The sequence below is a fragment of the Callithrix jacchus genome, chromosome 14, assembly GCF_049354715.1.
Source record: "Callithrix jacchus isolate 240 chromosome 14, calJac240_pri, whole genome shotgun sequence".
NCBI lineage: Eukaryota > Metazoa > Chordata > Mammalia > Primates > Cebidae > Callithrix > Callithrix jacchus.
The window spans coordinates 96,662,630-96,734,718 of record NC_133515.1 but is presented as its reverse complement, the minus strand read 5'-3'; the positions used below and the strand labels follow the sequence as shown (position 1 = coordinate 96,734,718).

The window sequence follows — 72,089 nt, the reverse complement described above, 5'->3', positions numbered from 1 at the left end:
TCCTTCCTTTTGCCTTCTTTATTGAGCTCAAACTATATAAATAGGCAATCCATGCAAAGTGCTATGGTTAAGAATAAATAAGACTTACTTCCTGTCTCCAAGGGGTTCACAGTCTCATGGGGAAGAGGACATGCAAGTAGATAGATAATAATATAGTGTGATAAGTTGCAAGGAACAGGTGGGCAGGAAGGAAAGAGAAAATATATCTAAATCCAGCTTCAGGCAAGTCTTTCTAGATTATTGACTTATATCTCTTAATTTCCAACATTAGCCTCCCTCTGGCTCTGTGTGTTCTGTAACTCTGACATGGACCAGAAAAAATGAGAATCCTGAAATGAATACGGCCCTTATGGAAACCTCCACTCTAAAAAAAAAAAAAACAACTTTACAGAATCCAGCCCCTGAGATGTTTTGCCCTAGAATCCTTGCTCAGCTCTTTGGAAAAAGATGACTCTCCCACTCAGAATCATGTCTGTCTGAGTTTGGTAACACAGGGCCAAGGTCAGTCTGGTGTTTCTCACTTTAAAAATTCTCATCTGTCAAGAGATGCTGAAGGCACCACTCAAACTCAATTGTACCCCAAGGCCATCAACATTTAAAAGCTAGCCATTGTTTACCAAGTTCTGTCAACCAGAATGGGGTATTTCTTGCATTTATTTCTTTGAAGAAAAAGTTACTTTGCTGTCTCTAGCCACCTACCCAGCATAAAAGGAGAAAGTGTTTAAACAAACACATTTAGCAAAATAGTCCTGTTTCTTTGGCTGAGAAAGGGCAGGCTCTCTCCATGATGTACATAAAATTGAGTTTGCCAATAGAATAAATAAACTACAAACATGGATAGCTGCTTTAGCCTAACACATAGGCTTTGAAACCCCTCTTTGCAAATAGTCTATAAGGACTTTTTACCTGTTTGAATGATGCCTTGTAAATGATAAAATAATTTCTGTAGGATATTTTATCTTTCATAATCCTTACTGCAACCAGTGAGGTGAATATAATTATTTGTATTTTACTGGTAATAACTATGGTGTTCAGAGGTGTTTAAAAACTGACTAAGGTTACATACCAAAAAAATCAATTGAATGAGATTGACTTTAAGTTAGTTTAACTCCGTGCATTTTAGACTAATCCAGTCCTTTAGCTACACGCCCTCTTTCCCTGACATTTAGACAGACAGGAGCATCCGGAGAGGCAGTATAAGTATAAGGATAGAAGAGGCAAATGCAGATGGGAGACACTTGGGGTCTCAAATTTCCTCCATGCTCATTCACATGTGGCCCTTGGAACAGAGTTGTCCAAAAATAAGATACACTTCGATTAGAATTTCAGCGCAAAGCATAGTCTGTATATAACTGTATTAGTCCACTTTCACACTGCTATAAAGAACTACTTGAGACTGGGTAATTTATGAAGAAAAGAGGTTTAGTTGACTCATAGCTCTACATGGCTGGGAGGCCTCAGGAAACTTACAATCATGGTGGAAGGTGATGGGGAAGCAGGCATGTCTTTCGTGACAACAGGAGAGAGAGCAGGAGCATGAGAGGAACTGCCGAACACTTTTAAAGCATCAGATCTTGTGAGAACTCATGGTCATGAGAACAGCAAGGGGGAAACTGCCCCCATGATCCATTCACCTCTCACCGGGTCCCTCCTTCAACATGTGAGGATTACCATTCAATATGAGATTTCAAACCATATCAACAACCACTGCAAGTATCACCGCAAAGAAGAAAATTGAACCATCAGTAAGCACAGAAAGGACAGCACTGCAAAGACAAACCTTGACTCTAAAGATGCTGGGGGCACACTCTTAGGTGCTAGTTTCCAAAGGGCTGTAGCCAGCTTCTCCTGCATATTCAATAGAACCCATGAAGACAGGGTTTTTTCCCGTATTTGGAATATAGACACCCTTCACGGAAGCCCCCAAACCTCCACCTTCCAGCTCTCTACATGCAGTTCTGCAACTTAACATAAAAACAAAACTGTTGAAACCTCAACAGATTATTTTAATTTGGGTTTCTGAAACTCAGCACTACTGACATTTGGAGACTGGATCATTCTTTGTTGTGGAGGCTGACCTGCGCATTGTGGGATGTTTGATGTTCCTGGCTTCTACCCACTAGATTCCAGTAGTACCTCCAATTGTGACAACCAAAAATGTATCCTGACATCACCAAATGTTCCCCTGCATGCAAAATCTTCTTCTCTTGAGAACTGCTGCTTTAATGATTCTCAAGAAAAGACGTGAGATTAAAAATATCACATACTTTAGCTATTTTTCAGGAGGCAGATTTTGTATTCCTTACAGCTTTTATGGACTCCCTCCCCTCTCTTAGAATAATCAATCAATAGTTAAATTATGCAATTGTTAGAGAATGTCAAGGTTGTTTACATTTGCAACTCTTGAGAAAATATGTTATGACCATAGACTATGAAGCAGACATATATGAATGTGAATCCTCGTGTTATGATTGTGTGATCTTGAAATTAACCTCCCTAGATAACCATAACCTTCTCTAACCCTATCAAGAGTTGTTGCAACATTGTGGCACTGTTTACAATAGAAAAGACCTGGAACCAACCCAAATGCCCATTGATGATAGACTGGACAAGGAAAATGTGGCACATATACACCATGGAATACCATGTAGCCATAAAAAATGATGGGTTTGTGTCCTTTGTAGGGACATGGATGAATCTAGAAACCATCATTCTCAGCAAAGTGACACAAGAATGGAAAATCAAACACCACATGTTCTCACTCATAGGTGGGTGTTGAACAATGAGAATACAGGGAGGGGAGCATCATACATTGGGGTCTGTTGTGGAGGGGCTAAGGGTGGGACAGCAGGGGGTGGGGAAGTTGGGGAGGGATAACATGGGGAGAAATGCCAGATATAGGTGACAGGGAGATGGAGGCAGCAAACCACCTTGACAGGTATGTACCTTTGCAACAATCCTGCATGATCTGCACATGTATCCCGGAGCCTAAAGTACAATTAAAAAAAAAAAAGTTGTTGCAAGGATTAAATGAAACTATATGCATATAGGAACATACAGAATTGCAAGATTTAATAAATGAAAATATAGGAACTCCATTAAATTTGAATTTAAGATAAATAACATATATATGTATGTATGTATATATATATAATTATATCTCATGCAATATTTAGCAAACTTAATCATATATTATCAGTGTCCAATATTAGCTATTATTACCATGAACTTAAAAGTAAAAAACGTCTGTTGAGAAAACCATAGGCAGCTCCTCTTTAAAACAAATGTATGTTTCAACCACCTAGGACAAAGGGTCATTTGAGATCTTCCTAAAGAGGCAGTAATAAATACTTCAAATCTTTCACAGGCTCTTATTCTTTGATTTTCTTCTCATTATTCAGAAGTTCTACTGTTCAACTAACATAGCTTCTACTTTATTTTGTTTCTTTATAATTGCACACCTCCATGTGGATAAATAATCAGGAAACAACCTTTCAAATACTTTGAGATATTAATAAATCAAAGTTCAGGTAGGGAATTAAAAAGAGTGGTGTTAAAATCCTCATCTGTCACTTAATGACAGGATGAGCTTACGAGAGTTTCATCACCTCTCTGATCTCAGTTTCCTCATCAGTGGAATAATATTACCTACTCAACACAGCTGCTGGAAGGGTAGAATAAGGTCATGCGTTTAAATAGAAGTTAGTAAATAATACATGTGAGCTAGCTTCCTTTCCTTCTTTGCTTTCCTTTCCTTCCTTTCTCCACCCTAGGTTAAATAATTTTGATTTTGTTAACCTCTTTTTTTAAAGAAATAGTTGGCTACAAATAAAAGACAGGATAAGTGGAAAATCATAACTTCCTGTTAAAAAAATAATTAGGGAGACTTGACAGCTTGTTAATAAATTTTCAGACAAAAGAATGTGGGTTTTGGAGTCTGTCAGATCTGGTTTAAATCTTGTTTCATCCACTTACTAACTGGTTAGCCTTTGGCAATCTTTTAAGCTTTTCTAAGCTTATTTTATTCTTTGATAATGTCCACAGAATATGTCCTTTTTTTAACTTTTATTTTAAGTTCAGGTTTGTTACATAGGTAAACTTGTGTCATGTGGGTTTTCTATACAGGTAATTTCGACACCCAGGTGTTAAGCCTAGTACTCATTAGTTATTTTTGCTGATCCTCTCCCTCTTCTGACACTCCACCCTCTGATAGGCCCCATTTTGTGGTGTTCTCCTCTATGTGTCCATGTGTTCTCATCATTTACCTCCCACTTATAAGTGAGAACATGTGGTATTTGGTTTTCCGTTCCTGTGTTAGTTTGCTAAGGATAATGGCCTCCAAATTTGTACAAGTCGCTGCAGAAGAAATGATCTCATTCTTATTTATGGCTGCATAATATTCTGTGGTGTATATATACCACATTTTCTTTATCCAGTCTATGCTTGCTTTGAGAATCGAATAGCTGATATGTATGAAGATTCTTTGCAAACTGTAAATCAGTATTAAATGTTTGTCAGAAATACAACTTTTTTTGTAAAAGTTAAAGAGATTTTCTCTCTGACTTGAGGAACATCAACCCATTAAGTTCCAGTTTGAATGTTAGCTGGGAAGCACAACTGTAGAAGAGACTTAGTTGCCTACGTAATACCCATTCTCCCTTTCTGTTTTAGTAACACCCCACTGACTTTATTCAGTGCAGCAAAGGGCAGAGATACAACAGGAAATTTATCAGCCTCCTTTGTAGCTCATAGCAGTCAATGATCTATAAAATGCAAGTCAAGGCAGTAGAGGTGTGGGCAGAGCTTTCCCTAAAGCTCTAAAACTGACTTAGCTGAGCTCCTTCTTCCTTTCTGCTATCTGAAATGTGTAGCGGGTGGTCAGGCTCCAGCTCATATCTTATGTCATGGAGTAAATTTCAGGATGGAAGAAGCTATATGTGAAAAAGGTGGAAATTTTTTTTTAAAAAGGCTAAATTTCTGATAACCTCAGAGTGTCATACCCACCCCAAACTAAGTATTTTTTCTGTGTAATAGGTAAACAAAATACATATATCCTTAGAGCTTCTGAAACTTTGTCGTTAAGTGCAGCCAAACATATTTTTAAACAATCCACTAAGAAAAGTATTGTTATATGCAGTGTCAAAGAGCATAGAAAGAAATACTTTGCTTCTTCAAAGCAGATGCTACAAACCAAAGCTTACGTCTGACTTCACATGGCTCGTATGGCAACTATTTTTCATCTTTCTGTTCATATTTGTTTCTCATATCTGAGTAATAGCTGTTCTACATGTAAGTGCCAGGCCATACCTGAATCTGCTGCTTGTATCTAACGAATGCACAAGGCAAATGAAATGTTCTCCCTCATGGGCTATACATGACATGCCACTTGGAACGCATCCCGGTGAGAGTGTAGCAATGCTTCACTGTGACATTGTGAACTCCCAGATAAATTGTGGTTCATCATGCTTTCTGGGAACAAATTAAGTAATCCTTCCCCTTCATGTTTGGGTAGTTTGTCCAGAACTGATCATCATAAATTTGTGTCTATTAAAATTCTGGTGCTGTATGCATGTGGAATATTAATTCATATATTAATATTCCACATGCATACAGCACCAGAATATTAATAGACACAAATTAATACATTATTAGAGTAGTATTATCATCTAAAAATCTTGTTTCATATTTCTAATTTGTTAACAAGCGTTTATTAATCCAAAGTGCTCTTTCCATGCTTTTGTAGAATCATGAAAGCATTTAGTGGTCAGCCTCAAAAAAGAAAAACTCATTTTAGGAACTAGCCAAAATTAGATGAAATTGTTTATATAAATAAAATACTTTCCTTTTGTTTTTCTCCCTATTCTATGAAATGTTTTACTATCCCATTATTAGATAAAGCAGATAACCATGGACTATAGCATAAAACCCTTTATTCATACTATTACAAGAAAATAGCCATCTCCACTGACTATCCATGCACCAAGCACTGTGTTACATGCTTTGCAAATGTCAGCTCAATTAACTATCCACAGCACAACTCTTGATTAGTATCAATTTCCTCCATTTACAAAAGAAACTAAAACTTAGAAAATTTAAATAACTTTCCCATGATTTCAGAGTATGTTGTATGTGCTTAGGGGGTTGGGCATGGGACCGAAGTAAAAATCAGAATTCAAACCCAGGCTCAGTTCCAAAACCTATCATCTTTCTGTTAGATTCTACAACATCTCAATCTCTATTACCCCAATTTCATGGTGCATGCTGTAAAAACAAGCAAGAACATTGTTTGGCCTCAACTTCCTCCCCACAAAATCCTCAGCCATACTTTTTGTTCACATAGGAAGCTGAATAAAGGAAAACATGGACAACCTCAAATGCAGAAACATGACGTATTTTCTCATGAGGATAGTATGGCCCAAGAGGAAGAAGTGAGTTAGGATTCAGGGCATGTTTAGATTCCCAGATGAGGGATCCCGTTCTCTAAACTTGGAAAAGCCACTTTTGTTCACTGAGGCTTTGTTTCCTCATCAGAGAGGGGTCAGAGGTTAGGCTAAGTAACCTCTTTTGTTTAGGAAATCCACTGAGTTTGCAGCCAGTGTACAGAGGAATGCTCTGGATGAAACCATCTGAAGAGGAGAGGTAACCATGAAGGCATGGACTCTTTTGTGTGGTTTTCAATCTGTAGGATATTCCTTTTTCTTTCCATTCAATGCTTTGCAGAGTGTTAAATAGCAAGGAATTCTACATTTGAGGCAAACACAATATTTTACTCTTATATTTTTATAATACTTAAAAATTAACAAAGTATTGTCATGTGTATTATCCTCATAGCAACTGCTGTAAATAGTGATATCATTATGTTCTAGCTTTACAGAGGAGAAATTCATCCCCCAAGAGAATAGTGACTTTAACATTAAACCAGTCTTTGGTGGTGCTGGATTTGGACCTTGTTGTGTTCTTTGAAGCTTCTCCTTCCACACAACACTAACCTCATTTCTGTAATCTGAGAACAAGAACACAAACCCACTGCTGCTATTAGGACCAAAGATTCATTTTTTATACTCAGGTGGGTATTTGGAAACAGTGGTTTACAGTAACAATTTCGGCAATGTGAAGAAACCAGCATTACTGTTTTTTTGTAAAAATTTTTTAAAAAGCCTATCTCTTATTTCTAGAAATTAAACATGTTTATTCTCTCTCTCTTAATGATGCATATATGTATTCAGATATGACATCATTGTGTGCATTTTTGTTTCCTTTATTTATTCATATGATTGTTCCCATTTATTCCTCTCACTGAGCACCTCTCATTGGCTAGACCCTGTGCTAGGTATGGGGGACGTGGAGTTAGATGAGACATCGCTAACACCACTGCTTTGCTCACATGCGCACAACGTGGGGTATTCACGTGTGCACTGAACACTAACATGAGGAAGGAGGTATTCATTACAGAATAATAGAAGCAAAATGCGGTGGGAGCTTAGAATGCAGACTGATTTTTTTCACTCCTACTTTGAAAGATAAAAGAACCACCAACAGAAAAGAGGATAGTCTTACCAGTAGATGGTCATGGTTGGGATAGTTCCCTTCCCTCAAATATCTATTCCCACTTTGACATGGTGACTGAAATGATAGCACCCATTGCACATCATGAAGAAAGGATTTCTGAAGACCTCCTTGAATAGAATAAAGAAGAAGTTAGTTTGGACCTTCATTCAATGTCTTCTTGCTTTAGCTGTGGGGGTACAAAAAATCCCTCATCAGCTTCCTTGATGCTGGCCTATTTCTGGCTGCTCTCTCAAGAATCCACTAGTTCTCTTGACTCGATAGGTGGATGGAGAAAATTTTACCTATTAAATGTTAAATAACTAATACTCACATAATTAAATATTACGAATCTTACCAGTAAAAGATCCTTTCCATCATCCTCTAAAAATGTGTACAGCCAAGTTCACTGATATTGAGGCTGCGGCCCCTATCTCAACACCCTCCCTCTGCCTGCCCCATCATTCCCTCAATTCTAGCAAATCTTTCTACCCCTTTACCCACACCTTCAGCCCTACTTTGAAACCTAACTCAAGACCCACCTTTATTAATCTTTCCTATAGCGGTTCCAGAATCATCTTTTTCTCTCTCTCCTGTTTATATTGTCATTTGCTAATTATTTTTAAAAATTATATCACAATTTCTCATGTTTTAAAATGACTGGCTTCCTCGACTATAGTTTTGTGTTCTTTGAAGGAAGGTATATACTTTCAAGAACCTTGCATAATAGCAGTTTTATTTGGCTTTCTTTAAGTGACACATACTTAGCAAGTTTATCCATTCGAATGAAGGAATAATGAATTGCAATGTTTGCAAGCTGTGCAGGGCTTTTCAAAAACCGTATTTTAAGAGGCCCACACCACACTGTATCAAACATACTAAAATGTATTCACATCTCAATTAAATATTGTGCACAGATGCATATTTGTTTGTGGATTTCTCATATATGTATGTAAATACGTGTGTGTGTGTGTGTGTGTGTGTGTGTGTGTGTGTGTATATATATATATATATGAAGTGAGTTCTGATTTGCTAGTTAAAATAATGTTCTGTTTCATACCCGTTTGACCATTTTGATGTCAGTTTTCCAATTTTCCTTTTTACTTTAGAGCCAGTGCTTCTTTTTGGGCATCATTTTCATAGGATCTTGCCCATATGATAGGCTGTGGGCACTGGGCCTGGCTTGCCTACTGGACAATGCAGAGGCACGTTGGGTTGTTGATGGGTACAGGTGCTTCCTGATCATCACTGTGAAGCAGAAATGAGCCATGGCTTTGACCTAGCAGCCCAGCCTCACTGCAGAGTGGACGTCTTTGAACAACACTGGTTGTGTTGACACAGACATTAGGTTACATCCCTCACTGCTGTTTCCACTTGTCCTGATTTTTCCTAGCGTCCTCTTTTGCTCTGAGATTTTCCAGGATTTTTCACACCACTTAGGGGATTTGCAGATGGAAATTTTGAGTAAAATTGTTTCATTCGTTTTCATGTTATGCAAGAGTGAAAACAAAAAAGCCTCAAACTCAATTTAGGATGGAGTGGGATGGGGTGGAGTGGCGCCCATGCACGAAAAACTCAAAACTGCTAAATTGTGAGAAGCAGCACTTTCCTGGAGCTTAAATTTGGTGTGGGAGATTCTCTGTAGGGATTTGGGGTCGGGGGAAATGACAGAATTTTTAAGCACCATTGACGCGAATATTTGCTACATAGACTTTGGATGATGTACCCATTTCCATGTTGTAAGTTGATAAGCAAAGTGAGTTGCTGAGGCTGGAAGTTACTGTTAGTGGTTTCTGAGGATAACATGCAATGATTGCAGGAGTTTCTACTCCCACCGCCCCATCTTCTTCAGTGCCCCCATGACTTATGCAATCCTACCTCTATTTTACATTTTCACTTTTGTTTAATGTTTCAGATTTGGTTAAAACTCTAAGACACAATTGTAAAATTTCCTGTTTGAAGGAAAAGAATCTTTTAATGTTCATCCCATGGAGGAGCATTCAAAATGCCCTTCTGACAGTTGCTAAGCATCCATACATAAATTAGATGCAGATTGAACTACACAGAAACTTTTCCCACATGCACTATAAGCTCAGTTTACTCCAGTCTGCAAAGAAACAATACATACATGTAAAACTACTGAGGATTAAACTAAATAGTGTATAGCAAGCAACTAGGATAGTGCCTTATACATAACAGTGGCTTAATAATTAGTAGGTATATTATCATTTTTATTTTAACTAGAGCAGATCCTAAGAATGAAATAGATCTATGAATAGACTGTAATATTCTTAAATTATTTTTATATTTTCTGTGTGTTAGAAACATGAACACTCACGTACTCTCTCTGTTCATATGGCCAGTTGAGAGTTGTGGATGAGTGGTTGGTTCACTAATTGTCCCCTAATGCTGGAAGCTCCAAAAGAGCAAGAAATTATACCCTCTTCAGTTTATTTCCAAATTATATCAGTGAGAAAGTGGTTGATTTTGAAGTTATGTTAATGCATAGAATTATTTCAGTCCTCTGGAGCCTACTAAAAATACATCCGTACCACAAAGTGAAGTTGTGAAAGATAATGGCATTTCTCTCCCTATCTTGATAATAAAGAAGTGATTGAAGGCATAGAGAAACTGACGGTTACTCTCAGTCAAACCTCCTTGAACCGTTTCACAAAGAGGACAATCAGAAATGATGAAATGCTATGAAAGGGAGGAAGAGTGGGAGGGAAAAATAAGAAAGGAGGTGGAGAGAGGGAAAAAGAGGGAGAGGAAGATGAAAGGGAGAGGGAGAGAGGTGATGGAATATGTTCTTAATTAGCAGATTACAGCAGGGGAGAGATCTTAACGGCTAGAACTGGACATTCTGAGACATGGTCAGGGGAAAGAAATCAGGTTTCCTCTTTGCCTGAGGGCAAAACATTGGCAGTTCCTCACAGAAGCAAAGTGCAGGCATAAGTTTTTGAAATCCAAAGCATTGTCAGCTTGAAGTTTATCAGGATCACAGGTGAAAGATTCAAGTCAGTATGAAATCGGACATGTGATAATTTCATTGCACTGGCAACTTAGAGTGGTGACTCCGGCAGGTTCCAGAGGAAGGTATCCAGACTGGGTGTGGCAGATGCAATCATCCAAACAATAAGCAAAGCCCAAGGGCTTGGATACCAACTCTAGGGAAGGATGGATCTGGCATTTGCGTCAGTTAAGTCTGCTCAACTCTCTTCCTTCCTTCTTCCCTTCCTATTTTCCCCTCTTTTTCCCTCCCTTTCTTTTTTATTCAAAACATTTTCAGATATGTATAGCTTTATGAGTGATTATAAAGAACAATCCTTGTGAAAACAGCACCCAGGTCAAGAAGCGGGGCCCCTACAGAACCCCAGAAGTCCCGTGTCTGCCTCTATGAATTGTAACGCTCTTCTTATCCAATAGGGGTAACCACTGTGCTAACTACACACAACCACTTGTTTGTTTGCTTGAGCTACAGCTTTTATAACTTTTCCTTAAAAGTATTAGTTTAAGCTACGTTTCAACTTCTTACAAAAGGAATCACTGTATACACACACACACACACACACACGCACAGATGTGATATATATATACACACATGAATATATATTATTATATATATGTATAGTCCCATGATTTGTTCATTATCGAACATTATGTTTGGAGTTTTTTGTGTGTGTGTTGTTGTATATAGCTGCTGTTTCTTTATCTTATTTTCTGTATTGAATACCCTGGTATAAGAAACTATCATGCAGGTAGCCTGGTGAACAGCTAAGTTGCATCCAGTTTGGGTTTTTGTGGATATGCTCATAGGTATCCTCTGGTGCACCTATACAAAAGCTTCGATAGTATATACAGCAAGTCTAGAAAGACTGGTCATAAAGTACATCTCCAACTTCAGGAGATCATGCCGACTGTTTCCTCCAGTGATTGTACCAATTTACCCTCCAACCAGCAATGAATGAAACATCTTACCAAAGTTAACATTATGCAACTTTAAAATTTTTTGACATTCGACTTCGCATTGTGATTTCAATATTCATTTCTCTGACACTGAAGTTAAACAACTTTTCATAAGCTTATGGACAATTTAGAAAGACCAGTTCATATCTTTTCATTATTTTTTTGTATTGGTTTGTTTCTCTTTTTCTTCGGGATGTATGTAGCTCTTGAAATATTCTGATGGCTGATACTTGTCAGTTGTGTGTGCTGCAGATACTTTTCAGTTCAGTGGCTTGTAGTTTTACTCTTGTAGTGTTATCTTTTTAACTATGATATCTTTCATACATGGAAGTTCTTATTTTTAATAACGTTAAATTACTAGTTGTTTCTCTTATGACTAATATGAATTTCTTTGCTTTTTTTATTCCAAGACCATGAAAATACTCTTATATTATCATATAAAACATTTATATAATTTTATTTTATTTGTATAGTTTTATCTCTCTTATTTAGGTATTTAAATGACATGCAATAATTTTTACACATAAAGTAACAGTCTGATTTCATTTTTTTATGTTAGTCAATGTACTTATGCATCATTTATTGAAAATAATATGTTTCATTTAATGAAATATGCAACTTCTATCATAGTTCAAGGGTTCATACATACATAATTTTATTTTAGTTGTACTGTTTGCTACTGCCTTGTCTTGAACCAGTACCACAGTCTTAATTATTACAGCTTTACAGAAAGTATTTGTTTCCTTTAAAGCAAATACTCATCATTTCTTACTTTTCTAGAATGTCTTTGTCACTCTTCTCCCTTTGTTTTTCCATATACATTTAAAAACAACTTGTCAGACTCGGCACTGTGGTTCACCTCTGTAATCCCAATACATTGGGAGGCTGAGGTGGAAGGATCATTTGAGGTCAGGAGTTTGAGGCCACAGCAAGCTATGACTGTACCACTGCACTCCAGCCTGGGAGACAGAGTGAGATACTGTCTCTGAAGAAAAAAATTTATAAACAACTTTTCAAGGTCCACACACACACATCCCTCTTTTAGAATTTTGATTCACATTGCACTGAATCTATAAGCCAATTTGGGAAGAATCAACATCTTTAAAATATTAAGTCTTCCAGATATCATAAACACAGTATATTCTTCCAATTACTTAAGTCTTCTGCAATAACTCTTATCTAAGTTTCATAATATTTTCCATAAAAGTTTTGCATAACTTTTGCAAGATTTATGTTTAGATACTTTCTATTTCCTGATGTTATTATAAATTGCATAATTTAAAATTTCATTTTCTAGTGATTTACTGCGAGTATATATACATACATAATATATAAATATGGTAATATATAATGTGCATATGCAATATATGTCTTGTAAAAATCATATATTTGTTGACCAGCTAAATATATGTTTATATGATTCCAGAAACTTTCCTTTCTTATACTTTGTCTATAGATTCTTTTGCATTTTCACATATGCAATTGTTTCATCAGCAAATAATGACAATTTTGTTTGTGTCCATCTAATTCTTAACATTTTATGTCTTTCTGTTGCTTTATCCCACTGTTTTTGATATTCAGTATAATCTTTTTAAAAAGTTGGGGGCAATGGCTCTCTTGTCTCAGTATAAAACTCAAAAGGAAAACTTTCAACCATTAATTATATTTGTAGCAGGATTTTTAATTAATATAAAACCTCTTTTAATGATATTTTTCTTTCAACTTTTGTTGCTAAGATCTTTTAAATAATAAACTGTTCTTTTTAAAATTATATTCAATATTTATTTTTTGATTTTTTTAGGGTTTTTTTTTGAGAGAGAGGAGATTGAACTTTTATTAGCTATTGAAAGAAACATGTTAAAATTTCTTCCTCTGATTATGAAAAGTACGTATTATTACAAAGTGATGCTATTTATGTTTTATACATATTGCCTTATAGTTTATTTTGTTCAATATTAGTATAGCTATCGCAGTTCCTGTGGGTGATCAGTATTTTTTTAAATCTTTTTACTTTGAATTGTATCTTTATAGTTTATGTATTTCTCTTATAAAAAGCTTACATGTCAATATTTTTATACTGTCTAATAATATTTATTTTTTAATTAGAACATTTATTCCATTTATATTGCATGTTATGTATGGATTTATCTTTTAACTAATTTTGTCCTTTCTATTTGTTCTCCTGTATTGTTCTCTTTTTCTGTCTTAATTTCATGGGAAATTTTTATATCATTCTATATTTTTAACTTCTATTCAATACATACTCTGTTTCTGTTATTTTAGCAATTACCATAGAAATTAAGGCATAAGTGCTAAACTCATAAAAGTCTGAAATTAATCAACATTTTTACCCTTTCTGCACAATGTAAAAACTTTAGATCACGTTGATTCTAGTTACCTGCTTTGTATCTTATGTCTGGTTTTGTCTTGTATGCCCATAGACATTATTATAATGTTTATACAGGCAGTACTTGCTACACGCTAAATGTCTGTGTGCCTCCCAAAATTGACATGTTGAAATCTAATCCCCAATGTGATAGTGTTAGAAGGAGATATTAGAAGTTATTGGGAGATGATTAGCTCACGAAACCTCTGCCTCTCTGAATAGGATTACTGCCCTTATAAAAAGAGACCCCGGAGAGCTAGTTAGCTCCTTCTGCTATGCAGGAATACAGCAGAAAGGCACCATATATGAAGTACAGAGTGAGCCCTTGCCAGACGCCAAATTTAGTGCTGCCTTGACTTTGTACTTCCCACCCTCTAGATCTATGAGAAATGAATTTCTATTGTTTATAAGCCACCCACTTTATGGTAATTTGTGACAGCAGTCTGAATAGAGTAAGATGTTAGATCTTCACATATTTCAACTTTCTCTGTTTTTATTCCAGCCTATGGCTTAGACCTTCAATCCAGCATCAGTTTTCTTCTGCCTGAAATTTTTTTTCCAAAATTTCTTTTAGTGAGAGTCAGTTGGTAAGAAATCTATCGTTTAATTTACTTGAAATGTTTTAGTTTTACCCCCATTCCTGAGAGATGTGTTTTCTGGATAGAGAATTTGAGGACTGTGCTACTCCTCACTGCTCTCATCACACACAAACCGCAAAATAAAGATATCCTTCCACTTCTTTGGATTCAACTGCTGCTGTTCAGAAGTCAGCTGTTAGTCTGTCATTTCCTTAAAGATAATGCTTCCCTTCAGTGCCCCTCCATCACCACCACCAGCACCAGCACGCTTCAGCTTTTTGTCTCTGGGATGTTCACCAGTTTTCCTATGTGTTTAACTTGGCTTTTGTTTAATTTTTTCTGTTTCTGATTCGTTGTATTCCTCTAAATCAATGTCTTCTGTCATTTCTCGAAATTTCTAAGCTGTTATGTCTTCAGATATTTGTTTTTAAACATTTTATCTGTGCCCTCCTTCTGGGGGTCTGAAAATACACTGAGACTGTGTTCACATAATGTTTTATGTCTCATAACTTCCCTGTCACATTGTAGATCTCTTTGTTTATGCTATAATCTGGATAATTTCTTCTGAATCTGTTTTACAGTTTATCAATTATTTTTTAGCTGTCTCTAATCTGTGGTTAAAACTGATCGTTGAGTTTTTAATTTTAATCATTGTCTCTTTATTTGAAAAATTTCTATTTTTTTGCCATTTTTTTTGGATTTCCATTCCACAAATTTTTAAAGATTTCTTTTTAATGTATTTCAACACAATATAGTTAATTGTTTATTAAACTGTGTCTGACAATTCTAATACCTTAAGTCTTTGCAAAACTTTATCTATTGCCTTTGTTTGTTTGCTGCTGCTTCTTACTTATGGTTTATTGTCTCCTTGTTCTTTTTGGACTGTGAGCTGCTGTATTTATTTGTAAAATTATTTCTGGGCCTTCTTCAAGGAAAGAATGATAGTACATTCCTCCAGAGAGTACTGATATTTGCCTCTGCAATTTTAACCACACAGTTTGAAGATTATTTTTAACAGTTATTGTGAATTTGGACTCTCAGTATGTGCTAGGGATAATCTGTGGTGACAACTTCTCAAAGACTTTATTTTCTCAGTACCAAGGCAGATTTCTATGTGGCCCCCTTCAGGAAAGGAAAGACATGGGTTTATTGTGGGGATTTGGCAAAGCAGATTTATTTTTGGCGGGATCTGAGCTTTATAAGCAAGTGTTGTTTAGTGGATTCTCCTCCTGGGAAAGTGTGGCCTTTGGTGTGTGGCCTCCACACTCTGTGTATTTTAATCTGATTTGCCCAATGGTCTCAGGAAAATGCTGCCATGAGTTTCACTTTACATCTCTGGTTTCCTGCCTTTACATAGATATTGACCAGATAATTTCTTACTATATTATCAGCTCTTCTGTGTTTATAATATGAAAATACATTTTGGATAGTATTTCAGATATTTTCAAAAGGAGAATTTATTTAAATAACCTAAGCAACCACATTAATTAAGCTGAAATTGTCTTCTTTCTTGACATTTTAGATATTTTGGGGTAAGCTCAGTATTGTTGCTCCAGTGACATGTGGGGTCTTGGAGGAAAGGGTTGCTGTTTTACATAGATTTCAGAGTTTCTAACTTCAGTATCAGAAAGAAGCTTATGTCATTCATTTGTGAGGTAAATTCTATAATTTTTTATGATAATAAAAACTATAAATTTATTTGTGAATTTATAAAATTAAATAAATGAGAATATTATTAAATACCCAATCACTGTTTTACTGGTGTTGTTTTGTTATTTTATAGACACATGTGTGAATATGCATGTGGGTTATATAAATACACATACACACATGTGTGTGTATATGTGTATATATATATACATACATATATACACAAATATATTTATGATATTAGGCGATATTAACTATGTACCCTGCATCTATTTTCTCCTGATATACACACATTATGCAACATCAATTGACCATGACCCTCAGTTGACCAATAATACATTTTATTAACTATAGTCACCATTCTGTACAATAGATCTGTAAAACTTACTCTTCCTAACTGACACTTGTGCCCTTTGACTAATATCTCCATTTTCCCAACCCACCCCTCCCTACACTCTGCTAACCACCTTTCTACGCTCTACTTGTGAGAATTTGATTTTTTGTTTGGATTCCACATGTAAGTGAAGTCATGTGGTATTTGTCATTCTGTGTCTGATTATTGTTTTGTTTTAGATATTCAGAGTGCTTTTGATACATTCTGGCCCATTAACATAGATTCCACAACTAAATGGCAATTATTTGTTATATGGGAATAATAAATACCTCCCTCACACACAGGTGTGAGGCTATAAAAATTAAATGTGATTACCCAGATCGAATCTGAGAGTCTTGCTCTTGCTAGGTACCAAAAACTGTGTCCCCATAGCATTGCAATTACTACAATTTCTGTGAACGTGGCTATGCAATTGCAATCCCAAAAGTTCAAAGTGATGAGATTTCAGTGTCTAAATCACCCACTTTTCCTGCCCCACTCTTTCCCACAACCACCAGTGGCCATTCTCATCCTCTCTAATCATTTACACTATTAGTACAAATTTCTAAAGAATTAATTTGGAAATTTTTTCTTCCTTAGTTTTAGCTTGAAATTAACTAGCATTACTTGACTTATTAAGGATTCTTTTTTTTTTTTTTTTTTTTTTTGAGATGGAGTTTTGCTCTTGTTGCCCAGGCTGGAGTGCAGTGGCACGATCTTGGTTCACTACAACCTCCGCCTCCTGGGTTCAAGCGATTCTCTTGCCTCAGCCACCTAAGTAGCTGGGATTACAGGCATGCACCACCATGCCTAGCTAATTTTGTATTTTAAGTAAAGACAGGGTTTTGCCATGTTGGACAGGCTGGTTTTGAATTCCTGACCGCAAGTGATCCACCCACCTTGGCCTCCCAAAGTGCTGGGATTATAGACGTGAGCCACTGCACCCAAGTGGGATTCTTAATATGTAAAATATTGTATTGCAGAAAACAAAGAATAATAGAGGAAACCAGAAAAAATGATTCTTGGTACCAACCCCACTGCTAACCTGTGGGATGATTCTGGACAAGTCATCCTCTCCTGTTCTTCGAACTGTGGGAAACTCATCACACTTGTCCTTGTGGTTACTTGGGGTTGTTGTATGAATCAGACTCGATCTTGAGAACGTGCTCTAAATTCAAACAGACAGGACATTGCATGTGTGAGGTGCAATCTACGGGAGCCAGAGTCTTAACTCCTGGGAACACAATCTCCCGGTTGCATTTCCAGCTGCTTTCCCCTTAGTTTGGTGATTGTGAGCAGAGCCCTTGGGGTTTGAGAAGCTCTTAGCCCATGAGTGCAAAAAGATGAGAGAGAAATAATATTTTTTTTCTCCATAGGGAACTTCCAGCATCTATGAGGAAACAGAATTTCTTTTGATCACAGAAGAAAAGAAAAGAATATTAACCATGGCGTGTCCACCAGTAAGAGGGTTTCTTTGCAACAGCTCTTGGAGGGGACAAGAAGTGTGGGTCAGAGAGAACAGATTGGAAGAGACGGGGTGTGGTTTCCCTGCTGCCCCAGCCTTGGGCTAGCACCAGATTTCCTATCTGGTGGCTGTACCATTGAGTCCCGGTCTTCCCAGAGGTAAAGAAAGAACAGACAGTTCTTGAGGCTATAAAATAAAGCAGATGTCAGGGTGCTTGCAAAATCCAGTGCCCACAGGCCAGCCAGGTCAATGTGTGTGAGTATGGCACACTGAAAGCATGTATTATACCAAAGGAGACTGCTCACACTCAGCTACAACTCCTTGTTGCCATATCGGATAGTGAGAAAGTGTGAGCATGCATGTGTGGTGTGTGCATGAGTGTGATGCATGTTGGGAGTGGTTGGCAGTGGGGCAATCGAGGTACATGTGGGGGCGGGAGCAGAGGCAGCAGTGATAAATAACCCCCTGCCCTCAATTAGAGGTGACTGTCTGCACTGGATCCTTCCCAGGGCTGCCTCTGTCTAGACAGTGCCACTGCAGTGCCACCAAGAGTTAATATCCTTCCCAGGCTTCAGTGTGTCTCCCTCTGCGTGTTAGAGGGCAAATTTGTAGAAATAATAAGTTTCTCAGAGCCAAACGCATGCCTCTGTTTCAAAGGGACTCCCCAGGCCAACCCTGACGGGGCCAAACAAAATACGTCCGAGCTGGATCTGCTCTGTGAGCTGCCAGTTTGAGTCTTCTCCTCTTAAGGAAAGGAAATCTGTTCAGAATCAGTTTCTAAGGCAATGCTTTACCCTTATTTCAAACAGTTGTTTTTGCTTCCTTTTTTCTTTCTTTTACTTCTGAGAAAATAAGTTTTCCTTTCTTTTAATGGCTCCGAATCCTGAATCAGTAACTGATTGGGTAGAAGAAACAGATTCTGTTGCTCTTATGGCAAGAGGGACAGGCTAATTTTTGGCATAGAAAGGAAAAGATGAAGCTGGAAATTATTTATTCTGAGTGACTCTAGCTGTTAGTCTCTCACATACTTTGATATGTCAGAAATGATCACTAAACTCTTTTCAAATTTGCCTTTGGATCTTATACCCTGAAGTTGATGGCTGCTGATAGCAGAGCTGAGAATCCCGGGACTGAGAGGATGCCTTTGCCTCTGTACCCTTGTCACTTCCTGGAAGAAGGGGAGAGTCATCCCCATGAGTCTCCTGCAGAAGTGGCCAGAGAGAAACTCTGGCATTTGGGGCCTCTCAAAATGAAGTTTCTTGGCAACTGGGAGACCCTTGGAACTCCATTCCCAGGATCAGCCATCAGGGTGCAGACATTGCAGGTCAGAATGTCATCTCAGACTTTACCCTCCAACCATTGAGAAAGCATCTCTGCTTAGTGCCAGAGATAGCCCCACCAACTTGGTGGAAGTAGCAGTAATGAAGTATAAACATACCTCCTTCTCCCAGACGTTTGGGGCTCTGTTTACAGATTAATCTCAGGATGTGTATATTCGATGTTCTTGTTCCGGGATATTAATGGCAAAATGAACTTGTCTGGTGATGGCTCCGTCACATTAATGTCTGATGGACGGTTCGGATGTGAAAGGTGCGTTAAGGCCTGCTGAGGTCCCTGCGTGTGCAAGTCAGGAATGTGACTGCAAGGCTGGAATGTGAGCTTGTTTAGAGTGAACCCAAATGGAGTCGATTTAACCCTGCAGGAGTCGAGTCATCTGAAATACCACAGCCCCCGAAGGCAGAGTCTTGATAAATAGAAGGAAATTGTGCAAAATATTTATCTTGCGATTCTTAATCTGCCTAATGTAGTCTAGCGGCATTTCTAGGAAGCTTTGTGGGTTTTAACCATTATCTCGAAATTTATAGTTAGCTCAGAGGTCAATTAGAAACATGGCTCTGCAGGTTCCTAAAGTCTGTTTAAATCTCCCAGAGGTATCCGGGTTGTCTCCTGCCTGGAGAAATCTGGAGAGAATTCTTACAGAAGGTGATGGGCGTGGCTGGGCTATGGAGCCATCTCTTGGATTTATTGAGCATTTAGCAAACAGCCATACTGTGCCCATCACTGAGCTAGGAAGAGAATGGGAGAAACATATATTTTGGTTCTGCAGCTTGTGTGTAGTCTGATTGGGAGGTGAGATAGACTCCAGGAAACAAATACAGAATGAAATAGAGCAATTAAGCCCAAGGTCATGGGACAAGACAGCCAGACACTGAAGGGACCGCTAAGATTTATCAATGTTCCTTCTCCCCTGTCACAGGGTATGTTGGCAGCTTCAAAATATGAGCCATAAATGGCTCTAGTTGAGAACATAGTGGAAGCCATCATATAACCTGCAAAACATTTGGTGTCTCTTCACAGGCCATCTTGAGCATCTGTGTGTTGGTACCCAGGGTGGCCGGGAAAGGCGAGTGAAAGTGGATGGATTCCCTTCTCTCTTCCACTCTGTCTCTTCTTTCACCTTTCATCCTTGCCCCACGTCCTATCCACAGTCCTTTGCAGATGACAGAAGCCACAGAACTGAGGAAGGAGGGACAGCCTGGGAGTGCCACTGTGATATCTGCCACCTGATTCATCCTTAAACGTCAAGAAGCTGCTTTCCTAGTGCCTTGGTGAGGATATGGCAGCTACTCCATCTCAGTCCTACTCATGAGAGAACTCCAGAGTCAAAATATCAACCAATCCTGATTCCTAAAACAGGTAAAAAAAGAACAGTCTGATGAAAAAGTTTTGGGGTATTTTCTTTTTCTTTTTTAGAATCAGGGGTACATGTGCAGGTTTGTTACAAAGATACATTGTAATGTTGAAGTTTGGGGTATAATCGATCCTGTCACTCAGTACTGAGCAGAGTACCCAACAGTTAGTTTTTCAACCCTTCCCTTCTCTCCCTTCCTCCCCACTCTTGTATTCCCCAGTGTCTATCGTTCCCATCTTTATGTCCATGCGTGCCCAATGTTTAGCTTTCATTTATAAGTAAGCATATGTGCCATTTGGTTTTCTGTTTCTGCATTAGTTTGCTTAGAATAATGGCTCCCAGCTGTGTCTGTGTTGCTGCAAAGGACATGATTTCCTTCATTTTTATGGCTGTGTAGTATTTCACGGTGTATATGGACCACATTTTCTTAATTGAATCCACCATTGACGGGCACCTGGATTGATTCCATATCTGAAAAGATTTATTTTAAGTTTAAAAAAACTGTTATAAAAAGCCATCTTCTTTTTTTGAATGTTGCTTTATAACTGGTAGAAAGCAAACATCAGATACCTGTGTATATTTATACAATTTTAGTCATTTTCAGCATATTTAACTGAATATAGAACCGCTTTTATTTATTTATTTTTGAGACGGAGTTGTGTTCTTGTTACCCAGGCTGGAGTGCGATGGCGCGAATCTCAGCTCACCGCAACCTCTGCCTCCTGGGTTCAGGCAATTCTCCTGCCTCAGCCTCCTGAGTAGCTGGGTTTACAGGCACGCGCCACCATGACCAGCTAATTTTTTGCATTTTTAGTAGAGACAGGGTTTCACCATGTTGACCAGGATGGTCTTGATCTCTTGACCTCGTGAACCACCCGCCTCGGCCTCCCAAAGTGCTGGGATTACAGGCGTGAGCCACCACGCCCGGCCTAGAACCACTTTTAAAAGGACATTTTATTTTCTGACAGTAAGTATTTCTGTATCATGGACATATAAAAAAATAACAAAACTATTTCAGCTTTTTAAAAATTCATTTTAATAAAAACAAAAAGGAGGCCCTGCTTCATGTTCATTTCAGTTGCCATTAATCCAGCCAACACATACTGAATGCCCCTGGGTGCCTAGCGCCGTGTTAGGTACTAATGACAGAGGGGTGAATCAGATGTGGTCCCGCCCTTTGAAACTAACTTGCTTTTCAAGAGGCTGGAACAGAGGAAGACTCTCTATGGGCAGCTCTTTGGTAGAACAGAGATCACCAGGAAACACTATGTAACATCTTCCATCCTTGCTCCTTCATGACTCATAAGAAAAACTTCTAGGCTGAAGTCTATCTGGAAAAAAAAAAAAGGAAAGAAAAAAGAGAAGTAAATACATTTGACAATACATTTGAGATCATAAACCTTGGGATTCTTTTCATAATACCACGCTCTTCAAAATCAGGCAGTATTTTTCATTCGACATGGATTTAAAGGTAGCTCAAAGAAAACAGAGGATTAACTGTAAGTAGTGGGATAGTAAGCGTGAGCCAAGCTTCCAAATAAACACATCAGAGACTTAGGCTAAAAAAAGACAGAACACAAATAACCTCCTCTTGATGTGCCTACAGTTTCATTTAACTGTTCCCAGGTCATAAACTAATTTGCCAAAAAGAGGTTAACTCCAGTGCAACCAAACGGCATTTCGGGAAACAGGTTTTGTGCACATCGCCTGTGGAAGCTGGGCCGCTTGAAGTCCTTTCTGTGAAATGGCTCTCGGATGAGCATGTTTTAAAACTCTTCAGTGTATTCCTTTTCCATGAATGGGCAATGCTTCAGGACATTGGAGCATATGGGCCTTAAGAAACATGAGCTTGGCTTCTACCCAAGTGCTGATGTCTCCAAACCAAAGAATTAGCCTAAATCAGTTGGTTTTGAGTGACTGTGTGACCTTGAACGGCCTACTTCCCCTTGGTCAGGTAGGTGTATTTCCTATAAAATGAAGAGCTTAGATGAGCTGCTCTTTCAAGTCCCTTCCAGCACACAGAGGCCCTTCCCAAGAACTCAACACAGGAAAGCTGTCCTCTGCCCCCAGAAGATTGCAGCTGAAGGAGAACAGTCAAGGAGCCAAAGTCTTGGGTGCTCAGCTGGAGGATGATTTCCACTCACACTAATCTTCCCAAACCTGGGACTTGGGACCGAGCAGTGGCATTATATCATTTATAGGCAAAGCCCTAAGTTCTCTCTTGAGTTCAAGTGGTCTCTTTCTGCATTTTGCACTTGGTTATTTGCTGCTTCATCTGACCTAACTCAGTGAGTTTCTTGATTTTAATGTGTGTAGAAGTTACTTATTGAAGAATTTTATTAAACATGTACATTCTTACATCTTGCATCAGATGATTCTCATTTGGGAGGCCGGATAGGAGCCAGGACGTAGGCATGCTTCAAAGGCACCCAAAAGATTCCCATGCAGCAGTGACCCGTGGACCATGCTTTGAGGAACACTCATCTAACGGTTCTGGAGTTGGGGTTGATCTCCTTCAAGACTCAGGCTCCTGGGAGACAGGGATCCATTTGACGTTGTAATGTAACAGATAACATGGAAAGGTACATGCCAGGTAGTCAATCAAAATTGGATGAGGAAGTGAATCAATGAATGACTAAGGCACGTGCAGTAGGGAATTCACTGTCACCATGAACTGAAACTTTCTGGCTATGTTTGAGAAGGTGAGGTGAGTGGGAGAGGCAGTACAAGACAGGCTTCAAAGCTGGGTCTCTGATGGGTCACCAGAAACAGGAGGGTCCTTGTAAGGCAATGCTTCTTCTCTAGCAGACACATTTGTCCAGAGGGAGTCTGCCAGCCTCCATGATATTTTAAGCTGCATCCCTCAAAATGTCATAAGGGAGGATTAAAGTTTAAATGATTGTCAGTTTACTCCTGTCCTCCTGGTACTGCGCTGAGTGTCTCAGGCTGTTTGGAAGACAGGGACAGCAAGGGAGGGGAGGAGCAGGGGAGGGTCTTGAAATGTAACTGAACAGAGCCTGCAGAGAATGAGGAGCTCCGGTGTGTCTTGGGGGGGCTAAAGCAGTTCACAGGCTGCTACTTTTTTGTGACATAGCTTTTATGGGGGAGAGCCAGAATATTAAGCTCATTGCTTCCAGATGGGAAGGTTGGACAAGACAGAGAGGCCTTGGCTCTGAAAGCCTGGATGCTGTGGTGCGATATGGATGTGACATATTGAAGTAATCGAGATAGAAGATCTGGCTTTAGCCAAGGCTGTCAGATAGATACTTTTTAAAACATTACATGGTTTGTAACAAGGTATTGTGTATCCTCCCAGAAACCCTGCAGCCTGGGTCTCTGGGAAGGCGATGGGGGGAAAAGTGTGCTTATTTTGCTTGAGTTACTAAAGCTCCTTTTATATATGAGGAATTTGGCATCTCCTGGCTGGGAATGGCAGAGCCAACAGTGTCCGATGCACTTGTAATGTAGATCATGCTAGTGACTTGCTAAGTGAGTCCAGGTGCTTGCATAAGAGGCAGGGTCCTAAGCACCTCCTTATTTGAGCCCCGAAGCAATCATGGCCCAGTGCCTTAAATGAGCTTCAAATCTGTTTAATAAATCATCGGTCTATTTATAGAGTTAATCCAAGGAGAAAGCCTCCGTGTTGTTTGGTGGGGCATAAGCCACCAGAGGGCGCCCGATGTCTGCCTCATCTATCCGAGTGTCTCTTGCTGTATCAGGGGTTTTGCCCCCTCTGCAAACTGCTTTATCCAGTCCTTTCCTTCCTAAGTTTCATGCCCTGGATGGCATGCCTGCGTATCAAAGCCAGGTGGGACAGGGGAGAAACCCCAGACCCTTTCATTATGGACCCCTTCTCCTCCAGCGTCCCCCTTTCCATGCACGCTGTGGAAAGGGAGAGAAGGCCTTGCTTCATTTGGAAATCTTGAGTTTGCAATGTGCTGGTTTACTTGTAATTCTCATGTTCGGAGAGTGGGCCCCTTCCTTGGCTAACTTCACACCTGAGAACATGTCGGGGCATCCCTGCGGACCCAGTGTCTGCTTCGCATTTCAAAGGCTGGGAACTGTTAAGCTTGTATTTTGATTAAAATTTTGTATTAGTGCCCCCCCCTCCTTTTCAATGTAATTTCAGGATATTTAATTTCAACCAATCATCTGAAAGAAAGTGGGGGGAGGAGGTATTTGATGTGAAACAGCACAGGGGAAAGCCAGCCAAGTTAGAAAATAGAGCAGCTCGGGGCTGTGTCGATGTGACAACTGAAATCTCTTTTGTTCTCTCAGGCAGGGTCTGAAACCAAAGCCTCTCAAGGACAGGAGATCTACCTCTGGGCTTGGAATCAAGAGGACCAGTCCTCTCAGGAGGCCTTCCTGCTACCTTTGGGGCCTTGCGCAAGTCCCTGAAAGTTTCGGGGCTTCAGCCACCTGGTTGGGCTCTGGGGAGAGGAATGCCTGCCTTTTGCCACTGGCTCTGGGATTTTAAAAGAAAAAGCAGCAGAGTCTTTGGAAAAGCCAATTTCTGAAGCCCTGGGGTGAACATTAGTGACAACATCCTAGCTTCAAGCTAATGCAAACCTAAGGGTATGGAGGTTCCACTCTGAGGAATGAAGGAGTGTTCATCAAACACGAGTCCCCCTCGATTGTGCTCTAGGGTGGAGACCAGTTATTCAAATATCTGTGGGGCCGGTCAGGTAAGGAAAATGTAAGTATGGGGGCAAGCCCAGCTCAAAACAGACATACAGTAAATAGTTGTTGTTGACTGACTGAATGAATAAAAATGGGTGTGATATAAGACAATAGGGAATGGTGGGAACCTTGTCAAACTGGGAGGTGCATGCCCTGAATTTGATGTTCAGACTATTGCCTTTTAAAACACTAGTTTAAACATCTTCTGGCCCTAGAGCTACCAGTTTGTATCTCTGTATCCACTTTTATACATTTCAGGCCCATTTAAAAGACCAGAAAAAGAGAAAAATAAATCTGGCACTCAAGGAAGTTCCCAGTCTTCCCAGTTCACCCTAATTTTCATGCCCCATCTCTGTTTGTCATTCTATGTAACCACTTTGGATCAAGCAAATCCAGTCACTTTGGAAATAGAGCATGTGATGGTACCATACAGGATGAAGCACCCTAACAATACTCTCTAGTGCAGGCCTCTACCTCTGCAGGGGGTCAGACTGATGAGCCAGTGATCCACTCCTGCATCCTCTTCCTCAAGGAAAGACCACATCAATAAAACTGCAAGGTTACAATGGAGCCAAAGGGAGAGCTGGCCTGAGCGGAGACCTCCTTATGGAACTCGTGGCTTCAGTTTCCTAAAATGGGGATTGTACTCCCCTAGCTCTCCTTGCTTCACAGAGGTGTTTGTGACAGCTCACGAGGAATGCCGTGTGAAAGGGCTTTGCACATTGCAGTGCGCTGAATAAATATAAAGACTCGTGCTATCCAATTTGGAGAGAGAAATTAGAGGACTCATCCTCATACTAGTTAATTACATCTCTTAAATTGCTTGGACTGTTGGCACGGTTCTCTCCAGAGTTGAATATAATTCCTCTGTTAGTGGGTCAGCTTTATTTCCCCCAGTGCTGCTTCTTACTTGAGTTAATGAGTCCAAAGCTCATGTTTGCATGTTACCTCTGACTCTCACTAAGTGCTCAGCTGCAGCTCTGCCCGGTCCTCAGAATGAAGTGACCTTCAGGGCCAAACACTCCACAGGCTGCACTCTGCCACCCCCAAATTCCCACCAGTGGGTCGCATTCTCAGTCATCTGCTGGGTGTATTTCTGTCGTTTCTGTATTCATGTCAGGGGTATTTGGCTGCAGAATTCCTACAATATATTTCAGGTGAATGTGCAGCATGATCTTATCCTGGAGTCCAGGAGACTCCACGTAGGATTGTTCACAAATAGGTCAAGTGGAGAGGGTGGCTAAGGCCAGTTTTTCTGCCATGACAAGAAATTTTTGCTGTGTTGATGCAGGCAGATGCTTTAGAGTTATGTTTCCAATAAGAGGCATAGATTTTCACTGCCTGATGATCAAAGTCAAGCTCCTAAGCCTGGAATTTGAGGCTCTCCAACTCTGGCAATATCATTTCTGCCTTCTCCTCCTCTAGTTTCTTCTGTGCACTACAGGCTTCAGGCATCAGGGCGCACCCCCTTCATGTACATGTTCTGCATTTTCACACGTCAAGCATGCATATGCACAATTTATACATACAATTTCTTCTGATTCCTTAATGTCTTAAAATGCCTGCCTCCTATAATCATGACCATTTTCAGGGAGAAATACTTACCCATTCCTTCTATTTCCACAGAAAGGAGAGGCAGAGTAGAGTGTTTCACAACCCTCTTCAGGAAGAGAGAAGATGGAGGAACATTCCCAGCCCCTGGCTCCATCTTTGACTCGCTCTTCCTTCGGGAAGACGAGTAACTGGGACCAGGACCTGAGCATATTGGACTCAGCCTCCCAATCCCTCCCTCTGCAGGGCGTCTCCTGCCTGCAGATCAAGTACTTCTTGCCTTACTACCACTTACTTTCTCCCTGTGGTTGCCTTCTAGAGGCAGTCATGAGGCCCCACTCTCAGGCAAGTCCTTCCATTGGGGCAGGACTGGCATAAAGGAGTAATGCCCTCTGCAGTAGTCAGGGTGAGAACATCTACCTGGGACTGGCCCTGCCCTGACAAGGGTTTATACTGCAAAGGCAGGGGGAAGAGGCAAGTTCTCCCATCCAGAGTTACCAGCTGATGGTTTGAGCTTCTTCCATCTGACGCTAGTGCCCATACTGGATTGATTCTGAAACCTCAGCGGAAGAGAGAAATTATTTATGTCCTAAAACCTCAACAGCTAAATATCACGTCTTCAAAGAAGTCTTCTTTGATTCCCCTGGCCAGATGTGATCATTCCTTCTCTTTTTCCTCTTTGCATGCCTCCTGTAGAATTTCAGTTGTGCTTGATTTAGCTCATTCTTTAGTTCAACACACATTTACAGGTAAATACCTGGGATTTCCTTGCATTTAGGATGTGATGAGAAATCACATTTTTTAAGTCGTGATTTGTTTTAGAAAATCCAAGTCTTCATATTAACATGGTATAATGAGAACAAAATTGAACAGAAGGCTTGGATTTAGGTCTCAGATTGAGACCTGCAAGATACTGAGAGCTTCTGAGATTACAGTAATGGTGCCAGGTCCTTTTTGATACTCAATCTTGAAGTCATTTGTTTACTACATTATTTTCTTTTTGAAGTGAAGAACATGCAGCTCTAAGACTAAATAAACAAATGATAGCAAAAATAACAGTAAAGAAATGATCAGTTCAGGGTTATGTCACCAATGGTTGGGCCAGGGATCAAACCCAAGACTCTTGACTTTGAATCCTCTATTCATTCTTTCTGCCTTCTCTCACACTCTCTGTGACTCTTGCAGTCCCTCTGCAGAGATAAGGGTAACCCTGAAACAGATCTGTAGCAACATAAGGCAATAAAGGATAACTGCCAAAATAATTCCTCCTGACTGTGCATAAACTAAGGATTCCATGGAGGATGAATCCCCATGACTGTAGATTCATGGAAGCCTTCATGGAAGAGGCAGGATTGAATCGAACCTGAAAGGAGAATTCTTGAGAAGGGATAAAGGTCTGGGAAGAACATCCTAGGCAGAGGATCTCATAGACACAAAGGAGCAGAGGCTAGATAGAACAAGAGAAATTCAGGACACAAATGAATTTACCAGCCTGGTCTGACCCAAGATTGATATTTGAATAACATAGGAGGTAAGCCTAGAGCCTAGAAAGGACAATTAGGTCTTTACTTGATGGATAGTGGTTTTCAGTTTAGGAAGAACCACAGCCTCCCTATTTTGATAATGCATATACCAGTCCCCAGACCTGCTGAACAGGTAGGATTGGGGGGGGATGAGTTGGAACAATCGTTATCTTTCAATCCTCTATATGTGTGATTCAAATGCTCAGTGAAGGCTGAAAATCACTGAGAGAGGCAGGAAGCCCATAAAGCCTACAGAGCCCTATATTTCGATCCAGCAGTCCTGGGGTTCCTCTCTGGCTTTCCATCTCTAACACTCAGTTGGGGTGAACTACTCTTTGCACCCCACTTTTCTAATTTTTAAGATTGAAACAATAATAAGACTGCCTACCACCTTCAAAAACTTATTGTAATGAAAAAGCAAAATAGTGTATTTGAAAATCCCAGACAAATGTGGCATAGGTAGCTGTGAGTTGATTCTTTGAGTGTGGAGGTGCTGAAGGCTGCTGATAAAAATATTGGGGCCGGAAGGGCACCCAGAGGGATGGATGAAGCACTGAGAGACTGGAGGGTCCTGGGTGAAAGCTAAGGCAATGATTCAGGTGTGAGCTGATGCAGCCCAGTCATGGCGAGGCCTTGAGGACAAGTGTGTGGCCACAGGCCAAAAAGATTCAGATTCTCTGAGGGGAACAACAAGGCACTATCTGCACCTAAAAAGAAAACTGGTCTCTCTTGATACTGGATTGGGTACCTGAAATTACCGAAGGGCAGCAGGACCAAATTCTAATTTTAAGAAAGTCTGCTGTTTGAATACAGACTCAGAAACAGCTTTGCTGGGGGAAAAAAATGTCAAATGGTTTGCCAGGATATCGACAGTGTTCCCAAAGATATGTCAGGAATAGAAGTACTGAAAAAGGGAATGTAAAGGAGGAGGTCCTGGGGTCTCCGATTCTAGACTCTTCCAGCAGGAGGAGGAAAGGCAAGGAACCGAAACCCGGGAAGTTAAAAATAATAACAACAATAATGATAAGACCAAGCTACAGACCCACACTCCTGACACTCCCATCTTGCTCTGACCTGGGCTCCTGGAGCGATTCCCTCTGACCCTCAAAGAGCTCCCACACCTTGGGGTGGGTGTCAGGGACTCCTGCTCCCCTTCTTCCTCTTCTGGCAGCTACAGGCATCATTATCTCATGAACTTTCCCCAAATCCCTTAGAGATAAGTATTTCCTTATGGTAATGATTGTTATTCTCATTTCACAGCTGGAGAGGTGGAGACATGGATAGTCCTGAAAAGAGGGAGACATTTTCTTTTTTCTCTGGACTCTGTCATATTCAAATCATAAAACAGAAAGCACAGGGAAGGTCTCTGAGCATTGTTAAACTCAAGGTAGCAGGGATCAGCACTAAGGGAAGGCAAGGTTATTGTGGATGTGGTGTGTTGTAAAATTTATGTTCAAATTTTCTGGGGGGAGATGATGGATAGTCAATTTCTTTTAATTTTCATATGCCCATTAAAAAAGATGAAATTTCAGAAACAATCTAATGCAAGCTTCAGTTTGGACATAAGGAAATTGAGGCCCAAAATGAGAACTCGTTAAACAGACTGTGACAGGAATGCTGAAGTCCCTGATCCTAGTTGCATGTAGACCATGCCGCCTGCCACCCATCAACCTGCTTCACATGCCCTGGGGGCTGAGACTCCAGGCAAAGGCACATCCACTAGTGATGCTGCCTTACCTCAAGGTTATCGTGAGAGCCTGGCCAGAGACTGGACTTCTCTGCAAAGTTTGAGAAACATATTGAAATTATCAAGACTTGGAAGGCGGCAGTCATTTGCACTGAGCTTTCACCGCCTTATCGAATTCCTAGACTTTAACTATTCAGAGTTTCGCCAGCCCATTGTATAAGCCTCATCAGCAGCCCTGTAATTTTAGGCCTATCCCCTAGGCCCAGGATGAAGTTTCTGGGAGGTATGGGAGCAATCCTGGCCCCATAGAACCCCAATAACCGCCCTAGCAGAGAGGGGTTGTGGGAAACCTCCCTTGTCCCTGCGCTGGGAGGGCACAGGCAGGGACAGTTGGATGCTGCTCTCAGGATGTGCTTAGGTAGGAAGACAGGCCATCCACAGAGAACTGTGGCCTACGAGAGCCTCCGTGGAGGTCAGTGCAAGGCAGTCCCTTTCTACACAAGTGATTCATTGGTAGAAACTTCACATAATTACACATTTGATCATTTGAAGCTAATTTTTTTATAGGCACAAATGTAAAGAAGCACAGATTTCACTTTTGAGACTTGTAAATCTGTAAGTACCATAAGAAAGTGTAACTTTTTTGTTCGTTTTTGCTTTTGAACTTGCTTTTATAACAGTAAATATAGGATATATCAATAAGGAGTTTTAGAAAATTTAGAGATGTCTGTTTAATAGTGCTTTTCATTTTCAAGAGATTAGCGTTTTCCTAAATCAACTGCTTGAGTTATCCTGGCAGATATTTGGTCCTCATCATAGTATTTTATCACATCTAATCCTGTTTTCTAATGTTTTTATTCTCTAAAATGTTTTTCAGCCAAAGCACTATTTCCACTACTTAATACACCCTTGGGTGACATTGATATAAGATATAGAAAAAAACGTAATTATAAGAACACTGAGTAGTGAAAAAAATGACCCCCTGCCAATCCTTTGGGTAAACAACACAATGGGCTGGTGACAGATCTGTGCGTGCTTACAAAGAGACTGTTGTCATGGGGCGGTAGTGAAAACAAAGCTTAAAACAGATTTGGCACTATTGATTATTATGCAATTCTCGTTAATTTTTATGCATTTTGAAAATTTAATTTTGAGCACTTTGCAGATTCTTTTTAAATTCCTCTTTCTACCATACGGTACAATATACAAAGTCATGTACGTAGAAGGTCCGAGAAGGAAATGGAACAAAAAAGAAAGATTGGAGTTGGGATTTAATCTCACACCTTTTGCTTCTGGATGATTTTACAGAGGATTTACCCAGCAATGTGTCTCTTAAAGATGCACCATCCTGACATCCTTGGCTCATTCGGCATGCCACGTTGCCTCCTGCAGGGAAAGTCACTGCCAAGATGACATTGCGTTGGGCACATTCATTTTATTTAGTTCTCCTAACAGTACCATGCTGAAGATATCTCTGTAACTGGGTGTCCATCGAGTATTGCATCATTTCCCTCACCCTGTCTTTGTGGCCCCTGGAGTCCTAGCTGCCTTTGCAATTGCAGACTCCATTGTTTCTCTGCTCAGTACCTTAAGATTTCTCAGCAACTGTCCTCTGCCAGGCTTCCCAGGCCCCTGCACTGAGAATTAGCCAATGCAGACAGCGAAGTGGAGTTCAGAAAATTAGGCATGCAGCTTAGCCTCACAGGTCCTGGCTGCCTTAGCAGCCCTCTGCTGCCTTCAAGATAATTGATTTTTTAAAATGTTTTTCTTATTGTTCTCAGCTAAAACAGTGGTTTGCTACAGCTACTGAATCAGAACTAACAGTGGATGTCAACATGCTTTTGAGATTTGTATTAGAGATTTGGGTCACTTTTTTTAGCAGCTGAATGTAATTATATATATATATAATTTATATGTATATATATGCATATAAAATATATATAATATATTTAAATTATTATATATTTATGATATATATAATATAAATATATTAATATATATTTATAATATAATAATATTAATATATATTTATTTAATTAATTAATATTAAATATATATAATATATTTAAATTATATATAATATATATTAAAATATATAATAAATTATATATAAATAAATATATATAATTTATATGTATATATATGTATATATATATACATATACATATAAAACGCATCTATTTATAGGTGGACATTTGAATGTTTTCCAACTTTTCACTGTTAAAAATAGTGCTGCAATGAATATTCTTGCACATGTCTTCCTGTACACATCTTTGAGAATTCCTCTGAAATATACATCTGGAGGTGGAATTGTAGACCATAGAGGCTACCAATTTTAATGTAATTATATATTGCCAAATTGCTTTCTAAAGTATGTGAACCACTCTATGTTTTTCCCAGTAGTATGTGAGTGTCTGTGTTTATCACTAGCTTTCATAATATTTGATTGTGAAACCATTTAATTTTTGCTAGTCAATTGGAAAGAAATGTGTATCTTCCTATGCTGAGTATTAATGGGGCTCTCCAGCTCATTGCATTTCAGGATTCCTTTTCTGGAAATGTCTGTTCACTTCTCTGGTTGATTTTCCATTGGATTTTTGTCTCTTCCTTATGAATGTATTCTTTATACAATCTAAATACCAATTAACCCTTTATACAATCTTAATACCAATTAATCAATCCAAAAGTATCTGTTGAGAACCTTCTACATGTAGTGCTAAAAACATAGGTATAAATAAGACAGACTAGGTCTGATTTCCATGAGGCTTATGTTCCAGTGCAGGAAGACACATCATCAATTTAACACAAAATTAATAAAATAATATCAAATCAGGAGAAATGCTGTAAAAATAAAACAAAACTGTAGAATAGAGAAGGATGGTTGTGTCAGATGTTTTAGGTTGGAGAGGTTATAGAAAGCCTCAAGTAGAAGCTTGGATGAGAAGAGAGAGCCCCAAGAAAATGAGGCAACAGGGCTTCCCCACATGGATGAAAGTCCAAGACCCTGAGGTGGTGTCAGCTAGGCATTCAGTGTTTTTTTTTCCTCTGTCTCCATCCTCCAGAGGCCAACACTTTCTCTAATGAGTGCTTTACTCTGTGCTCCAGCAGGACCACAATCATTGCTATCTGAATCTGGGTTGTGGCCGGCAAGATGTACAGATCATTCTCTGGCACAATAAACTGGGTTTAACTCAGGCCCCCCAGCAGTGGTAATAGCTGAAGAAGAAAGCCTGTCTTCCACACAGCACGGCTCATGCTGTTTTCAGGGCATCCTGATGAAAGGCATTGGCACTCTGGATTCAGATTACTCATTCATATCCCCCTTCCAATTTATTAGCTATGGGACCCTAGAGCAAGTTCTCTAAAATCTCTGAGCTTCCATTTCGTCTTGTGTAAAATGGAGATAATATTTATAGTAGAAATGCCTCTACGATGTCCCCCAGAGATCCCAGCCTCTTGGTATTCATACCCTTGTGCAATTCCCTTCATGGAGTGGACCTAGTAACTTCCTTATAATTAATGAGAATATCACAAAAGTGATAGGATGTGTTGCCTCTGATATAAGGTTTCAAAAGACTCTATCTTCCAACTTGCCATCTTCTTCACCCTCCCTTTCTTTCTCTTTTTGAGGAAGTGAGCTGCCGTATTGAGAGCTCCATATGGCAAGGAACAAGGACACCCTCTACCTAACAGCCAGCAAGGAACTAAGACCTGCCAAGAGCTGTAAGTCAAGCCTGGATTCCTGACCCACAGAAACTGTGAGCTATTAAGTGTGTGTTATTTTAAGTCACTAAAATTTGTGGTTATTCATTATATAGCGGGAGATAATTAAGACAATAATAGGACCTTATTATGTAGTTCCTGTAAAGCTGAAATTACAATGATTCCCAACCTAGCAAGGATTCCACTTATTTTTTTTTTTTAGTTTACTATGGTGTGAAAGTGATAGACATTGATAGAGTTATGTCCTGACAAGACTGTTTTACAGTGAAAATATTTGCTGGAAAATAAGCATATTTGACTTAGGATATCTTCAATTTAGGATGGTTTTATCCAAAGATAACCCCATTGTAAGTGAAGGACCACCTGTATTTAACACAAGTGTTAAGGGCAGTTGTGTGGCACGTGGTAAGGGCTCATAAATGTTGGGGGTGTCCTCCTACTCATTGCCAAAAAGTTGGGCAATGGGTATATTTACCAAAATCTAGGCTGATAACAAGTCCTGCTTCCTACACATCCTCCCTGAAGCCCATTGGATCATAGGTCTGACCAAAGCATCCTTGCAGTTATAAATCTCCAGAGTGGCTTCTTGATTTTAGTAACTTCCGGCTGTTCTCTTCTATTTTCCTAATACTCCACCTACTCTCGGTTCTGATTTTCTCCAAGAAGGCTTTTCATGCAGACCCCAGGGAGCTCTTCTTCCTCTGAAAACCTCAGCTATTTTTATTATTGCTATGGTTTTGTATTTCCTTCCACCCTTGTGCAACACTAGCTACCTGAAGGGGATTTTACAAGTGCTTGCCTGACGTTGACTCCCCTGGAGGTCTCTTTGGTACAGATGTTCACTTTCACTCTATTGCCTCCTGCCCATTTGCAATTCAACTCTTCCCCTACTTGCCCCTGTACTCCAATGCAATGAGTAAGCATATCCCAAATTGTTGGCAGTGCCATGGCAGTAGATGGCAAGGATGTTTCAGGTGATGCTTATAGGTCTCAGGTAATGAATGAAGCCCATTTCATTAGTAAAACCAAAATGATGGGTCCTGTTGCATGCTCCCCCGTAGGAAAACCTTCATAGCTTATGGGATCCAAGCTATAAATAACTGTGCCAAGGTTTATCCAGATCAGAAGCTTCTGAAAGTCCAAAACCCCTGAGATTATTTGCTTTGTAACAACAAGAATATGCAAGGTTCTTCCACATTTATGATGTCATACAGACTCCAAAATAATGCTGGAAGATAGTCAGGAATCATCGACTTCATTTCACAAATGACTTAGAAAAGGGAGGAACTTGCCCAAGTTTATAAAGGAGAGGGGTGAACTTTATAAGGACAGGGGTGGGCTTGAGTTCAGGTCCTTTGCATCTAAATGGATATTGATGTGGTGAATATTCAGAGTTCTTGCTCTGTGCTAGGCCCCACATTGAGTGTTTGTATATGTTATGCTATATATAGTCATATGGCATGCTGATGAGTTAAGTTTAGAGAGATTAAGTCACCTGGCCTGGGGACCCACAGCTAGTGAAGGAAGAACTGAGATTGGAACCCAGGTCTCTGGTTCTAGAGCCTTTGCTTTTACGCACCCACCAAGCAGCTCCCAACTCCAAAGGTCCTGAGCTTCCCTTACAGGGTGTTGGTAATGAGGTGTCAGAAGAGAGGAAGACATCCTGCTCAGCCTCACTAAGCCAAGTTGACGCTAATGGTCAGTCAGTCCTCAGAGAGCTGCGATGTCCTTCTTCTCCCTGCTTACTTCTGCCTGGTCCACCTTTCCTCCCTCAGATCCAGGCCTCTGCAGAGGGCTGGCCTGACTCTGGGAGTATCCTGCCTGCTGAGGATAGAGAGCTAGGCCTGAAGAAAGGGGATATATTTTTAGCAATAATAATTATGCCAACCTGGACATAGAAATATAATCCAGAAGGAGGCTTCATTTTCCCATAAAAGAGCTCTACTTTGAAGAAGATTGGAGAATCTTCGCATGTGCAATTTATATAAGCAAGCTTCATAATGATACCCTTTTCAATGAAATCAATTTAAAAATATCAATTGGATATAAAAGAGACTAAGGAAAAAATCTGTATGAAAAGCAAATGGGGCTCCTAGACAAGTCCACAAAATCTATGCGTTGGCACAGAGATTGGGGTCTGCAAAGAGACTTTCTGAAAGAATCTCTAGGTGTGAAATGCTGGTTAGGAAATACCCTCTACGTGGTTGGAGGGAGGAAGATGGGGGTTATCAGGACATGGGCCTTGCTAAGTCCTGCGGGTCTCTCTGTCTAAAAGTTTCCACACTCAAGGGCTCCAGGCTCTCCATGTACATCATAGGATAAGTGATTTGATTCTGGGGTCAGAGAAAGCCAGGACTGGATTTAAACAGTGTGCTTTCTTCTCCTCCCGAAAATAGAGCGAAGTCTATTCTCACCCCTGCAGTCAGAATGATCCTTCTGAGTCAGATCAAAGTACTGATCTGATCAAAATCCTACAATGGCTCCCTACTTCCTGTAATGGCAGCCTACATCTTTACAGGAAGAATTGGCCTGAGGTCCTTTTAAGTTCTTAGTAGAAACCCAAGCCACCTAAGGTGACACCAGTTAAGCTCCAATCACGCAGGCTCATATGCTAACCTTCTTCACTTTTCTCTAGCCACACTGTCCTCCTGGCTACTTGTCCTCCAGCAATGCCAGACGCAGCCCCCACTTGATGGCCCTTGTACCGATGCTTCCTTGGCCTAACCAATAGATTCACCTCCTTCATGTCTCTGCCTGAATATAAACTTCTTAATGAGTCTCACTCTGTGAAACTATTACTATATCTGCCTGCACCCCTTTACCTTCCCCAATTTTTTCCCTGATCACCTTCTTAGTATACAATTGATTTATAAATTTCACACTTTTTCCATGTCACTTCCCCCTCTAGTTCAATCTATATAAGAGTAGAGGCGTTTGTTTGTTTCAGTCATTAATAGGTTCCAAGCACCTAGCATGGTGCTTAATATATATAGGTGCTTAATTAATTATGGCTGAATGAATGATTTTTTTTTCTGTGTATAACCCATATTTAATTCTCTTCAGAGTTGCCATATAATCTGCTTATAGTTGATACATCCTTGAAATATATCGAGATTTCAACAAAAATTCAGTAGAACTCAAAGGAGAATATTTGATGAGATCATGAGACAAAACTATACCATACACACAAATGTACACAACACACACACACATACACACACACATACATAGTAAGTTAGATGCCACAATGGTCTAGAACAATTACCAACTATTTTTATTTATTTATTTATTTATTTTCTTTCTTTTTTTTCCCTTTTTTTTTAATTGCATTTTAGGTTTTGGGGTACATGTGCAGAGCATGCAATACAGTTGAACAGGTACACACATGGCAGTGTGTTTTGTTTGGTTTCTCCCCTTCACCCACATTTGGTATTTCTCCCCTGGCAATCCCTCTCCACCTCCCCCTCCCACTAGCCCTCCCCTTTCCCCCCTATAGACCCCAGAGTTTAGTACTCCCCTCTCTGTGTCCATGTGTTCTCATTTTTCATCACCCGCCTATGAGTGAGAATATACGGTGTTTCATTTTCTGTTCTTCTGTCAGTTTGCTGAGAATGATGTTCTCCAGATTCATCCATGTCCCTATAAATGACACGAACTCATCATTTCTGATTGCTGCATAATATTCCATGGTGTATATGTGCCACATTTTCCCAATCCAGTCTATCATCGATGGGCATTTGGGTTGATTCCAGGTCTTTGCTATTGTAAACAGTGCTGCAATGAACATTCGTGTACATGTGTCCTTGTATAGAACGATTTATAGTCCCTTGGATATATACCCAGTAATGGGATTGCTGGGTCAAATGGAATTTCTATTTCTAAGGCCTTGAGGAATCGCCACACCGTCTTCCACAATGGTTGGACTAATTTACACTCCCACCAACAGTGTAAAAGTGTTCCTTTTTCTCCACATCCTCTCCAGAATCTGTTGTCTCCAGATTTTTTAATGATCGCCATTCTAACTGGCGTGAGATGGTATCTCAATGTGGTTTTGATTTGCATCTCTCTGATGACCAGTGATGATGAGCATTTTTTCATATGATTGTTGGCCTCATATATGTCTTCTTTCGTAAAGTGTCTGTTCATATCCTTTGACCACTTTTGAATGGGCTTGTTTGTTTTTTTCCTGTAAATCTGTTTGAGTTCTTTGTAAATTCTGGATATCAGCCCTTTGTCAGATGGGTAAACTGCAAAAATTTTTTCCCATTCTGTTGGTTGCCGATTCACACTAGAGACTGTTTCTTTTGCTGTGCAGAAGCTGTGGAGTTTCATTAGGTCCCATTTGTCTATTTTGGCTTTTGTTGCCAATGCTTTTGGTGTTTTGTTCATGAAGTCCTTGCCTACTCCTATGTCCTGGATGGTTTTGCCTAGATTTCCTTCTAGGGTTTTTATGGTGCCGGGTCTTATGTTTAAGTCTTTAATCCATCTGGAGTTAATTTTGGTGTAAGGTGTCAGGAAGGGGTTCAGTTTCTGCTTTCTACACATGGCTAGCCAGTTTTCCCAACACCATTTGTTGAACAGGGAATCCTTTCCCCATTGCTTGTTTTTGTCAGGTTTATCAAAGATTGTATGGTTATAACTATGTTGTGTTGCCTCTGATGCCTCTGTTCTGTTCCATTGATCTATATCTCTGTTTTGGTACCAGTACCATGCTGTTTTGATTACTGTAGCCTTATAGTATAGTTTGAAATCCGGTAGTGTGATGACTCCTGCTGTGTTCTTTTTGCTTAGAATTGACTTGGCTATGCGGGCTCTCTTTTGGTTCCATATGAAGTTCAAGGTGGTTTTTTCCAGTTCTGTGAAGAAAGTCAATGGTAGCTTGATGGGGATAGCGTTGATTCTGTAAATTACTTTGGGCAGTATAGCCATTTTCACGATATTAATTCTTCCTAACCATGAACATGGAATGTTTCTCCATCTGTTTGTGTCCTCTCTGATTTCGTTGAGCAGTGGTTTGTAGTTTTCCCTGAAGAGGTCCCTTACGTTCCTTGTGAGTTGTATTCCAAGGTATTTTATTCTTTTTGTAGCAATTGTGAATGGCAGTTCGTTCTTGATTTGGCTCTCTTTTAGTCTGTTATTGGTGTAGAGGAAGGCTTGTGATTTTTGCAAATTGATTTTATATCCTGAGACTTTGCTGAAGTTGCTTATCAGTTTCAGGAGTTTTTGGGCTGAGGTGATGGGGTCTTCTAGGTATATTATCATGTCGTCTGCAAATAGAGACAATTTGGCTTCCACCTTTCCTATTTGAATACCCTTTATTTCTTTTTCTTGACTGATTGCTCTGGCTAGAACTTCCAGTACTATATTGAATAGGAGTGGTGATAGAGGGCATCCTTGTCTAGTGCCGGATTTCAAAGGGAATGCTTCCAGTTTTTGCCCATTCAGTATGATATTGGCTGTTGGGTTGTCATAAATAGCTTTTATTACTTTGAGATATGTTCCATCGATACCGAGTTTATTGAGGGTTTTTAGCATAAAGGGCTGTTGAATTTTGTCAAATGCCTTCTCTGCGTCAATTGAGATAATCATGTGGTTTTTGTTTTCGGTTCTGTTTATGTGGTGAATTACGTTTATAGACTTGCATATGTTGAACCAGCCTTACATCCCCGGGATGAATCCTACTTGATCATGATGAATAAGTTTTTTGATTTGCTGTTGCAATTGGCTTGCCAATATTTTATTGAAGATTTTTGCATCTATGTTCATCATGGATATTGGCCTGAAGTTTTCTTTTCTTGTTGGGTCTCTGCCGGGTTTTGGTATCAGGATGATATTGGTCTCGTAGAATAATTTGGGTAGGATTCCTTCTTTTTGGATTATTTGGAATAGTTTCAGAAGAAATGGTACCAGCTCCTCTTTATGTGTCTGGTAGAATTCGGCTGTGAACCCGTCTGGACCTGGGCTTTTTTTGTGTAGTAGGCTATTAATTGCTGCCTCGACTTCTGACCTTGTTATTGGTCTATTCATAGTTTCAGCTTCCTCCTGGTTTAGGCTTGGGAGGACACAGGAGTCCAGGAATTTATCCATTTCTTCCAGGTTTACTAGTTTATGCGCATAGAGTTGTTTGTAATATTCTCTGATGATGGTTTGAATTTCTGTGGAATCTGTTGTGATTTCCCCTTTATCATTTTTTATTGCATCTATTTGGTTGTTCTCTCTTTTCTTTTTAATCAGTCTGGCTAGTGGTCTATTTTGTTGATCTTTTCAAAAAACCAGCTCTTGGATTTATTGATTTTTTGGAGGGTTTTTCATGTCTCAATCTCCTTCAGTTCAGATCTTATCTTAGTTATTTCTTGTCTTCTGCTGGGTTTTGAGTTGTTTTGATCTTGCTCCTCTAGCTCTTTCAATTTTCACGATAGGGTGTCAATTTTGGATCTCTCCATTCTTCTCATATGGGCACTTATTGCTATATACTTTCCTCTAGAGACTGCTTTAAATGTGTCCCAGAGATTCTGGCATGTTGTGTCTTCATTCTCATTGGTTTCGAAGAACTTCTTTATTTCTGCCTTCATTTCGTTGTTTATCCAGTCAACATTCAGGAGCCAGTTGTTCAGTTTCCATGAAGCTGTGCGGTTCTGGGTTGGTTTCTGAATTCTGAGTTCTAACTTGATTGCACTATGGTCTGAGAGGCTGTTTGTTATGATTTCAGTTGTTTTGCATTTGCTGAGCAGTGCTTTACTTCCAATTATGTGGTCAATTTTAGAGTAGGTATGATGTGGTGCTGAGAAGAATGTATATTCTGTGGATTTGGGGTGGAGAGTTCTGTAAATGTCTATCAGGTTTGCTTGCTCCAGGTCTGAGTTCAAGCCCTGGATATCCTTGTTGATTTTCTGTCTGGTTGATCTGTCTAATATTGACAGTGGAGTGTTAAAGTCTCCCGCTATTATTGTGTGGGAGTCTAAGTCTCTTTGTAAGTTGTTAAGAACTTGCCTTATGTATCTGGGTGCTCCTGTATTGGGTCCATATATGTTTAGGATTGTTAGCTCTTCTTGTTGTATCGATCCATTTACCATTATGTAATGGCCTTCTTTGTCTCTTTTGATCTTTGTTGCTTTAAAGTCTATTTTATCAGAGATGAGGATTGCAACTCCTGCTTTCTTTTGCTCTCCATTTGCTTGGTAAATCTTCCTCCATCCCTTTATTTTGAGCCTTTGTGTATCCTTGCATGTGAGATGGGTTTCCTGGATACAGCACACTGCTGGGTTTTGGCTTTTTATCCAATTTTCCAGTCTGTGTCTTTTGATTGGTGCATTTAGTCCATTTACATTTAGGGTTAATATGGTTATGTGTGAATTTGACACTGCCATTTTGATGCTAGCTGGCTGTTTTGCCCGTTAGTTGTTGTAGATTCTTCATTATGTTGATGCTCTTTAGCATTTAGTGTGATTTTGGAATGGCTGGTACTGCTTGTTCCTTTCTATGTGTAGTGCCTCTTTCAGGAGCTCTTGTAAAGCAGGGCTGGTGGTGACAAAATCTCTGAGTGCTTGCTTGTTCGCAAAGGATTTTATTTTTCCTTCACTTCTGAAGCTCAGTTTGGCTGGATATGAAATTCTGGGTTGAAAGTTCTTTTCTTTAAGGATGTTGAATATTGGCCCCCACTGTCTTCTGGCTTGTAGAGTTTCTGTTGAGAGATCTGCTGTGAGTCTGATGGGCTTCCCTTTGTGGGTGACCTGACCTTTCTCTCTGGCTGCCCTTAGTATTTTCTCCTATATTTCAACCTTGTTGAATCTGACGATTATGTGCCTTGGGGTTGCTCTTCTTGCGGAATATCTCTGTGGTGTTCTCTGTATTTCCTGCATTTGAGTGTTGGCCTGTCTTGCTAGGTGGGGGAAATTTTCCTGGATAATGTCCTGCAGAGTATTTTCCAGCTTGGATTCATTCTCTTCATCACATTCTGGTACGCCTATCAAACGTAGGTAAGGTCTCTTCACATAGTCCCACATTTCTTGGAGACTTTGTTCATTCCTTTTTGCGCTTTTTTCTCTGATCTTGGCTTCTCATTTTATTTCACTGAGTTGATCCTCGACTTCAGATATTCTTTCTTCTGCTTGATCAATTCGGCTATTGAAACTTGTGCATGCTTCGCGAAGTTCTCGTATTGTATTTTTCAGCTCCTTTAATTCATTCATATTCCTCTCTAAGGTATCCATTCTTGTTATCATTTCCTCAAATCTTTTTTCAAGGTTCTTAGTTCTTTTAGCTCACAAAAGTTTCTCATTATCCACCTTCTGAAGTCCAATTCCGTCATTTCGTCACAGTCATTCTCCGTCCAGCTTTGTTCCCTTGCTGGTGAGGAGTTTTGGTCCTTTCTAGGAGGCGAGGTGTTCTGGTTTCGGGTGTTTTCCTCCTTTTTGCGCTGGTTTCTTCCCATCTTTGTGGATTTATCCACCTGTCGTCTGTGTAGTTGCTGACTTTTTGATTGGATCTCTGAGTGGACACCCAGATTGTTGATGATGGAGTATTTCTGTTACTTGGTTTTCCTTCTACCAGTCTAGCCCCTTCGCTATACGACTGCTGAGGTCCACTCCAGGCCCTGCTTGTCTGGGGTGTACCTGTAGCGGCTGTGGAACAGCGAGGGATGCTACCAGTTTCTTTTTCTGCTATGTTTGTCCCAGGATGATGTCTGCCGATTGTCAGTCTTATGGATATAGAGGGGTCACGGAGTTGCTTGAGGAGACAGTCTGTAGGAGCTCAAGTGCTGAGCTGTGAGCTCTGTTGTTCATTCAGGGCTGCTAGGCTGCTATGTTTAGTTCTGCTGCAACCTAACTCGTAAGAAAACCCCTTTTTTTTCCTCAGATGCTCTGTCGGGGGGGGGTTGGGGCTTTCCTTGTGAGTGTCCGCCTCACTGTCCTGCCCAGCTAGGAGGCAGTCTAGTCACTTTTTGCCTGCCGAGGCTCCGCCCTGCTGGTGTGAGGTTCGCCCTTTTCCTGCAGGCTCCGCCCTTCTGCTGTGGTCTCCGCCCTGTTGCCATGGGCTACGCCCTGCGGTGGAGTCTCTCTGTTGTACCGGGTTGCCTCGGCAGCGGTAGGCTGCGTCAGCAATGGGCGTGTACCTCAGTAGGGGCTGATTGCCTCAGTAATGGCTGACGCCCCTCCCCCGCGGAGCTGCACTTTAAAGAAAAAACTTATTCACCGGGAGTGTTTGGAATCGCCGTTTTGTTTGTCGCACTGCGCTCCCCCAAACGCTGAGTCCCTAGCATTTCCTGGGCTGGGTCACAGTTCAAGACCCGTTCAGTCTCAAGTTCAGCCCTCTCGGGTCTTAGTTTGCCGGTCCAACAGGGCACCCGTAACAGTGCGCTTTTGTATGGAGCGCTGTGGAGCGCCTCTGCTCTCCTGCGCGGGCTGGAGCCGCACCGGCTGCTGGCTACGCCAGCGGAGACCTCTGCCTGGCGTCCCGCGTCTCTTTTATACCTGGGAATTTCCCCGTTCTGTGGGCAACTAAGATCCGTCTGGAAATGCTTCCCCGACTCACCTTCTCCGTGCGTCCAGCGAGAGCTTCAATCCTGGGTTGTTCTCACAGTGCCATCTTGAGTCCTCCCCCATGAATGATTTTTTAATGCTCATAAGCCACTTCTCTGAGCCTCAGTTTTCTCTTCTCTGAAAGGGATTAAAAGTAATACGGCAATGAGCAGCTACTGTTTTGTCTACCTGGTATTCCTTCTACATTTGATAAGGGAAGTCGTCCTTCCTAAACCCATTTCATGTGGTTCTGATACCACCAATCGCAGGGTTGCGACTGTCACCCCAGCTTCCCTGGCCAATCAGGGGACAACACCCTTTTCCTGGTGGTGGTGCACAAAAAGGCATGCATTTCAAGCACAGCCAATCCACGAGACTCGGCCAATGCTCTCGGGACATTTGGAGGAGCTTGTGCTGGCAGGGCCATGTGGGCTGTGGCTGTCAGCAGTGATCTTACAGACTCTTGAAGGCAGCTTGCTTGGGATGAAGCCAGGCAGAGTCAGGCAAAGCAGAGTAGTTGCCTAGAGAAAGAACAGATCTTGTGCTGTTTTTGAAAATAGGGTCTAGCTGGGAGAGAGCTGAGGCAAACAGACCCTGGGAATGGGCAGGACTAATATGGAGAAACAAACTGAGGAGCCAGAAAGGCTAAATTCCTTTGTCAAGGATGCTATCCTTCAATTTTTGCTTGGCAAATTCCTGCTCATCCTTCAGAACCTCATTTGAGGAATTCTTGCTCCCTTAGATCTCATGGGCTAAATTTATCATGATTCCCCTTGTACCCCATGGTACCAGGTTTCAATTGTATCAAACTCATCACTATAAATTGTAGTCATCCATTGTGTCCATTTTCTAGGAATGCCACAAGAAAATAGGACAGTCTGGGGACTTAAACAATAGAAATTTATTTTCTCAAGGTTCCAGAGGCCGGAAGTCCCAGATCAAAGTGTCAGCAGCAATGGTTCCTTCTGAAGCTTCTCTTCTTGGCTTCACTCTGTCTTCACTTGGTCTTTCTTCTTTGTGTCCATCCCCGGCATCTCTTCATGTGTCTAAATATCCTTTTATTAGAAAGACATGAGTCAGATTATATGAGAGCCCACCCTAATGGCTTCATTTTAACTTATTTACCTCTTTAAATGCTCTATTTCCAAATACGGTCACATTCTAAGGTAAGGGGTAGGGATTCAACATATGAATTTAGAGGGACAAAGTTCATCCCATAAAATCTACTTTCCTACTTCCTCCACAAGTTCCTTGAGGTCAGATGGAAGCTGCTTAGTACATGTTTGATTAAGAAAGGATTTAAAAAATGAGTGAATGAACAGAAATCATTGTGCTGTCCCAGGATTAGACAGATCCTGCCTTTGGCCCCAGCGATCACTTTCGAGTCTCTCCTCAGACTTGTCTGGGAAGATTAAGTCTTCCATGGAAGGCTTAGATTATTGTAGTTTCTTCTGCCCTGTTTCAGGGTGGGCCAGGTGCCAAGGGGATGCCTATGTTGCAAAGGCCAAGAATCGGTTTTGTTATTTCAATCCCATTTAAAGTCTTTCTAGCCTCTACTTTTTTTTTTTTTTTTGAGATGGAGTTTCGCTCTTGTTACCCAGGCTGGAGTGCAATGGCGCAATCTCGGCTCACCGCCATCTCCGCCTCCTGGGTTCAGGCAATTCTCCTGCCTCAGCCTCCTGAGCAGCTGGGATTACAGGCACACGCCACCATGCCCAGCCAACTTTTTGTATTTTTAGTAAAGACGGGGTTTCACCATGTTGACCAGGATGGTCTCGATCTCTTAACCTTGTGATCCACCCACCTCGGCCTCCCAAAGTGCTGGGATTACAGGCTTGAGCCACCGCTCCCAGCCTCTAGCCTCTACCTTCTTACTGAGTTCCCACATCCTGCAAATTTCCTGAGCTGTCAATCTTCTAAAGTAGCTATCACTTTTCTCATGACTTGTGAGGCTGGCAGTAACCTTGACTACCTCTTTCTCAGATCAGAGTACCAACCTCCTAACTAGCTGGTCTCTCACCACCCACCCCACTTCAATATGCCCTCTCTTTGTGAATATAATCTATCTGAAATCAGTGCTAACTGTGCCATTTCTGTGCTAAGAAAACTCTGATCTGCCCTACTGTCTAAAAGTCTAGGTCCCCTTTGCATTCCTCCACATCCCCTTCAGACCTCTTGTGATGTTCATTTCCTCCACCTCTCCAGGGTCCCCTGTCATCTTCACTCTCCTGCCACACCAAGGCCATGTCTCTGTGCCTCATCATGTGCTTTTCAACAGCATGCAAAACATTTCTCCCCCTTCTCCACAAGAATCCCAGGCTTCACAGGCTAACTCAACATTACATGCTTATCCAAAGCTTCCCAAGAACCAAGTTCGGTTATACTTTGAGCTCTTCACCATAGACTCTATCATTCGGTATTATAGCTTTTTTGTACTCATGCATTTATCTACATCTGCTAGACTGTGAGTACTTTGATGGGAAAAAATCCGTCTTATTAATCAATGTATCATTAGCACCCAGTACATATCTGGAATATAAAAGATACTCATACTCATAGATAATTGCAAAATAGTTGACTTTTTTCTGGTTGCCTAAATGCCCCAGGCATCAAGACACACATGGATCTGACCCAGAAATAGATACAACATGGCCATGACTTGCAGTAGTGTGCTAAGGGATCGAACAGAAGTGGAAATGCAAACGTCTTCCTGTGGTGGTGGCGTGTGACCTGGAGCTCATCACCTGGGTAACAATTTTGTAAGGAAAGTGAAAAATAATTCTTGTTCACACAGGGTAAGGATAATTGAAAGCATTCCCAGTGGAAGTAAATGACCCAATTGGAGGAAAATAAGGAGCAGGTAGAAAAAAAGGCTAAAAGGCTTCAGGAGTACTGAGTGGCTGCAGTTAGCTGAGAAATAAGAATCGTTTGCTGAAAGTCTTCATGTTGAAGTAAAGGTCCCTGACTTGCAACACAGGTCACCTGTTTTCATGAACTTCCAGATAGCAGCATAAAAGACAAGAGACCACATATGGGATGACTTAAATTGGTGCGAGGAAATATGTGTGTCACTCTGATCGGGGGTGGTACGTGCTGCGTTATTAGGCCCAGCCTGAGGCCACAGTACAGTCATAAATCAAGAAGCGGGTGTTTAAAAAACAGTGGAAGTGTTAAGGAAACATGAAGTGGCTGACCTGTGGGGCTGGGCTGTTCCTCCCTACGAGAATTTCGATGACTAATGATGTGGATAAATAAGTGCTTAACTTTCTTATAACCACATGTGTAATTTATTTAATTCTAGGGTACTATGCAGTTCTGTTGAAGCCTTTTTAGATGATGCTGATCAGTTGAAAAAGGTTTCCCCCTACTCAGATGAAACTGGAGCCTTGTTCTCCCAAAGAAGATTCTTTTTTTCCTGATAACTGGGATTAATATATAGGAAGGTGAGATTTAGGGGTAGCCACCCACTTTTCTAGTTTAATTTATAGCTCTTAAAAGTCTACCAGTAGATAATCATCCCATTGGATATTTAACAGCCTTTAAAGTGAAAGTGAAAATAATATCTGGGAAAAAGGTGGGTCTCACTTTAGGATTTATTGGATCACATTCATTGAGATTCATGATAGTTGAAAGAGGAAAAGGGCTAAAATCTTGTGGGGTTGCAGGATGACAAGCAAATGAGTAGAAGCCTAAGACTGGCCACCGGCCCCAGGCATTGGCAGTTGCCACCTTTCCCTTCTAAGCCTCAGTTTTCTCATCTGTAGAAGGGGCTAATAATGCCTACCTCCTAAAGTGTTATAAAGATCAAAGTACAAAGTCAGACACCCATTCCTAGACATGATATATATCTTAGATATGTATAAAATTCAAATATATTTAAGTGAACAAGTAATATAGATCTAATAAGAAAGAGCTAGTCCCAGATAAATATAAATTATAAAATTTCTAATTATAGCTTACTATTTCTGTATAATCTTTATTCTTAGAAATACTTTTAGCATTTTATTTCTGTTCTTTAATAATTGTTTTAAATTTTATTTTATAATTGACCACAACATTAATGAGTGTAAGCCCAGTGAATATTGAGACTCACTAAGATCATCAATTGTTTCCCTTCAGTACATGCATTTCATTTCGTTTATTCACTCGTTCAACTGGAATAACAAAATGAGTATCAATTACTTGGCAATTTAGTCTCAAACATTTTAGAATTATGAAACTTACATTGATTTATTGATTTCTTTTTAAAAAATTTTAACCTTTCTTTAAAAAAAAGATAAAATTCAGTCAAGATTCAAATAGTTCTTGAACACTACAGAATATACATGCCACTGTCGAACAGAAGTTTTGGCTCCCAATAATGTCCTAGGGATCATTCAAACAGTTTTTTTAAAATTAGTGATCATGAAAGTCTAAATTCAACATACACATAAGTTTCAGGGTTGTCAATGTAACATATAGATAGCAGAAAAGGTGAAAACCATTAGTAATGTATCTAAAATGTTTTGGTTAAGACATCATCCAAATCTAATGGAATATCAGAGGGTGATATCAGAGTGAGAGAAGAAAGCAAGAAAGGAGGCAGACAAAGGGGAAGTCCTGTTCAAAGACATCATGTGTTTCCTGTGAGCTGGCATAGATCCAGGTCTGCATCAAAAATGGTCTGCTTTCTCCATGGTAGCTCATTTTTTTCTTCATTGTTCAGGTTAGCTTTTTTTTTTTTTTAATTTTTTATTGGATTTTAGGTTTTGGGGTACATGAGCAGAGCATGCAAGACAGTTGCGTAGGTACACACATGGCAGTGTGCTTTGCTTTCCTTGTCCCCTTCACCCACATTTGGCATTTCTCCCCAGGCTATCCCTCCCCACCTCCCCCTCCTACTGGCCCTCCCCTTTTCCCCCCAATAGACCCCAGTGTTTAGTACTCCCCTTTCTGTGTCAGGTTAGCTTCTTAATGCAGGGGTTCTCAATCCTGGCTGCTTATTCAAGACATGTATAATTCCAATAAAAATAAGTCAATGCCTGGGGCCCACCCAAAATTGATTAAATTAGAATTCCTGGGGTGGCTTGCAGACATGGGCTTGCACTTATGCTTCTTCAGTTACAAACAGCATGGTAGTGGGCAAATAACTTCAGTTTTGTATAACAATTTTCTCATTAAAATGGTTACTGATCTATGTTACAGATAACTGTCTAGGTTTACACCTGATATATAAAAACTGCTCAAAATATACAATTTTCGTCTGTATTAGCAGACAGTGTTAAAATAGGCAGATGAGAACAGCATTTCTGACAGATCTTATAATATTGTCAAATGAAGTAGGCTGATGAGAGGATGCACATGCCAGAATGAGCCAGAGAAAATAACAACACGCTCCTCAGGAAGTAAGCCACTCACAAGGCATCTGCCAGTTTTCTCAGTCAGAGATGGAGCACCATCCATAAGCCAATAAGCATGACTGCTTCTGACCTGGTCAATGGAAAGTGGAAAGAGACAGCTTGCTGGTAGTTGTGATGGAAGAGGCTCAGCACGCCAGAGTGCTCTCTAAGGAACAAGGCATCTTAACCAACCTACTTCTTGCAACTTTTGTTAAGCCTCTGAATATTTGATTGGATTAACTTTTCATAATGAAAGGTACACCACAGGATTAGAGGGTTGGAATATATAGTTTTACTCCCCAGCCTCTGGGGAGGGTAGAGGAACTGGTGATTAAGTTCAATCACCAAAAGACAATGATTTAATCAATCATGCCTATATAATGGGACCTCCATAAAAAACCCTAACAATAGGGTTCAGAGAGCTTCTGGGTTGCTGAATGCAGCCATGTGCTGGAAGGATGACCCACCATCTGTGAGCAAACTATTGAACCGGAGGATAGGTTGGTGACAACTTCTCATTTGTGGCCAAGTTGGACAAAATGTAGGTAATCTGTGGACCCACTACTTTCAATCAATGCAAATTGTAGGGCAGAGTGGTCTTGTGGGACTGAGCCTTTAACTCTTGGAGTCTGACATTGATTATTCATAGATTATTTCAGAATAGAATTGAATAATTGGACACCCAGCTGATGATTGCAGAGAATTGAAAGACTGGTACCCCACACATTTGTTGTCATAAGTGATAGCAATAGAAGAACTATTTCATTTGCTTTTAATTTTTTTAAACTTTCTTTAGTTTTTGCTGTACTTTCTTTAACTTCTAGAGATGACCACATAATTAATTGATTTCTAGTTATGCTCTATTTTTATATATTTATTCAAGGCTATAATTTCATTATCTTTTTTTTTTCAAAATATTTTAAAACTTCCACCTGAGGTCGGGAGTTTGAGACGAGCCTGATGAACATGGAGAAACCCTGTCTCTATTAAAAGTATAAAAATTAGCCAGCCATGGTGGGGTATACCTGTAATCCCAGCTACTCAGGAGATTGAGACAGGAGAATCACTTGTACCCAGGAGGCGGTGGTTGCAGTGAGCTGAGATCCTGCCGAGCTGAGATTGAGCTGAGATCACGCCATTGCACTCCATCCTGGGCAACAAGAGCATAACTCCATCTCAAAAAAACAAACATACCAACAACAACAGCTTCCATTTTGATTTCTTATATGATCCATGGATAATTTAGAAATATATTTCCATCTTTTCAAACTTATGAGAGTCTCAAATTATCATTTAGTTCCTAATGTTTATTTTAGCTGAATTGTGATTAGGGAATACATTCCATGCAATCTCAAATCCATAATAAATGTTAAACCTTGCTTTATACTCCAATAGAAAGTCATATTTTGAGATTCTGTCTGTGCTTGAAAGTTGGTGTATCTTGGAGTTGTTGAGTGCCGTGTTCCATATCTATACATTCCATCAACTTTATTAATCAGATTGTTGTTCAAATCATCTGTAGGCTCACTGATACTTGGTCCCCTTTCTCAATTATTGAGAGAGTTGCATTTTAAAAATTCGCTATTACAGTAGATATGACTATTTCCCTTGCAGATATGTAGTTTTGCTTTTTGTTTTGTGCATTTGAGACTCTACAATTTTAAATTTTCATGCAGTTAAATTCTTGCAATTTAAAAAAAAACATATATTTCCCTGGTGAATTAAAACTTTTCTTATCATCAGTGACCTTCTCTTTCTATTGTAATGCTTTTTGGCTTAAGTTCTAGTTTGTCTTAATACAGATAAACCAATTATTTTCTACCTATCTTCGTACTTACATTTAAGATGCGTCTCTTGAAACAGCATGAAATTCGATTTTAAAAAAAGTCTAAAATCTCTTTTTTTAACAGAAGAATTTAATCAGTTACATTTATTGTAACTATACAGTTTTAGTTAAATCTCTCATATTATTTTGTGCCTCACACTATATTTTTCAGAAAGATTATTTTTATCTTTCTGGCTATTTTCTTCCTTCTTCATTTGAAGATTATACTTCTTATTATTTCAGTGGCTACTCTCTATTGCATCATATATCCTTGACTTAAATTTTAGTATCAGTGTTTACTTTCATATTATTTCTAGACAATTGAAAATATTTAGAATACTTTAACTCAATTCACCCCTTCCTGATTTATACCTAAATATGGTTAGATGTAAGTCACCATTTTCCTTACTATTTTATATTGTTATTTCCTAATATAATTATCAGTTTTATTTTTACTTAATATTTTCTTTGGTTTTGACTATTTCATGAGTCTCAGAACCTCCATCTGGAATTATTTTCTTTAAAACTGAGGTGAATCAGTTAGAATGTCCTTTGTTATGGTTCAGCTGTGGCCAGTTCTCTCAGTTTGGGTAACTTTGTTAACATTTTTTGTTTCATATCCATTCTTGATATATATTTTGATTGGGTATAGAATTCTAAGTTGGCAGTTATTTTTATTCATTAGATTAATTCCTCTGTCCTGGCTTACATAATTGCAGGTGAAAAGGTAGTTGCTCATCAGTTGTCTCTCTTAATGATGATCTTTCTTTTTCTCTCTGTGCTTTTTAAGATCTTCTCTTTGGCTTCTGTTGTCTATAGTTTCTTTATGATGTATCTTGGTATGAATGCTTTTTTTTTCTAAATAGGATTCACTTTTGGTATAGTACTTTCTTCGGGTTTTCATATGAATCTACCATTGTCATACCACAAAGAATAGTTTCGATGACCTAAACATCCTGTATACTTTACCTTTTCATTCTTTCCTCCCCGCAACCTCTGGCAAGCATTAGTCTTTTTACTGTCTCCACAGTTTTGCCTTTGAATGTCATATAGTTCAAATCATACAGTATGAAACATTTTGAGTTTGGCTTCTTTTACTTAGCAACATTCATTTAAGGTTTCTTTCTGTATTTTTACAGCTTGATAGCACATTTTTCTTGTTAGAAGCAATACTGTTGTATTGATTGAAAGTATCACAATTTATTATTGTTCACCTACTGAAGGGCAGGTTGCTTCCAAGTTCTGGCAATTATTAATAAAGATTCTCTGAACATCTGTAGATCTTATGTCCACCCATGTGTACGCACAAATTTTTAGTAAATGCCTTTTCAATGTTGCTATTTAAAACTAGGCTTCTTTTATGAATTGTTGTTTTTCATCAATTCTAGAAAACTCTCATTATCTCTTCAAATATTTCTTCTGTTCCTATTCTCTCTTTCTTTCTATGTCTGACAATTCCCATATCTGAAATATCTGGATCAGTGCTGCTGATTCTGACTCATGGTCTCTGTACCTGTATCCTTAGTGCTACTCACTCCTAAAAATATTATTTACAGGGGCTGCCCAAGCTTTTTTACGAAGTTATCTTCCTCAAAGAAGATGTGGGTTTTTTTTTTTTTTTTTTGCTTCCAGACATTTAGTATACTATCAGTCCCTAACAATTTTGGACCAAATTGATGGTTTGAGCTTTCTTGGATTGCCCTGGTAAAACCATTTGTATTTCTGTAATCTTTGGGGTAAAGATTTTCCTTTTTTTCCTTTTATACATACTTTTTCTGCTCAGTGTTGAGGCAACTCTCCTGTTCCATGGGAGAGTTAGGAGTATAATAGTGCTAATTCATGCATACCTTAACTTGAACATGCGGTCTTTCAGAATCTAGCTTAGTATGAATCTATGTGGGTATCTGTCAAACCCCAGATTTTTTGCAGACTTTCACTTCTCATGTTCTTGAGGTGCTAGGCAGTCAAAGCAAACATTCACATTCCTTGTTGTTTCTGCTAGGAAGACAAATGCCTCCTGGGTAAAAGTGATTTTGCATTCTCTCTTAGCTTTTAGGATTCTCACCTTCACTTTGGCTTATTTTGACTTAAACATTTTTCACCAGCTTGTAGCATTTTGATGTTTTTAAGAAGGAAAAAAAAGACATATACTTATCTATCTATTTAAATTTTATCCAGAATTTCTAGTTGTTCTGAAATAAAAATTGGTCAAAGTAGTTTATCTCATTATGTCTAGAAGCTGACATTCCCTTAAATAATATTTTTGAAAAGGAAAATACATTATTTTCTCTGTGACCTCTAATTTTATTCAGAAATTTTTATGAAATAATATTGCCATATTTAGTGTGTTATCAGTTGTATAATGGGAAAGCTATGCTAAACATTTGAAGTCTTTAGTGGGTTTTCAGAGTTATATCTAATCTCTGAATTCTCAGCAGATGTTGGAGAGTTAAAACTGTTGCATTTCAAAAGAAATGGTTGCATTTACTATATAGTACTCTAATATGGTTCTTTTGATCATCATATTGTGATTTAACTCAGACATGTTCATTGTTTGTGCAGTTTCTCCAAACCCCTGAAAGATGATATATATCCCTCTGGCAGGAAACCAACACTCTAGAGTGGCACTGGGTTATTTAACCACACTGATAAATAATTTACACTTGGGGATACTATGCAGAAACCTTTTCAATTAACTTGTGTTGACAGAGAAACTAAATATAGTAGTCGGTGAAAATTTTTTTAACACATTCTTGACCTATCAGGCAGAAATACTCTTATTTGAAATAACATCTACTCTAGAAAATGAATATATTAAAGAGAAAGATTTTGAATAATAACTACACATGAGAGTTCAACATCTACAATTGCTTTTATTTCTGAGGAAATTTTAACTTTTTCTATGTACATTGTTTTAATTCACTGAAAGAAGTATCTGCTGGTATAGTGAAAAAGCCAAAGGTTCTAAACCCTAAAGATTTCAGTCCAAATCATGAGTTCATCAGGCTTCAGACGAGTCACTTAAGTTTTCTGAATTCTCATTTTCTTATCTATCAATTAGGCATAAGAATAGCTTATAATGTTGTTACAAGAATTAGAGATGATATATGTAAACTATCTCAAATAAATAGTTTTTATTCTAGAAAGAATTTTCCCTAATGAGTTTAATCATGTGTCCTATTTTGTTCTATTAACTGATGAGCCATTGTCTTAGGGATTTGAAAGAATGTGGCATTATTTTGAAAAGAAAATAAGTCTTCTTTAGTTTTTTCCTACATACATACTTATTTGGAAATTAATTAAGAGATGGAGTAAATCAGTACTAAAGATGGCAACATTAAGTGTGTTGGCTTTAGCAAGTCACGTCTGTCAACTGAAGACAGGCTGCTTACTAGAATACACAGGCATCTGCAGAAAGAACCAGAAGACAGTAGTGAATAGTTTGACTGAACTATACAGAAGCTTCCAGGGGAATTTGTGGCAAGATGATGATGATGATGATGATGATGATGATATGCTTTCTTTGTAGATGTTCTAGCTTTCTTTATACTAATTCCCAATTACCATTGATTATCATTGTCAAAAATAGTAACATACTTACTTAATGGCTCTTTCATGCTTACCATTTTGACTATTACATATGAGTGTTGAATAATCCGGCATTGGCTTCACAAGCCAGAAGGACTCTCTTTTCTTCAGTGAAGATGGAACTCATTTCCTAGGGTATAGTAAGAGACATCTACCAGGACAGCCAAATCAGCTCCATCTATCCTCGCCATCAGTAATGTGGTAGACAGCTGAGCTTTCAGGTGATTAATTAACTAATTAATTTGTCAATCTAATATTTTGTGAGTGATTGATATATAAGAGCCCCATGCCAGATGTTACCAGTATACAGAAAAGAGTCAAACAGATTCCTGCTCTCAGTGTATTCACCGTTTAGCTCTTGACCACTCAGACCTAACCTTTGAATCCTTTCCCATCTACTTCTCTGACTTGATTTGCAGTGTAGAAATAGAAATAAATATAAGGTAACCAAGGATTCAGTCATGAATGAATTTCTAATCCATTCACACTACCCAAGACACTTACGCAGGATTATCCATCACGAGTCATTCTATAGTCCTAATCACATCGACTGCTGAAGGAAGCCTTGTATTTATTACATTTTTCCTAAATGGAAAACAGCTGTGATAAATTAATCTGTTCAGCAGAAATCTCATATTAGGAAACATAGTCTCATATTTCTCATATAGGAATATCTATATCCTGATACAGAGTTTTCTCAACCACCAGTGTCTCCAACTGTGAATAATAGCTTCCTCTACCTTACCTGTGTCTTAGAATATGGCTGGTTCACTTGGCCTTTTCTACTCCTCTGTCATACAGCAGACTACAAACATTTAAATGCACATATTCAAAAAAAAAGTCACTCAGAGGCAGTAAAGTCAGCCATAATAGAACACATAATTACAAGGCCCACTTAAAGAGCTGTATCCAGGGCATAAATCACCTTCCTTAGTCCTAATGCAGATATTACTGCTAATGCCACTAATTCTATCTCAGAAGTCACATCCTGTGTTCTGATTCTAGAAGAACTATTTAAGATTCTAAATTGGCTCCCCAAATGGATTTTCTTTATTAGGATACATTTTGCTACCAAAAGAGAAGTTTCCTGTCCTTTTGTTGTTTTCTCATTATTGACAGATATTTTGACAAATTCAGATATCTGAGGCTGCTAAGTTAAGGCTTAAACATTGTACAATTGTGATTAAAGAAATGCCATATTGATTGCTTTTCTTCCCTGAACCTACCCCCAGGTCATTGCAAAGTGATTTTGTTTACTAATTTATGTTTTTCCTTTCTGGTCAGTAATCCTGGTAGACTATATTTGTTATACGAAACAATCCATCCCAGATATCTTAAGGAGAGAGGAACAGAATTTTCTAACAGCAAAGTAAGTATGTATAGAATAATGGGAAGGGCTGGAAGAATGGTATAGGTTCCAGAGATAGGAATGACTCCAAGAATACACAAGAATTGACCTGCTAGGGGAAGGTAACTTCTGCCCGAATCTGCACCTTTGGGAAGGTGTAAGATCTAAAGGCTGCCAATGGAAGTACAAGTTAAAACACATGGAATCATGTGTCATCCTGAGATCTAAATATCAGGGAACTGGGATCAGGATACCACTGCCACTGCAGCCTCCTCTCAGCAGCCATCAGGAGTTGAGTGGACATGGAATCATTGTAGAGTCTGCTCTACAATTTTCTCTTGTTATTAAAACAATTCAAAACAAAGAAAACAAAACTGAACAAAAAGAAAATGACTCTGTTTCTACGGCCTTTCTTGACAGCAGAAAATAGCCCAGAACAGTAGGTAAAAAGACCTTCTCGATTGTCCCCACAACATCTAATTTCATGGGTATCTGTTTGGTGGAAACTGGTTTTCATCCATGATGTAGGCAATGTAGTTTTTTTTGTTTTTGTTTTTAAACCTTCCAACTCATGTAAGATAAAAAGGATACTCTAGATGTAGGTAGGAAAGAAAACTGAATAGCAATTGACCATATCTAAAAGATTTCATGTTTCATTTGTCTTCTTATGTTCCTATAAACGTAATATAAAAATTTATGCAAGATACCCTATCTTGCGCATGACCTACTCTTTGCATGCAATCTCTTAATGCAAATGTATATATGCGTTTGAGGATATGGTTGAAATTGTGCTCTGGAGTTGCTAGTAAATTATTATTCTTAGTAACATACTGCATGAGATTCTGTGTAGTACTATACCTGAAGATGCTATAACTAATGATTCAGTATGTAATAAGTGTATCATTGAACATCCTATGCCATATATAGAGTGCAGAAAAAGTCAGACAAACCTCCACTGAAAAAAGAGCACACTTACATGACTTTTTACATCCCACATTTTGTTTAATGAAATATGAATCCCCTAATCTGCTGTTTCTTTCCTTTGTACTATGCTACATAGAGATTAGTCACTTTTTTTTGGTAGCTTCAGTTATTTCTTTCAAAATATCCAAATACAGTTCTCTTCCTCTTTTCCAGTTCTTAAAGAGAACATGCAAAGTGTCTGTTCAGTGAAGAATGAAAAAAACATATATCCAAGCCTTCTCCAAAAAGGCCTCAGTGACTTTTGCAACATCCTCAACTTCATTTATCTATAGGATGGCTTTTGATAGCTTTGTGTAAGCTTTTTAAAGTTCAGCCAAGCCAGCTGCATGATCATCACAAAGACAATAGCTCCCACACACAGGGTTACAAGGATTAAAGAACCCGATCCATCAGTAAACCTGCCAGATGGCAGTGGAAGAAAGCTTGTAACTCTCTCACTTTCATTTCAACAGCAGCAAACAATGTTCAGTGTTTAAAATAAACTCTTCCAGATGAGCTAAAGATAAACTCTGAGGTGGGTGGACTTGATCTTGCTAGGCTGTAGCTCTGAAGTGTTTGATTACATTAACACAAGACCCCTGGGTAGAACCCACTTCTGTCAACAGAATGCCTAGACTCAAACACCTACTACACGAAGCCATTTCCTGTGCTTTCATGGGTTGGTGGCAGAAACTCACTTTGCTTTTTCACAAACTAATAATGATTATATATTTCTCTGTGCTCAACATTTCCTCAAACCATGTGGATAACTTTAAGATGTAACTGAAGTGCCAACATATATGTATGTCGGCACAGATAAATGCTTTGAATACGCTTACAACTCAAAATTCTACTTATTATTCACCTTACTACTCTCATAGTAGCAAAAAAGGGGGCTATTAAAAAGATTTAGAATGAATTTCATTCTGTCCAAAGCTGGAGAACTATGTACATCTGTGGGTTATACCAAAAAGAAAAAAGAGAAAGGCACAAGTGCTTTTCTTAAGTTCAACATTACAAAGGAAGGTAGAAACTTTTTTTGTTTTTAATAGACTGTAAAATCCCCAACTTAGGACAGACCAGGCTGTAATAGTTCATATGTAACATGGCAACTTCTAAATATAAAATGACATACTGAAAAATAACTTTATTAAACATTCAGGAACTTATTTATCACAATTAGTGAGAGCTTTTTAAATGAAAGAAAGAGAAACAAAGCTGATGATGAAACTAAATCTTAAGGACCAGCTACAAAACACTTTAGGATCAAATATATCTAATTATCATTCAATTTATTGGTATACTTTTAAAAATAAAACTATCCCCTAATTTAGAAGTCCTTGGAAAAATATGCTTCACTACACAGAATACATTTGTTGTCTAATCCCTCCCAATGAAAACTCTACTGATTTGCAGTGGTACCTCTGTTGTACAATGGAAGCATTCTTATTTTGAATTGGTTGGTTACATTTTAAAAGTTATTAAAGCAGAAAATAAAAAGGATGAATCTTATGTACCACAAAATTTTTTAGTTTAAAATATATAACATTTTCATTTCTTTGCCTATCTTCTAATATAAAACTAAGAGTTCAACTGGCATCTTTGTTGTTTTCCTTTTTGAGCGTGGACTCACTTGGAATTTCATTTTCTTACATTGCTCAAGACTGTCTTGTTTTATCATGCTTCACTTGACTGTGCTTTGCAGATATTGCATTTTTCTTTTAACAAACTTAAGGTTTGTGGCAACCTTGCATGGGGCAAGTCCATTGGTGAGATTTTTCCAATGGTTTGTGCTCACTTCATGTCTCTGTGTCATATTTTGGTAATGGTCAGCAATATTTCAAACTTTATTATTATTTTATCTGTAATGGTGATTTGTAATCAGTAATCTTTGATGTTATCATAGTAATTGTTTTGGGGCACTAGGAATCCTGCCCATATAAGACGGCAAACGTAATTGATAAATGTTGTGTGTGCTCTGACTGCTCCAGTCATTCCCACATCTTTCCCTCTCCTTGGACCTCCCTATTCCCTGAGACACAACAATATTGAAATTAAGTCAATTAATAATCCTACAATGGCTACTAAATGTTCAAGTGAAAGAAAGAGTCTTACATTTCTCAAATCAAAAAGTAGAAACTATTAAGCTTAGTGAGGAAGACATGTTGGAAGCCAAGAAAGGCCAAAAGCAAGGCCTCTAGTGCCTAACAGTTGGCCAAGTTGTGAAGTCAAAGGAAAAGTTCTTGAAAGAAATTAAATGTGTGATTCCAGTAAACACATAAATGATAAGCAAGTAAAACAGCCTTATATTGCTGATATGGCGAAAGTTTTAGTGGGCTGCCTAAAGTGATCTTCTAAGATCAAACCAGCCACAACATTCCCTAAATCCAAACCCTAATTCAGGGCAAAGCCCTAATTCATCTCTATCTGGGTTGAGAGAGGTAAGAAAGCTGCAGAAGAAAAGGTTGAACCCAGCAGAGGTTGGTTCATGAGGTTTAGGGAAAGAAGCTATCTCTACATTAAAGTGCAAGGTGAAGCAGCAAGTGCTAATGCAGAAACTACAGCAAGTTATCCAGAATAGCTAGCTAAGAACATTGATGAAGGTGGCCACACTAAGTGATATGGTTTGGCTGTGCCCCCACCCAAATCTTATCTTGAATTGTAGCTTCCACAATTCCCACATGTCGTGGGAGGGACCCGCAGGAGGTAATTAAATCATGGGGACAGCTCTTTCCTGTGCTGTTCTCATGGTAGTGAATAAGTCTCATGAGATATAATGGTTTTATAAGGGGAAATCCCTTTTGCTTGTCTCTCATTTTCTCTCTTCCATGCCACCATGCAAAATGTGCCTTTCACCTTCTGCCATGATTGTGAAGCCTCCCAAGCCACATGGAACTGTGAGTACATTAAACATCTTTTTCTTTATAAATTGCCCAGTGTTGGGTATGTCTTTATCAACAGCATGAAAATGGACAAATACACTAAGCAACAGGTTTTCAATGTAGACAAAATAGCTTTCCATTGGAAGAAGATGCCATCTGAGGATTTTATAGCTAGAGAAAAGTCAATGCCTGGCATCCAAGCTTCAAAGGACAGTCTGATTCTCTTTTTTGGGGCTAATGTAGCTGGTGACTTTAAGTTGAAGCCAATGCACATTTACCATACCAAAAATTCTAGGGCCTGTAAGAATTATGTTTAATCTACTCTGCGTATGTGCTATAAATGAAACAACAAAGTCTGGATGACAGCACATCTGTGTACAGCATGGTTTACTGAAATTTTAAGTCCACTGTTAAAACCTACTGCTCAGAAAAGATGCCTTTCAAAATACTACTGCTCCTTGACAATGCACATAGTCACCCAAGAACTTTGCTGGAGATGTATAAAGAGATTAATGTTGTTTTCATGTCTGCTCATACATCTAGTCTGCAGCCCATGGATGAAGGAGTAATTTTGACTGTAAAATCTTATTATCGGGCTGGGCGCGGTGGCTCAAGCCTGTAATCTCAGCACTTTGGGAGACCGAGGCGGGTGAATCACAAGGTCAACAGATCGAGACCATCCTGGTCAACATGGTGAAACCCCGTCTCTACTAAAAATTACAAAAAATTAGCTGGGCACGGTGGCGCGTGCCTGTAATCCCAGCTACTCAGGAGGCTGAGGCAGGAGAATTGCCTGAACCCAGGGGGCGGAGGTTGCGGTGAGCCGAGATTGCACCATTGCACTCCAGCCTGGGTAACAAGAACGAAACTCCGTCTCAAAAAAAAAAAAAGAAAAAAAATCTTATTATTTAAGAAATAACATTTCATAAGGCTAAAATTGCCACAGAATTATTCCTCTGATGGATCTGGGCAAAATAAATTGAACAGCTTCTGGAAAAGTATTAACCATTCTAGATGCCATCATGAACGTTTGTAATTCACAGGAGGAGGTCAAAATATCAACATTTATAGAAGTTTGAAAAAATTTGAGTGCAACCCTCATGGATGACTTTGAGGGATCAAAACTTCTCTGGAGGAAGTAAACACAGATGAGGTAAAAATAGCCAGAGAATTAGAGGTAGAGCCTAAAGATGTGAGTGAACTGCTGCAATCTCATGATAAAACTTGAAGAGACAAGGAATTGTTTCTTATGGATGAGCAATGAAAGTGGTTTCTGTAGATGGAATCTACTCCTGTTGTAGAGGCTATGAGCATTTCTGAAATGACAACAAAGGATTTGGAATACTACATAAACTTAGTTGATAAGGCAGCAACAGGGTTTGATAGACCTGACTTCAATTTTGAAAGAAGTTCAACTGTGGGTAAATAGCACCATATGCTACAGATAAATCCTTCCTGGAAGGAAGAGTCTATCAATTTGGCAACCTGCATTGTTGTTGTTTTTCAGACATTGCTCCAGCCAACTCAGCATTCAGCAGCCACCACTCTGATCGGTCAGCAGTTTTCAACATCAAGGTGAGACCCTCCAAGAGCAAAAAGATAATGACTCATTGAAAGCTCAGATAATTGTTAGAGGTTTTTTAGAAAAATGTATTTTTAAATTAAGTTATGTACATTGTTTTTAGACATAATGGTCTTACACACCTAATAGACAATAGGCATATTATAGTATATTATGTATAGTATATTATGTATAATAGGTATAGTATATAGTATATTATGTATAGTAGAAACATAACTTTTATATGCATGGAGAAACAAAAGACTTTGTGTAACTCACTTTATTGTCATATTTGCTTTGTAGTGGTGATCTGGAACAAAACCAGAAGCATCTCTGAGGTATTCCTGTACTTGCTTAAATAGCAGAGTCAGATTTCTAGCTTTTTTGTCCTTAAAATAGACTCAAATTTAAAGTAACTTGCAAAGCACTAACTACAGATTCCTTTTATTTTTTGTATTTATTTTTAGTATTTGGTAGTTAGTCAACAGTAAATTTTTAGTAACTTGCCTTCATTTAGTTTTTATAAAGCAACTTTTCTACTTTTCATATAAATTACATTTGTACTCATATTTCATTGATTTGCAGTATGATTAATAATTTGTAATATGATTAACCAGCACAGTTGACACATGCATGCACAAATTGGGTTGGGTTTTCTTTGTTGCCTCCTGCATCTCCAGAAGTAGAATAATGCCTGGTTACATAATAGGTACTCAATAAATATTTGCTAAGTGAATAATGAATGGTATGCAACTCACCCTTAAATATATAATAGAACAAGAGAGGGCAGAAAGGCTGTTCTGTGCTAGAGGAAAGCCTATCAGCCTAGAAGTTTCACATGCTATGTGCATTAGTTTTTTTTTTATTTTTTTGAAAAAAAGAATGGAGAATCAGTTATTATAACAAATCTGTTAGATGGTAGTTGCTTAAAAGTGCTTCCACTGCACTTTGATTACACATCTGGCTTAGAAAAACTTTTCCTTACTGTCTGCATAAAACTGAGCACTCTATCTTAGTTTCCTCTAGGAATAAACTACCTTTCCCCATGTTAACCTGTAACTAATTTAACTCCCCATTGCCCAGAGAAGGTTTGTGAAACATCTGAAGCTGTCTGTGGGGGCCAAGCTCCTGAAGTGTGATTAGTAACATGTTCTCTCTTCAGTGTTCCATAGGACATTTGGAATCAATTAAATATTCAAATACAGATTCCCTCAGATCTCTGGCCAGGCCCAGCAGGTTTGCCAGGGGAGGGGGTTGAAGGCAGATAACTGCTCTTCCTCACACCAGAGTCTATAGCTGGAGACAGACTTTTAAAATACACTCTCTAGGCTTCCTGGATCTGCAAGCAAATGGTCATCCATGATTAGAAATAATATGGAAAAACAACAGCAGCCTTCTAGAGTAACAGGAGCTACAGCATATATGACAACTACTCCCAAACAAGGCGTCTCAAAAGCAAACAAGGGAGTACATTGGCCCTGGAAGGCTGTACAAGTTATCTAAGTACAATAGTATGGTCTGTGCTGGCTACAAATGGTTTTTACACTTTTAAAACATAATTTAAAAAAAACTGGCCCTTTAGATGAAGTCTGGTGACCTTTGGCTTAGAGATTTGTTTCCATCATATGTACTTGCCTACATTAGCATCGCTAATAACTATTACTAATAGATAGTAATGATTAGTTGCATTGTGGAAGAAGAAATGGATGTGTGCCCACATGTGCCAGGCACTTTGCTAAAGGCTTTACTTACTCTGTCACTTTCATTCACTGAGTAATCCTTTAAAGTAGACACTTCTATTTCAACATAGGGCCAAAAAAACCAAGAGCTCAGAAAGTTTAAGTAACTTGCCAGGGTTACAGGAAGTGTTACGCAGTAGAGCTGTTAGTTAAACTGAATGTGGTGGTGTGTTTAAGCTGTGAAGCCCCTTCTCCAATTAAATGCTACTTAGAACCCTACTATATAAAATGGTTGCTCTAAGTGAAGTTGAAACAGAAGGCCAGCAACCTCAACCCTGCTCAGAATAAGCTGCTTGAAACAAGAGTCAAGTTTTCAAAAAAAAAAAAAAAAATGAAACCAAGAACCAACATGGAAAATGGGTTTTCAACACACTTCTTCCATTATCTGGCACATTACAGGTTTCCCTCTAATATACTGCTGAGGGTGAGAACAAGTATCAAAATAACAGGACTGCCTTTTACTTATTTCTTTGCCCAGTAAAATTGTTTAAAGTGAGTCAGCAAAAGGGAGAAAGAAGGAGAGAAGTTAAGGACTCAGTCTTCAAAATCTAACGCACCATTTTGGAGCTCTTAGTCCTCGATTCCGTCAAACACAGTGGTGAGAAGGACATCTTCCAAACGGCACTCATTTTACCTTAATAGTTGGTGTTTCCAGATAAGTTTCTAGTTTTCCATCAGGATAAGTTAATATATCCTATTTTATTATGGTGCCACAAGCAAGAACTCTGAAAGGCTCAACTCTTACAAAAGGTCCAAATCCCCTGAAAAGCATCAAGTATCAAAATGCAGCCAGAAAAGATGGTATTAAATAAAAAAGGGGCTCCCTTTTAATGAAGTCGAGGTGTAGGACAGATTTATTAGCTTCCATTTTTCCAAGTTGCATTCTGGTGTATTCCTGCCCATATTTCTAAGTTCAGCAGGTCTCATTGTAGGATTACTTTTTAAAAATACAGTGTTTCAAAGAACATGATGCAGCTATATCCACTACACCTGCAGAGACACACCTGTGATGATACGAACACTGTTTCTCCAATTCACAAGGCAATGCTCTAACAGAAAACAGACCTTCTGCATGATATGCCAAGATCCTGCCATTCTTGAAAATAACTGATACTGGTAACCTGCTATTATAAATGGTCTTTAAAATACTAACCAATCAAGAATTATCCCTGGACTAAATAGTCATTAAATTCAGTTTAGCTGTCTATACTTCAGTGTTATAATTCCTTTTTTCAATATAAGGAGACGGTGAGACAAATAATTGAAATAATTAAGTAGATACTTTTGCCACTGTAACATGGATGCCTACAATAGTCCTATTTGGGCTCAGTTATTCTTATGCACATCAGTATTTATTGCATTTTTACTGTGTACTAGGTACTATACTTGATACTTGAGGGAAGAAAGTTAATAATTAAATAAATCCCCTTTCCTTAGAGAATTTCTATTCTAATTATCTAACTGAACCTGTGAATGAATAATTAGTGCACTAAACTCCTAGTGAAAGTACCAAGATCAAGGGAAAAAAAAGTAGGAAGAGAGAATTACCTCTCCTTACAGGGGTTGGAAAAAGGAACACATCTGAAAGGAACCTTAAGGGTAAGTCATATTTCCAAGGAAGAAGGAGAGGGTATTCCAGACTGAAAGAACAATATAAAGAAAGGCCCAGAGCAAGTGAGTAGGTGACTGTTCTACAATCAGGACTGGATTATCTGATGGGATGAACTGTCCAAGACACCAGTTGCTAGACATGTGTCTATTTAAATTAACATTACCTGTAATTAGAAATTCAGTTCTTAGTTGAATTTGAAGTACTTAATAACCCCAATTTACCTAGAGTCCACCACATCTGACAACGAAGAGAACATTCCATCCCTCACTGTAGTTCTATTCAACAGTGCTGAGTGTGAGAGTATAGGGTAAGCATGGTGCTGCCTCATGGAGCCTCAACTCTCTTAAACAGTTTAATCTTTAATCTAAATAAAAGTGGTTTATAAACAAACAACTACATTCTATGAAATCCCTTTAGGAGGAGACTTGGGGGACTCCACCTTGGCAGCACTGCTATAACCTGCTTTACCCCTCCAGCTTCTACATTTCAGTGAAACAATTCTTTTGAAGAAATAATTCTGCATGTTTGTTTAAAAAGCTCAAAACCCACTGTTTTTTAAGCAGGGATGTGACAGATTTGAGTTTTAGATATATCTCTCAGAGCAGTGTGCAAGATATGTGGCAAGAAGAGACTTGGCGGACTAAGATCTGCCAAGGCTAACGGTGACAGGCTAAAAGACCGTATTCAGTGAAGTCTCCAAAGAAATACACAGTAAATAACCTGTATCAGTAAATTTATTCCAAGTAAGACTTGTGTGCACACACCAGGGAGATTATTTCTACACAAAAATAAGCATCGTCGTAAAAATAGTTAATGCTTTGGCCATGAAACTCAAAGATACTTGAAAAACCTCTTGAATAGCACTTTGAGTCACTTAATTCTGATAAATATTAATATTTGCCATTCATGCTTACCCAGTTATAATTTTACAATATATTTTTCATTATACTTATTATTCATTATATTTACTATATATTTAAAACATCTTTGCTCAAATTTTGTTATCCCCAAAATTTTTCAATAACTCCAAAACATTCACATGTACCTCTTAGCAGTGCTATTGCAATACCAAAATTCTTTTACTTCAAGTAACAAGTACTCAAGCCACACCATTCCTGATCACAGATATAACTGATAGGTAGTTTTATAAATAGCTCTTTTACTGCTTGTTCTTATTTTAGTATGCCAACCATCACTTCACTGATATCCCAGAGTTTTCTTGCAACAGATTCATCCATAGCTTTGGGCAATAGTTCTTCCTCTTTACAATCACCAAAGTATCTTCCTGACACTCCTTCTACCTCAGGTGAAGAGGCCAAATAAATGGAAGTCTGGGCACCTTCTACTGGAGTTTTGAAAAAAGCCCATGACACCAAATTGAAGAGTGGTTTGACCAACAGTGGAATATGTATGTGCCTCCCCAGATTCGTCCGTACAATACCAGGATGCAACACATTGACGGTGACATTTGTGCCTTCTAAGCGGCGGGCTAGTTCCCTGGTAAAAAGAATGTTAGCCAGTTTGCTCCGGCTATAACAAAAGCTTTTATTATAGCTTTGTTCACTATTTAAGTCATCAAAGTTGATATCTCCATATTTATAAAGTTTGGAAGAAACTACAACAATCCTGCTGGGAGCTGAACTTTTGAGGAGTCCAAGGAGAAGATTGGTGAGTAGAAAGTGCCCCAGATGGTTCACTCCGAACTGCATCTCAAACCCATCTTCAGTCTTCATGTAAGGGCACTGGAAGATCCCTGCATTATTGATCAAGACATCCAGCCGAGGCTCTTCCTTTAAATGTCAAAAAGAGAATAGCAGAATTAAGAACACCACCTTGTATTGCTTTTTCTCTTCATGGTAATTAGATTTTAATAAAAATGGGAACTTGAGACTAAAAGCATTTAATTTCAGTTGTTGGTCTATCGATCAGAGAACTACTTGAAACACTGGCAATTTTGTTTTTCATTAATGGGGGGAAGGGATTCCTCTGCAAGATGTTCCTCAGATAAATACTGATATTCATGATTTTTCATTGAATAGCTCTTTTTTCTCATTTACTAAAATGATATAACGAAAGGTATTTATCCATAGTAATCTTCCAATAAAGGATGTAGAAACTAGACCTAAGACCTAATTTCTGGTTATATGCTTTTATAACAATAATATTTACAAACATAAATTTTACCGTTGCACTAAAAAGTTGACTAAGTGATCGATCAGTACTAAGATCTTTCTTAAAACAGAAATACAGTAAATCTGAGGACAAGGCACTCCTATATCCCGTATTTCTCCCCTTAATTTCAGATGAACTAGGAAAATATCAATTTGGGAGTTATCAGGATAATACTGAGATCATATCAAAATTATAATAAATGTATCTATGATAAAATGTTTAAAAATAATTGCAGACTACTATAATTCTGTAAAATGCTTCTACGAGCTTACAATAATTGAGAGAAAAAAGAAAAAAAAAGATGCACAAGCTTGATAGGGCCTGTGCTTTTCACATGTTACCACATCTAATTCCAACAACTCTATAAGTAGCTCAGAGGCTAGGTGACTCGCCCAGTATCAGCACTCCTAAGTAGCAAAATAAGATCAGATCCGAAGATGAAGTCTTTGACATCACGGCCTATTTTCTTAATTAGTAAGCTAGCATGCCTTTCTAATTGGGATTTTTCAAAACAGCTAGAGAGGCATGGTAAGCTAGACAGACCATATACACCAGAAGACAGGTAAGCATAGTTTATTCCCAGAGCTACTAGTTATCAACACCAAGGGCAAACTTATGGTTGCATTATTCTGTAGTTCTCTTGGGATAAATGGCACCATGGGGATGGAACAACTTCAAGTCATGTCCTTAAAACTGAAAAGGCAATAGAAAAGGTCAGAAATGCAAACTTAACACTGGAGAGAACATCATGAATAAATCGATATTTATAAAGATTAAAGATTAAGAAAAAATTAAACAGGTAATAAATATCCTACGTAGGACGACTCTAATTTAGGAAATCTGTACAGTCAATATTTTATACTTTGACCATATGCTTCTGTATCGTTCCAGATTAAAGTCTTAACATTTAGACTGCTCCCATAGGGAAGTCTTTTTATTCACTAAATCATATAAGATGGTCTTCTCTAGCGTTTTCTCGGTTGTTCTGTTTCTTTTGATGGACAAAACAATGTTCCAAGTGTAAAGACACTGTGATGACCCACGATTAATTTGAGGTCAAATTTCAAATTTCACTGGCCCTTCTGCCAAGCATAAGTAAAAAGAAAAATGTGTTACATTTCAAAACTGTTATCAAAGCCCACCTGTCAGAGGATTAACTATTTCTCATTCTGGCCTGTTTAAGCATCTTTGGGTTTTCCAACAGTCGACTTCAAAAAGAAGGCAAGAGTTCACTCATGGGAAAAAGAAAGGAGTGTTGTTTTTCACTAATCGTTTGAAGAGTTTCCTGAATTAATCATTCTTTAGCTATCATTTCTCTTCTGGGCTTGTGTTATTTTAAAATTTCATCATTTACTATTTTTTTTAATTGTAGGAGATAAATGACATAAATACCAAGAATACCAACCTGTGGGAAATCTACATTTCCATTTTTTTTTTCTTTCTAATTATAGCCACTTAACTTCAGAGCCAGGCAGGAACAGAAATACTTAGAAGCAAGGACAACTTGGTTATCTCTTTGTGTCCTCACTTTTTAATTAGTTCTGCCTCAAGTGCCAAAGAAGCACACCCAGCCCCATCTGTATTTTAATGAAGAACAGAAAGACCCATTTTTAATACTTCAAAATCTCATAGATGAGTATTATTTAACCTGTGTTACACAATAATGAAATACTAGCAATAAAAAACCAAAAGCCAAGTCTGTAGTTCTGCAACAGCTCCCAAACTCTCAGGTGTTGTGGAATATTTTAATTTTTGAGAAAAACACTGATACTTTGCTCAATACCTCAAAAACTACTAGCTACAGGTGGTTCACAGCTTCAGCATTATATTGTGCTATATTCCTTTCGATGATATTATTTCTTCGTAGAGCTGACTTTTAAGCAGCTGTATGCAGTTGCTGTAATAAAAAACAAGAACAATGCTAAAAATCTACCTAGAATAGGAAATGAGAGTGGCAGTTTCCAATCTGATTCCTAGGTTCCAGACAGTGGTGCAGTGACCCACAGGCATACATTTCCTGTTAGTAATTATGGCTGTTTAATAATAAAATAATTATTTTTTCTTTTAAGTGTATGTTATTTTCTCAAACAGCTACTAAGTTGTTAGGATATAACTACTTATTAGGTTGTGTGAAAGGAAAAGAAATCTCAAAGCCCAAAATCACTAAGGCGAAGGTTAAAGTCAAGCTGGGAACTGATTCAGACAAACCTGCTTCCCATTTTATTCCTAAGATAGCTACAAAATAAAAGAAGCTATATACCACCCTCACAATTTGCCCATATGGGCCTCCTCAAGATCCTTACCCTAAAACAGTTCTGCTGAATTTCACCCTGGCAATCTATTAATAAACTGATAGCTCATCTTCACAAGTGTCAAATAAAATAACTCAAAAGTCATCCCTTTGCTCACCTGAGACAAATCTGATTGCTGTCTCTTCTGTTTTTGTGAAAATGCAAACTCACTGAGCCAGTCTAAGACGTAAGTGATTATTGCTCTAACCCCCCTGCACATATAAATTGTGCATTCAGTAAAAGGCTGATCAAAGACCCCAAAGAATGTAACTTTTTATCTCTCATCTACCTATGACCTGGAAGCCCCCACTTTTGAGTTGTCCCACTTTTCCAGGAGAACCAATGTGCATCTTACAAATTTGATGTCTTCCTAAAACGTATAAAGCCAAGCTGTGCCGTGACCACCTTGGGCACACGTCCTCAGGACCTCCTGAAGTTCTGTCACGGGTGCATCCTTAACCTTGGCAAAATAAACTTTGTAATTCGATTGAGACCTATATCAGAAGCTTTTCTGTTTTACAGTTGTTTGGACTTAACTACTTAATAAAGGAACTGGGAAATACTTCTGGCCTAAGGGCATCATGAAAAAATTACTGAGAAAACTTGGGAACCTGTTCTCTAGATTCAAGAGACTCCATGTCATATAGGCCCCTTTCTTGTCCCAGCTAATTTTAAATTTCACTCTTCTGAACAAATGACCTCTGAATGCCAGTTACCCTTGCAAGAAACCCTTCTACCTCAATCTCAACAGAGAACATCCACTTACGTGGAATCACTTACCATTTGCACAAATAAATCCTCATACCTCCTTACCAGGCAGCAGGAAGAAAGAATGGGGTTAAGAGCAAGTGTTCTGGAGACAGACCACAAGCAACTTGCTTAGTCTTCCTATGCCTCAGTTTCCTCGAGTTGTAAAATGGAGATAATAATGCCTACTACCCAAGGTTACTGTATAGCTTCAATGACAGTATTGGCAAGGACACTGTATTTTCATTTAAAACAAAAAGGAAGATCTGAAATGCTTGGCAAAGCTCCTGGCATACAGATCATCAATAAATGCTGGGTATTAAATTATTTTTAATTCCTGTCTCTGTCTGGAGCATGATCACTGCGTTCCAAGCTCTATTCTACCTGGAAATCAGACCAGAGTCCCATTAAGGATGGTGCTGAGTTTACTGGAAGCAGGAGTTCCCTTTCCAGCAGAAAAGAGGCAGAGGCTAGGGGAGGGAGAAATATTTTCCAAAGGACTGATCTGAGGTCCTTGGCTAGCAACTTCTCCCAGTGCTCTGGGGTTCTAGAGACACAACTCGGTGCAGATTCACTTCTGACACAGAAAAACAATCCAGAGGCCATGGATCTATCTCCGGGGCGGTCCTCACATAACGAAATGAAATGTTCAGAAACTGGCTTATATTTATTTTTCTCTTGGGCCCATTTCTTTCTCGACATCCTTAGATGACAGAAGGCAGCCCTCCCAGTTAGCTCCTCTTTCCTTCTGAACTCTGCAGCTTCCCAGCCGCCTCAAAGTGGCTTTTGGACTCCTCTCAGCCTCAGCGGTCCCCAAGGTCACGCCCCGAACCCCAGGGCGGTCCCTCCCGGCTCAGACGCGGTCCGCAAGCCCCTCCCACCCCGCTCCCAGGCCCTCCTCCCAGCCTGGCCCCCCACCACCCGAGGCCCACACCTGGAGCATCTCCTGGCAGAAGGCGCGCACTGAGCGCAGGGAGGCGAGGTCCAGCTCCCGCACTACGAGCTCGCCCGCCCCGCTGACGCCGGGCTCTGGACCGCACTCCACGGCCTGGCGGAGCTCGCGGCGGAGCTGACCCGCCGCCTCCTCAGCGCGCGCGCGGTCCCGGCAGCCCATGATCACCCGCGCCCCCAGCCGTAGTAGCTCGGCGGCCGTGGCACGGCCCAGGCCGCTGTTCGCCCCAGTGATCAGCACTGTCTTCCCGTGCATGAGGGCGGGATCTCCCCCTCTGCGCAGCCTCTGGACCCCGGACCCTACAAACCGCCGGGCCGCCAGCCACAGCGCCCCGCCCAGGGCAGCCAGTACAGCCACCGCGGTGGACACTGCCATCACCGCCCGGCCCGACGGCCCACCTGCCCCTCCACAGGAATTCCGGCGCCACCGCCTTCCCGGAATCCAGGCGGCCAGCTATACGCGGAGAACTCTGGGGCACGACGAGTCGGCCCCTGACGGTGCGCGTGGGCATACTGGGACTTGTAGTTTCCCTCTGAGGGCTCCTGATTGGTTGGGGGAGTTCAGCGCCTGGAGTCCTGCGCCCTCTGGGGAACCTCTTCCCAGCCTAATGGTGGAGACTGGGTACCCAGTACCGTGTTCAGGCTACTGTGGTTCATACATACTGAAACCCCAGAGTAGGGGCGGCCTTCCCCATGGTAATGCCTGATGAGTACTTTGAATTATAGATGCCTGTACAGGCCCTATTACAAATGCCACTCTTCAGGGCATTTCGTGTTTTCCGTTAAGGGCTCCTGGGACTTGTAAATTCAGTTCAACTCACCTTCTGGAGAATGGTCCCTGCCCAGAGGAAGTCTGAGGTAGGACTGTTTTTTATAGATAAGACAAAGAATTTAGCAACATGAATCAGTTGGAAATAGAATGGGCGAGTAGTTCTCAAACTTTAACGCACATCAGAATCTCCTGGAGGACTTGGCGTGAGGGTTCGAGGTGGGGGAATGAAAACGAAAACCAAAAAACCTGGGCCTCAGTATTAGCACTTATAATTCAATAGGTCCAGGATGGGGCCTGAGAATTGTTACTTCTAACAAGTTCCCAGGAGCTGCTGCTTCTGCAGATCTGGGAACCACACTTTGAGATCACTGAAGAAGACGTTATGACATTGGTCTCTTTAAGAAAAAAAAGGAAGTCATCCTCAACTGATCTTGACAGTGGGAGAAGCTTGGACTTCCTGTAAATATAGGCTTCTGAGCAGGCCCATTTACAAATGCTTCCCTGCCCTCTCCATGGAACGTTTGCACATAACGGTAGAAAGCACAGTGCTTGGTTCACTGTAAAATGCCTCATTAATATCAGGGTTAGTGCCATAGGGACCCATCTTCAAGCTGCAAACTTCCTAGCTGTAGACCAAGCTACTTTAAAGGCTCATTCGTTCATCTGCCTCCCTATCCAGCATGTGCCTGGCCCTGGCTGTTCCCTGTTAGAGCTACAGAAAAATGGGACACCATCTTTGCTCTCAGGGTGCTTACTTTCTGGAACTGTGATCTCCCACTTCCCATCCTCCACCCATTGCAGGTTCTTCAGATAAGGAAAAAAAAGCCACAGCTTATGTAGTTTGAAACAGACTCCCTACATAATTGTGATAATCAATCTTCCGCTCCCTTACCTTTGGAAAGGATGTAACAGGCAACTAGTAG

The 72,089-nt window shown here is 39.4% G+C and overlaps 1 protein-coding gene and 1 long non-coding RNA gene across 2 annotated transcripts; one reads left to right on the top strand and one right to left on the bottom strand.

The window, feature by feature from the left end:
* The first annotated feature begins 55,410 nt into the window (after window positions 1-55,410).
* On the top strand, window positions 55,411-60,900 carry LOC108588286 (uncharacterized). The gene is made up of 3 exons (XR_001907180.5): window positions 55,411-55,497; window positions 59,316-59,336; window positions 60,829-60,900. It is a non-coding gene; the product is annotated as an uncharacterized LOC108588286 (long non-coding RNA).
* A 4,049-nt stretch (window positions 60,901-64,949) lies between these two features.
* RDH14 (retinol dehydrogenase 14) lies at window positions 64,950-70,854 on the bottom strand. The gene is made up of 2 exons (XM_008981099.4): window positions 70,378-70,854; window positions 64,950-66,023 (listed from the first exon to the last, which is right to left on the bottom strand). Exons 1-2 carry the CDS (start codon window positions 70,768-70,770, stop codon window positions 65,406-65,408), a joined length of 1,011 nt encoding a protein of 336 aa, XP_008979347.1. The 5' UTR covers window positions 70,771-70,854; the 3' UTR covers window positions 64,950-65,405.
* Window positions 70,855-72,089: the final 1,235 nt, after the last annotated feature.

Coding starts and splice junctions, on each gene's coding strand:
- RDH14 (XM_008981099.4), bottom strand. CDS start 70,770: ATGGCAGTGTCCACCGCGGTGGCTGTACTGGCTGCCCTGGGCGGGGCG. Junction 66,024..70,377: donor TCTGCCAGGAGATGCTCCAG/GTGTGGGCCTCG, acceptor TGACATTTAAAG/GAAGAGCCTCGGCTGGATGT.